The sequence below is a fragment of the Cryptomeria japonica genome, chromosome 2 (genome assembly GCF_030272615.1).
Source record: "Cryptomeria japonica chromosome 2, Sugi_1.0, whole genome shotgun sequence".
NCBI lineage: Eukaryota > Viridiplantae > Streptophyta > Pinopsida > Cupressales > Cupressaceae > Cryptomeria > Cryptomeria japonica.
This window is the reverse complement of record NC_081406.1, coordinates 208,830,918-208,903,006: the sequence shown is the minus strand read 5'-3', so window position 1 is coordinate 208,903,006 and position 72,089 is coordinate 208,830,918. Positions and strand designations below refer to the sequence as shown.

General features: G+C 36.8%; 1 protein-coding gene across 1 annotated transcript; it reads left to right on the top strand.

The window, feature by feature from the left end:
• The first annotated feature begins 26,858 nt into the window (after nt 1-26,858).
• On the top strand, nt 26,859-63,712 carry LOC131074964 (uncharacterized). The gene is made up of 2 exons (XM_058011717.2): nt 26,859-27,406; nt 63,460-63,712. The coding sequence occupies exons 1-2, from the start codon at nt 27,111-27,113 to the stop codon at nt 63,464-63,466; spliced, it is 303 nt and encodes a 100-aa protein (XP_057867700.2). The 5' UTR covers nt 26,859-27,110; the 3' UTR covers nt 63,467-63,712.
• The last annotated feature ends 8,377 nt before the right edge of the window (nt 63,713-72,089 follow it).

The following is a 72,089-nucleotide window of genomic DNA, read 5'->3' as shown; positions in this document are numbered from 1 at the left end:
CCAGTCACCAAGTCGCATGAGATAACCAGCGAGCATCTTCATCATGTGGTATAGCGATAGTCGTTGATCTGTCCTCAAACTACTTGATCTTTACCCTCTTAGCCACTCACCTTTTCCGCACGTGCTTTGTCGCCAAGTCACTATGATAACTGGTGTTCTTTCTATAGCGGTATAGAGATGGCCATTAGATCTTTCGGACTACCGTTGATATTTCCTGATATGCTCGATCTTTAGTCTCTCTAAGCATCCATGACACATGTCAATCTCCAGTTTGCCACCTAATCCACCTAAGCATGGCCTCATCCGCCACCTCAGCACCACCGGGCCCACCATTTTACTTTGGTTTGTTCGGCATCAGTCTTTCGGCCAAACTACCTCCCTCAGCGAACAATTTTTATGTCTCATCGAAATTGCAATTTCATTGATACCTATTATTTTGATGAAATCGATGCATTTGGTGAAACCATTTAGAGATCTATCGCAGCCAAGGTTTGTTCAAAATTCACCTTGATGGCATGCCACCTATTTCAAGGCGTGTAACCATGTGTCACCTTGTGATACGCTCAGAGTCCACCTCGGCACCACCTGACCTGCCACCTATCGCAAGGGTATTCATTCTAGGCACTTCACAACCGCAGTACATTGACAGTCATGGATAGCCCTGGAATGTCACTCCACCGTCCAATCTTCCTTGATCAGTCATTGATCTCAGCAATCTTCTCAAGCTTTAACTTTCCCTTTTCGACACGTGCTTTGTCGCCAAGTTGCGGGGAGTATTTGGTGATTATTTTCCCATCGTGACATAGTGACAACCGTTAGATCTTTCTTGATCACCATTGATCTTTCCTGATCTTCTCGGTCTTTAGTCTCTCTAAGAGGCTCTCTCTTATGCCACAGTGTCACCACATGGCACACCTCTATTTTGCTACATGATCCACCCAGGCGCCACTTCAACTTCCACCTGGACGCCACCTCACCAATCGCTAAGTCACGGTGATTAACAGTCGAGCACTTTCACATAGCATTATAGCGATGGCCGTCAAATCCTTTGCAACCTTCTCACCTGTTAGTTTTCCCTTTCACTACAAAATTTGGTTGCTTTGAGATGCGTGCGCACGCGGGAGGCCCACCAACACTGAACTGCTCCTTGTCAAAAGCCCGTAAGCTTTGACACTAAGGATATATGTGGCCTTGCATATAAATGCGATAATTTTCCTTCGTGTGACCAATGTGGGATAAATGGTCCTTCTTGGGCCTTTCCTCTGTCACGCAACCCCTGCAGTTTTCTTTTACCTGAAGGTTTTTGAGCCTCTCCAAATTCAAAAATGAATTTTGCAATGGATCATGAACATTTATGTGATATATCTATCTTTGTAACATTCATCTCCATCAACATGTTGGGCTCAACCCTCGTGGGAGCCACATTTTAACCCACATGCTATATTTTACCTATCTTGTATCTGCACATGAAGCAAACCAGTTAGACAAAAACATGTATTATTTTTATACTTGGCACTTGTTTCTCCTTCTGAGGCATATTGAGCTTGTAGCGAAAATAGGTAACAGTTAGCAAATTCCTTACACAACTTATCTTCACCTCCAAAAATAATGTCATCAGCAAATACTTCAATAATTAGTATATTATCATCAATGATATCATAATATAAATTACTGTCAGCATTACCCTTAGTAAAACCAAGCTTCAAAAGATATTTATCCAACCTTGCATACCAAGCTCTAGGTGCTTGTTTCAATCCATATAAAGCTTTCCTTAACTCGCAAACCACATTTGTATCATCTGATAGTGAAAAAGCATCAGGTTTCTCAATATAAACTTCCTCATCAAGATCTCCATTCAAAAATGCACACTTAACATCCATCTAATAAACCTTGTAGTTTTTATGGGCAGCATAGGCAAGAAATAATCTTATAGCTTCAATCCTAGCTACAGGTGCAAAAGTCTCTCCATAGTCAATTCCTCCCTTCTAAGAATATCCTTTATAAACCAATCCAGCCTTATTCCTTACAACTTGACCATCCTCATTCAATTTATTCCTAAAACCCCATTTAGTTCCAATAACATTCTTATTTTTAGGTCGGGGAACCAAAGTCCATGTGTTATTTTTCTCAATCTGATCTAATTCTTCTTCCATAGATTTCAACCAATATTCATCTTTACATGCCTCAATTACTGATACTGGTTCAACTTGTGAAATTAAACATACCTCATTAGTTGTCACTCTTCTTCTTGTCATTACTCCATTGTTCTTATCCCCAATGATCTAATCTTTTGAATGATTCCATCTCACATACCTAGGAGTCTTCTGACTCTTTGTTCCTCTTCTTGGCTCTTCAGTTATTGTAGAGTTTTATGATACTGTCAGAGTAACTGGTTCAACACTCTGTTCTACTAAAGGTGCTACTGGTTCATATATAATCATTTCCACCGCCGGTTCCTTCTCATAAACTCTAATTTGACCTCTATTCAGCTCATCCACCTTGACATTAGCACTCTCCATAATTCTCTGCAATCTCTTGTTATAACATCTATATGCCTTGCTTTCATTAGAATAACCAAGAAATATGCCTTCATCACATCAAGGATCAAATTTTCCACTGATATCATCTCTCGTGATATAACATTTACTACCAAATATTCTGAAATACTTAATTGTAGGTGTATTGCCAAACCATAATTCATAAGGTATCTTGTCGCTTTCTACTTTGATATGTATTTTGTTGAATGTATAAATCGTTGTGCTCACTGCTTCTCTCCAGTAGATATGAGGTAGACTAGCTTCCATCATCATTGTTCTAGTAGCATCCAAGATAGTTATGTTCTTCATTTCCACAACTCCATTCTGCTGAAGTGTCCAGGGAGCAGAAAATTGTCTTCTTATACCATGCTTCTCACAAAAGTTATTAAACTCACTATATGTGAATTCTCTACCATGATCCGACCTCAAACATTTAATCTTCAATCTTGTCTCAGTTTCCACTTTAGCCTTAAAGATTTTAAACTTTTCAAATGCTTCAGATTTTTCCTTTAGAAAAGTAACCCACATCATTCTAGAATAATCATCAATGATTGGCATGAAATATCTATCACCTTGAAAACTTTTAACTCTAGCAGAGCCACATAAATCAGTATGAATAAGATCAAGAACATCATTAGATTTATCTTGTATACTCCTAAAAGAGGTTCTGACCTATTTCCCCATTTGACATTCTTTACATACCGGATTATAGGGCTTCATAATCTTAGGTATATCTCTAATTGCCTTAGTTGAACTGATCTTTACAATTCAATCAAAATTCACATGACACAGCCTTTTATGCCATAGCCAACTCCCATCAATTTGTGTAATTAAACATGTCTTCTTACAGGAATTCAAATAAAATATATTACCTTTTGTCTGTGTACCTCTTGCAATCTCCAAACCAGATCTGTTAATGATTTTGCATTTTCCATCCTTGAAATGTAATTGAAATCTCTTATCCGCCAATCATCCTACACTAAAAAGATTATGCCTTAAACCTTCAACATAATAAACATTGTCAGTATTGTTCTTACCATCCAATGATATAGTTCCTTTTCCTTTGATCATACATGCTTTGTCATCTCCAAATCTAACTAGACCGCCATCAAATTCTTGCAAAGACAGAAACTTCCCTTTATCTCCAGTCATATGATGTGAACAACCACTGTCAATTACCCATTCATCCTTGTCTTCAATTTTAGCAGCAAGTGCCTTCTCTTTAGGTAAATTCTCTTCTAGAGCCGGAACATCTTCCTTAATAGCTAGGAACACCCATTCCTTCCCATTGTCGGAACCACTAACAGAGTCTTCTGTCGGTTCATCATTAGAATCAGTAATGCCTTCCTCATCCTCTATGTAGCATGATTTGTCTATGTTTTTACCGTACTTATACTTGTTCTGATATCCATGGTTAGGTTTAAATGATCTTCTAACTCTTTCTTCAAATCTTGAATTCCTTTCAGGACATCTAGATGCAAAATGACCAATCTTATTACATGAAAAACATTTAAAATGTGCTTTTCCTTAATACTTACTTCCTACCGGTCCTTTAGGTACTATTCTAGAAAATAGTGCTTCAAGTTGCTCAAACTCTTCATCTTCTCTCTTCATATCATCCAATGCTTTTGCATACAAATCTTTCCAATCTTGCTTATCGGTTGCAGATGTAGATGCATGAAAAGTAGGTTCAAACTTCACAGCTCCAGAAGGTCCAAATTCTTCAAGCTCAAAAGAAGATAATTTCCCAACCAAAGTATCTCTATTGACGGATGTATTAGCCATTGTTCTCAATTCATTAATAACAGTAGCCTTCATCTTGTAAACCGGTGGTAGGGATCTCAAAACTTTAGAAACAATTTCATCTTCACTTAGAGTTCCACCACAACATTGAATTCCCATAACAATCTCATTTACCCTTTCCATGAATGCAGTAATCCTTTCATCTTCTTCCATCTTTAGGTTTTCATATCTCACCCGGTAACCATCAAGTTTAGAAATCTTCATTATAGGGTCACCTTCATTAAGAGTCTCCAACTTATCCCATATAGCCTTTCCATATGATTTGTCAGTTAATCCCATTATTTGCTGATCAGAAAGTGCACACAAGAGGGCTTCTCTTTCTCTACAATCATTCTCAAGATCCTTATCCAATTTTATCGGAGGAGGATTGCCAAATGCCAGATTATGAGGTGTGACACCATTTCATGTGATCTTCCAAGTCTCCTTGCCAAGACATCTCAGATGAGTTTCCATCTGAATCTTCCATATTGTGTAATTTGTTCCATCAAGCCTAGCTAGGAATATCTCTCTGAAAGATAGCTCCAGATGAACTGGATGAACTTGAACGGTTAGTCACCATAGGATCTTCCTCAAGTGGTTAAGATTTTTGCAGAGAGGACCAAAGCTCTGATACCAATTGTTAGATAGTTCAAATAACCAGAAGACAACTGAGAGGGGGGGGGGGGTGAATCAGTTGTCACAGATTACCAGAACCCAAAACATTAATACTGGAATGCTTAAACCAAATATTAGAATAGCAGTTAAACCAATTAAGCATGAACAACAATCACAGAATAAACACCATCCACATGACACCAAGATTTATACGTGGAAAACTTGGTAAAGGGAAAACCCACGGTGGGAAGCCTACCTACAGTCAGATAATACTTCTGCAGTAAGTATGTGAATTACAATTGAGGGGCCTGCACTTGCAAGAAGGCCAACAACCTATAGCGCACTACTCATCACAAAAGGAGTCTCACTGACTACATAGAAATCTAGACTACAATCCAAAGAAGTGATTGAACTGCAAAGATAGAATCTTCTATGCCTGAGTATAGTTCTGGTTAAGCTCAATACCAGAGGACTAAATCCTCTTACATAAACCCAATTAGATCTCCAATGATCGATCAAATCCTCTACCTGAATGATATTACATTATTCACATATTACATATCCATATCCCATACCATGATGATCTACGATGAGATCTTACATCACATATATATACAAACCCTCGACCATAAACAATCAGGTCGACCACCAAACAATAAACCAATTAAATAATTTACAAAACATGTCAGTCTTAGACCAAACAAATAATATCCAACACATAAGACATCCCAGAAACGTATCGAGAAATCCAATCCACATGCTTCATTAAATCAGTCCATAACCTAGACCAACTGGGATCCAATATAGGTCCACGTGCTAAAGAAATGATCTCCATCTGCCAAGTCTCGAACATGATCATCAACAACATCTTGAAACTCCACCAGAAGCTGCACCAACACCACTTATGCATATCATCAAGGATCTTCATCAAAAGCTCTACCAGTGAAACCCTCGTCGGAACAAGAAGCCAAGCTTCCAAGCAAACAGGATAGCATCCAATCACCAGACTAAAACCAACTGACTGAATATGAACATGAGTATCATGAATAAGCCAATTCCATAACCAAATCATACCGGAGCCTGCCAGATCATGTCGAATCCAAACCAACCAGAAACTACTCAACCTACTGGGACTAGAAGGGTGTCAGTAAAGCATCTAAACAACTAGTGTTGACATCAATGCAACACATAATCAATTCCATGAAATGGCCAACAAGTTGTAATAGGGGCATAACATCATTTTCTTGAGGACTGGATAGTACATATTCAAGAAAAGAGAATAACTTCTGGTCATCCATTTCATGCCAATAATCTAAAGATGGCAGATTTCCATGGGGAGAGAAGGGGAGGGAGGGAGGGAGAGGAATAGATTGAGAGAGAGAGAGAGAGAGAGAGAGAGAGAGAGAGAGAGAGAGAGAGAGAGAGAGAGAGAGAGAGAGAGAGAGAGAGAGAGTTATAAATAGAGGGATAGAGACATATTGAGAGAGATAGAAAGATCTTGAAGAGATTTGAATATTGAGAAGGAAAGATAGATATATACAAGAAGGGAGATTTATAGAGAGATGAATATAGATTTATAAAGATAGCATAATAGAGAGATAAAGATGAGAAATATAAAGGGAAAGAGAGATAAAGAAAAGAGAGAATAACTTTTGATTAGTCATTTGGTGACAATGATCCAAAGTTGAGAGAGAGAAAGCATGAAAAGTAGATAGAGAGATATATGTATAGAGAGAAGGATATATGGGCGCAAAATATGCTTTTATAGATAGCTTATAATGGATATAAAATTGAGAGAACAAATGGGTAAAAAAATCTTAACCATTGAAAAGAATAAGTTAATTAACAACCAAATTTGTGTGAGCATGTGTTGATTCTAGATTTATGTTACAAAAAAATGTTAAGAGAAGAAGAGTCATGTGATGAGTCCAACATCTCCCCTTAGAATTTTTGATATGGCTTAATAGCCTTTATGAGATCCTTAATTGGGATGGTAGTGGTTCCTTGAACAAGTGCATATTTGGGGAAAAATAGCAAAGTTCTACTCCCTACAAATGGTATCAAAGTGGGGTTGTAGGTTCAAATACCCTTGGGTTAAGCTAAGGGGGAGATTATTGAAATGTTTCCAGTGTCTCCCCTCGGGATTTATGACATGGTTTAATAGCCTCCTACAATATCCTTAACTGGGAGGGTAGTGGTTTCTTTGATAAAAATGGCCAACTCAACTCCCTACAATATTGGTGAAAATTAGGCTATAAGCATACAGTTCAATGGTAAATTTATGAATTTCTATACATTTTGGATGTTAATCTTGTTAGAATTGATATTCCTTTAGGTGTGAAATTGAGATCAAAGCCTGGCATTTGATGAATAATTGGTTGAATTATTTTAGTTTAAAGACAAGTATAGGTGGAAGTAATATGACTGATGGAGCACAATTAAAAAGACATGGATTCTTTGTCTAGAGAGATCAAAAAATGATGGAAAAAGATGAAAAATGAATTAGGGAACGTCATCTTATGGTGAAGGAACTTTAAGGGGAAAACCAATTGTCAAAATCAATTCCTAAGTTAGTAAATAGAAATCATGTTTTCAATCATTAGCTACTACTAATTGCCCTTTGAGATTCAAACTCTCATCTATTTACTTCCCAACATCTCAACTATATAAATCATGATTTAAGTTCCATATAAGAAGGAATCCCATTCATAGTACTAGGATTATTTAATTTTGAGTGTAACTCATTAATATTTCCATGCCTTGTCAAAACCCTAATTTAGATGTTGTGAGAGTCTCATGAATTGAGAGAGGTAATAACAAAGTAGGCAATCTAGAAGTTTTCATATCTGAGTCAATAGAAGAAGATGCAACATTTAAAATTTATTGTACACCTCATGGATATATACAAATTTATCATCTAGATAGAATAATATACAATATTTAACATCTACTGGATCACCACCAAGGAAATTTATTTAAACAAACATAGTGAGAGGATTGACTTAAGTTGGTTGAAGAAGTTTTTGAAGACAACATTAGATCTTATTTAGTCCAAAGGAGATATAAATTAAGAGGCAATAATAGATAAGGTATATTAAATTTTCACGTCCAAATTAATAAAAGAAGATGCACCATTTAATATTTGTTGGGTGTCATGGATATACCTAGAGTTATCACATCAATAGAATAAGACATATAATATTTAAATTTTTATATGAAGCTAATAAGAAATTTGATTTTACCATATAGAATGCGAGGATTAATGTTATTTGGTTGAAGAAGATGCTGAAGACAATATTAGACCTGAGTTAGTCCAAAGGCCTTGTGAATAAGGATCGCTAGAGAAGGGAGAGAGAGAGAGAGAGAGAGAGAGAGAGAGAGAGAGAGAGAGAGAGAGAGAGAGAGAGAGAGAGAGAGAGAGAGAGAGAGAGAGAGAGAGAGAGAGAGAGAGAGAGAGAAATAGCTTAAAATGTCAAGGTAGATAATGATATAAAGAGGGTTAAAGAGACAAAAGTGCTCCCTCTCACCTCAAAAAATGGTTCATTTGAATCATGGATTCAAATAGGACCTAATTAAGTTCTCAGTTTAAGACGATTTTTTTTTTCAAATATGACAATCTATGATGACCATTGATGTGTTCTAATCAATGATGATCAATGGCTTGGATTTAAAGATCTAGAGAATGTAACTAGTTATGAACAAATAGTTTGCATGAATGAGATTAAATGGTGGTTTCCTTTGATATCTACTGATATTACATAGAATTTTGGCATAATTGCATCTAGTTGAGCTCTCTGAAGTTTTGAAAGGAGTTTATGTGTGAATAAGTTTCAAATTTCAAGTTGGGTGAGAACTCATAGAAGCAATTAGAGTTTCTAGAGGTGTCAACAAGTAAAAAAATCTTGGCTTTATATTGAATTTCCTTTCTGCAAAGGGCTTTTTTGGTCTTCCATGTTAGAAATGAAGGCAACCACTACAATATGGAAATATGACATGAATTGCAAATCTGGAATATTATCTTGTATAATTTAATGGAGAAATGATTAAAAATGCAAAGAAAACACACTATTCAAAATCCATACACATAACACACAAATTTACATGGAGAAAAACCTCTCAAGTAAAAAAATCCACCAAGAAACAAGGGAAAATCTAAATTATTCTTGGAAGAGATTAAAATACATATAAAATTCCTCAATCTCAAGCATCCAATCTATCAACATCTGTGTACCTATTAAACATCTCACGGATGTTGTCTCTAACTCAACCCCTCAATATATAGACTTGTGGGGGCTCAAAATATCACCATAAAATATTGCCATGGGTCAAAATAAGGTTCCAAAATACTATGATAAAAATCCATACAACCCCCTACATACCAAACATATTCTCTTGCATGACATTAATTATACCTTCTTATAGGTTGTCATTAGAATCTCCCGAAAATAGGAGATACCCTTACATATGTTATAGACTATCAACAACTTATGTAAGGATTTTTGCTACACGTCATAATAATTGATTCTCATGTACAAAATTATCCACCCTATTTTTAGACCTTATAGTCATCATAGAATCTATCATAACATCTTTTAAATAGGCTATCCATACTATACCATTTGATGGGTGTCTTTTAACAACTAATAACTTGTTTGTTATGATCGAGCACACATATTTAATAACATAAATATTAAATAACCATGGGAAAATATAAAATAATAATAAATAAATAACTCTACAATTGTTATGGTTAAGACACCTTGATTCTCAACATTCTAGTATGTAGTCATTGAGAGGAAAAATTGAAGGCCCCAATCTTGCACAATTTACTAGTTTATCAAAAAGGGAAAAGAAAGCCTAGGGTTTAAAATATTTTCTAATAGGCTAGTAGACAAAGTAGATGTTTGCAGAGATGCAATACTTCCAGTCAATGGGTGAAATGTTTTTAGGTATATATATAACAAGAGCATGACCTTAAACCTATAAATAATGCCTAGAGATTGGACTTAGGGAAATTAGTTCTCCCTAATGTCTTCATTAACATAGACTTAGAGTGATTGCTAACAAATACAATCCTAATAAAATAGCTATTTATAGTGAAAAGTGTACTCTTCTTGCCAAATTGGATAGAAGTTCTATATGCGAGGTCTTCATGTTGAAGACAAATGCTTATCTTACCACTAACTTTGGATCATTGTGAAGGGAATACATTAGGTATGAAGACAAACACAAAGTTAAATGGATTCTTAATCATATATGAAAGAAAAAAATGGAAAACAGTAAAATTTGAAAGGGATTAAATTGAGCCTTTCAACTATGATATTTTTAAAACTACTTCTTTAAGACCTACTTTGCTACATGTCAAGTCTTGAGAGTACATGTGAAGACTAAAATGCCTTTAAAATATTTGATGATATTTACTATAGATGTCCAACATGCATATGCAAGCACAAATTATAAAGTCATGTACTACTTTTATTTTAGATGGGCTTCATAAGGACCTTGTGGATATCAAACAAGATGGTAGAATTATGCACTTCAAATGACATTACTTTGTCACATCCTATTATATAGTGGGAGAAAGGTTTGGGTCCCACAGTTGGATTTGAGAATGCACAATGACAAAAATATTCAATTTCTACCCTAATAATGGATGTACCTTTGGGGTATGCATTGTGATAAGTCAAATCACATCATCGTTGAGGAATCCTTTGTAAACGTAAAGATAGAGAGTTTGGGACATCCAAACAAATGGAGGATGTTTGAAAAGGTAAGAATATTTTTGAAGCCTCAAGAACAACAAATTGAGCTTGGATTTAGGCATAATTGGGGTGATTGTTTCTTCTACTCAAATTATATTGTTATCATAGTTTATGATGCACCTGTTGCACCCCACATTTTGTCTAGGAATGTGCCAGACAAATTATGGAAACTTAATGAAACCAATAAAGCTCATTTACTAAATATTATAAAAGGCTCATTATTGCTAGAAAATCTTGTGGTATTTGATTTTGAGATCACTGCAAAGGAGGGATTGGAGTTAATTTACTCCAAGCTCTAGCCTTACAAAATGAATCTTGAGAAGTACATGAATTGTGACCCAAGGCACTTCATCCATCAAACCACAATTGAGGTTATATTGGGAGGATTTATGCATGAACATGATAAGATTGAGGAGCTTATTAGAAATTTCTCTTTTGAGGTACAGGTGTAGAGGAAAAAGGAGGCATGAGTTAGAATTTGCATTGTAGAGGAGAAGCAAAAGAGAGTTGATCCCTCTCATAAAGGAGACCATGATACGAAACTGAAAGACTTAACCCCCGAGATCAAAGTTATGATTGATAATGCAGATAATATAGTAGCTAATATGCCAATATTAGCAATGGATAGGCCTCAACCTAATGCCCGAGAAGCTCCAAGATAGTATCCACGAATGGCAGTCCCTTTACAACAATTCCCTCATCAACCTTTGGTTGAGTATCTTGATGATGATGTGCCTAGAATGGAAGAAATAAGGCAAGTTGTAAGATCCCATTCTAGAGTAATGGTTGAGGCTAGGCCTCAAGACACTAAGCACAAATTAGTAAGTGCACTATTAAGGAGAACTTGGAGAAGCTAGAGCAACTTAGTAAGTGTACCATCATTAATAATAGTGCTCTTGGAATCATTTTCCTTAATGAGACACTAAAAGAGAAACTTAACACTCTAGAAGGCTACAATATAGAGGACAGGTTATGGAGGTTGTTTTGAGTATGAGAATCAAAATCACATGGAGGGGAGAGAAGAAGAATATAAAGAGATCTATGATTTTCTGTCATCACAAAGGTTTTTTTTAATAGGTACTCTAAGCTACTAAAATTTTAAAAAAACTTTAGATCTTGGTAATATTTTGTTATTTTGTGGTACTTGTCATTCTACATCTATTTTGGTGTTTTTTAGTTTATGCTTTATTGGTACTCAAATGACCTTTAATATTATGTCAATGAGCATTTCACAAATACTTTCAAATATTATTACTAGTAATTAGTATACTAATTGCTTAAGAAAAGGGTCCTTAAATCTTTTAAAATTCATATCAAGAAATTTTGTGAAGTTTTATCTTGATTTATTTATATATTTTTAATTCAATATTAGTTGACTCATATTTGATAAGTAGTAGTTTACAAGAATTCATCTCTTATATAAATATGAACAATTCATCTATTAATTATTTAATTTAGGCGATGTTTGTAAGGGTGAACCATTATATATATTCAAAAGGTCATCCATCACAATAATGTTGTAATTCAAGTACATTAAATCATAATAATTATCTCACAATCAAACCCACTTAACTTGCTATTCTATTTGTATAAATTTCAATAAATGTTGAACCTATCTTCGTGACCATGAATGATTCATTTAACGCTCATACATTTGAGTAATAATCACAAGGGTAAAACACCAAAAAAAAATTATTTCTCTAATCTAACATCCTTAACCATATAATTTTCCTCATATTCAACTCACTCAATTTATTATCCCATTTACAAAATCTTCAAGCAAATACTATACTCTATGAAATATTCATTAGAATATTATATACTTACAAAATGAAATACAAAAACTTCATCAATAATTATTTGTCAAGTTTAAAGAACTGCAATTAAAACACCTTATCTTTGTCTATGATTTTTTTAAGAAACATCTTAAAGAAAGAAAAAATTGATTTTAATGCCCATGAGGCCAAAAATAGCCTATAGGACATATTGCCTCACAAACTGACTTCTACATTTTAGCCCTTCTTCTATGCAACATGATGATGAGCGCCCCCAACTACTCCACAATCCCCTCACTAAATAAATTATCCCAAGAGCTAGTTGTCAAAATATTTACATAATTGTTCCTATTGTCCTTAAAGGCATCACACTCTAAAGTGAAACACTTTTCTATTTCCACTTTTTCAGAAGTGCAAAAAGTACTCATTCTTTCTTCCCAAGCTTCTTTTGGTCTTTTTCAATGTTCTATTCCATAATGAAGTTGGTGAGAATTATTTCTTAACTAAGCAATAAGAACTTTGGCTCTCCATGAGATATTGGCCTCTATATACGCCTTTTGATGATGATGACAAGTGGAATTAAACTCTTCAATATAATACTTTTTCTTTCTCCCTAGCGCTTTATCCCAAGTGCATTTATGAAAATTATCCATAACAAAAGCCTTTATCTCTTTACTATTCATTATGCACACGTTCAAGTAAATATTCCATTTACTAAACCATAGTATTCTTTCTTTTGCACAATATGTCATTGAAGACAACTTTAGGCCATTTGCCCTCTTACATTTGCTCAATTCTTTTTAAAGATCTTATGAGGCTCACCATAGAAATTGCTTCAATAGGTGTAGCCCCCATTTCACTCAACATGATATCATAAGAGACTGGACTTTAATTTTAAACTTGTTTAAAATTAAGCACTTTTGAATTTTATCAATTTGCCTCCACTATAAACAATAGGTATTGTTATCCCATAATTCATAACCATAGAGTACAATCAAAATCACTAAAAGCCCAAAAAGAATTTGGGTGGGCTTCCAATCACATAGCTTTGCCTCTCTATGCCTATTTTAAAAAATATAAAATGCTTTCCAACCTCCCAAAGTTTTCTTCTTTCTACAACCTTCCCGACTTAGTTTTTTTGTTGAAGTCAATTCCAAGGTATTTGTAATCTACCTCTTCTTCAAGAGTATTTCCTTCAAAGTAGAACTTATGTTGGTTATAGTTTCTTTTGTTAGAGAAAACTGTCACTTTCATCTTACAAATATTGACTTCCATCCCCATTGTTCTACAAAAATGCTCAAGGGAAAGTAAGATCTCTTGCAAGACAATAGTAGATTTAGCAATCAAAATAAGGTCATCTATATACAAAAGAAGCCTTATATCAAATTCATCCAAATGGACCCTCGCCCCCTTACAAGTTTAACCATTCTTCAAGTTTGTCAATATATAAACCAAAAAGGGTAGGGGACAATGGGCATCCTTTCTTGACCTCAATATCACTCTTAATTTTTTTGGAGATGCTAGCTAAAGTTCTAATTTTGACTTTAACCTCCTCTTACAACCTATGAGTAACTGTTCTCAGATGCATAGGAACCCTAAGTTCTTTCATTATGTGTCAAATTTTATCCCTAGGGTTGTGTCAAAATATTTTTGGAAATTGACAAAGCAACAAAAGCCTTCCTCCTTTTTCTCCCAAACTTTTTCAATGGCGTGCCTTAAAGTTATATCATGGTCAATCGTGGAATGCTTAGGTCTAAAACTTGCTTTCCATTTAACACATTTATCTCTTCTTTTTGCCCACTTGTTGATTCTATTTTCTATCATACTCTCAAATAAATTTAAAAACAAAGGATTTATCATAATGGTCCTATAATTGGAGGTATTATTGATGTCAACACTCTTAAAAAGAGTTATTGTTAGGCTAGTTGTCAAATCTATAGGGCACCCTTATTGAATGACATTGAAAGTTTTTGTAATGTGAGGTACATGAATTTTCATACCCCACTTTATATACTTAGCTTTAATGCAACTAAGTCTTTTTTTTTCCAACACCCAACTTCTTAATACCCTTATCAATCTCTTGCATAGCGAAAATCTTAGTAGTAGTATTGAGCAAAGGGGAGGGTCAACCTTAGAATACTACTCATAAAGTTTCCTTGCATAATCAAACCATTGAGAAGTTGTAATATGATTTTCAGTTTGGCTCTTTCTTGGTTGAAGCTCCTTCCAAAATAACTTGAGGTTATTTTTCCCAAGGAAGATTAGCTCTTCCCTCCTTGTGACCATGAAATCAACTTTTTCTTTTCTTAAAATTTTCTTGTAAAATTTGAGGTTTTTTTTTTCTTGCTTGGCTCTTTCAAAGCTCTCCTTGCCTTTTTGTATTCCTCGTCAAACCAAGCATTAATCAGAAAACAATTTGTTTGAGATTTCCTATTTTTTACTCTTCTACACTCTGCAAGTACACTTTGAATTAAATTTGTAAGCGCATGACTATGGAGGCCATGAAACAAAATTTTCTCCTTTAAAAACTTCTCTAGTGCTATCTTGAAGGTATTGCATTTTTTTTGTCAAAATAATTCCGTCCTTTGAAGGAGATTGTTGAACTGAGTGTTTGTCATAGAATGTTCTTTTCAATCCAAGAGAAACTTAAATAAATTAATTTATGATCAAATTTTAAACCCTTGAGTTGTTTACCAATCAAAAATTTATCCATTTTCTCACAAAATCCATGCAAGAAAACTGCATAATCCACCACACTTGCACCATTGTAGGTAATACAAGTGAAATTACCAAACTTCACCCATCTAGCCAAGCCATTACAAATGACTAAATCAAATACCCCACATAAAGAAAGTAGTTGATCCCCAAAAAGATTGCAATATTTGTTGTCTTTTGAAACTCTTGCTCGTTGATAATTATTTTCTTCTATGAGCCAAATAGGATTACAGTCTTCCTTACAACAAAGAATACTAGCTTGTTCACTTGCAGTCCTAGCATTGAAATCACCCACTAGAAGGACTTCACCTAGTTGAGAATATGTTGAAATATCTCTTCTTAAGGATGAAAAAGGGTATTTGTGGTCAAGTCCCCTATTTTTATAAGTTTTTGAAACTTGTGGAGTAAAATAACATGTTGCAATTCTACTAAATTTCCATTGTCTGAGATTTTAAACCAATTGAATTGTTTACTTGGTTCTTCTCTTTCTAGCTAAATCAAACAACATTCTTTTTCCCTCACTAAGATCATGATATTCCCATGTCCTTTGTCATTCCTTGTTGCCTTGCTCTACACTGCTATCTTCAAATATCCTTCAAACAAAGGGTGTCTTACACCCTTTATGCTCGTGTGTTTCTATGAGACAAATTATGTCTCTATCTTTTGCAATAGTCCCTAACCCTAGTCAACGCCTCCAAGGGTAACCTTTACAATTACAACAAATTAAACTTAAGTAAACTTGGGTATGAATTGATTTCTATTTGTTGGTATTCAAGACTCAAAGTTGATTCTTCATCCCTATTTGCCCCCATTGACCTTACTGCATAGTTTCCTACTAACAAATTTTTTGCCACTTCTTTGCTACCAACTTTCTATTTTGTTTCAAAATGAGGTCCAAAAACGACAATAATAGCTTTGTCTTTGTAAAACCATGCTCGTTTTCCCTCATCCCTTGTTGCTCTAACTTTTGACATTTCCTTCCTTCTTTCCTCTTGTTGCCTAATAGTTAAATCTTCATCTAGAAAAAAGCGAGAGCCCCTCAAGAGTTGCTTCTTACTTAGGAGAACTTGTTTGTCATGTATGCTTGGCATGATGATTTTTTATGGGTCTGGCTCTTTTGTCACTAAGCTTATCCACCCTCCATGCTTGGCAGATTCATCCTTTCCAAAGCAACTTGTCTTTTCAAAAGTCACTTGCAAGATCGATAGTACATTCATTTTTTTCATAATCTTTCACACTTTTAATAATGTAGCATAGTAAATTATCATCGAGCCAATTTATACCTCATGTTTGTGCCCCTACTTTAGCATGTTTCTCCCTCATCTCCTATCCAGTTTTGTTCAATGCCTTAACTCTAGTTTTTATGCCATATGCACCTACCAAATGATTCTCTAGAGGGATGTCCTCCTCTTTGGGCCTTAATTTTGGTCCCTAATAAAGAATGACCAGGATGCTAGAGCCCTGACCCTCCTCAATGGGACCCAATTTTTAAGAGAGGGACGAGACATATCTCTATGGCGGGAAATGAAATTGGTGGCTCTATATGACTGTTGGAGATCAACTTAATCGATAAATTGACCTAGGATCTCATATATAAAGACATTTGATCAACCTAATTTCAAAGATTCATTCAAGTATTCAACCTAAAGCATTCAATCATTCAACCATTGAAGCATTCATCATCAAGCATTTTCAGAGATCTTGAAGGCTGCATTTCCTTCATTCAACCATTATGGAGAAAAAATACATCATTCATATGCAAGCATGTGTGTGAGAGTAGGGTTTTGTCATGTTCATGCCATTTCATACAACATATGTGATTACATTCAAGAAGAAAATAATCATTATCAGTCATTGCAGATCTAAGGTATATCTTTCCATTGTTCATTTCAATATTTACAATATTTCGTTCAGGGTTAATTCCTAAACCAGGGTTTGACTTAGGCAAACCCCTATTCACAACCTATTTCCCCTTCTTTCTGTGTCTAGGAAGCAGGTATGGAGTTGCGATCTTTAGGATAAGATTGATTTATAGAGACAAATAGGTTCCTCTTTGGACAAAGAAAAGTGTAGAGGATCGGTGCGACAGGCATACCGATCCCGACATTTCAGGAGCTCCTTTTGGGAACAGATCTAAATATACTTACATTTCTAAGATCCAAGCGTGTGCCTTGATCGAATGACTGTAGCTCACTGTTCATGCATAATTACTTCAATTCTAGCACATTTACCCTAATTTCAACATTTTCACAATTCAACTTAAAAGAGGGCAATCAATTCAAATCCAGTAAACCCAATAGAACTCTCAACCCTATCCTTGCTGATTTGTGGATATATCTATTAGGTTTATCCCTCTTTAATGTAATGGTCCCTAAGCCTAAAATATTAGTGGTTTTCATATATCTAATTGTGGAAATCCTAATATTTTTCACCATTACAAATAATTATGCTTGTTTCTATAACTTGCCTTTCTTCGATTCCTCTATCTTGCATATTGTTAACCCAAGTGTTTTCTTCTTATTCCCTATTAGTAGAATTGCTAATAGCTTTAGTCCAAGTTTTATAATTTTTCATAAAAAAACCTCCTTCCTATTCTTCTCTTTCTTTCACTCCATGATTGTTTGCTTGGCCAACCACTTTCCCTACATCTTGAGATGTTTTAGAATTCAACACATCTTTATTTTCCACTTCAAATTCTTTCATGATTTTTCTAGCAACCTTCATGTCTTGTTGTTCAATCTTCCCTACCAAAAGAGCTTCTTGCAACAATGCCACTTGCTCTTTTAAAACCTTATTACTTTATACGAAAGAGTGATTTACAACTATCAATAGATGGATTTTATAATCTCTTTCCCACTCTTTGATTTCCAAAACCTCCAACCTCCACTTGGAATTTAATAACTCTTGCACATTAAGGTCAGATGACCAAGTGAGAGGTGTGGAAGTGGGGCTTGTTATCCCCATTTTTTATTACGATACAAAAACTAGATAAACCCTATGAATTTTTGTTTGAATTCATATTTTAACTCTCTAAGTTTGTTTTTTGATGCAATTTTTCACTAAAATAAGCCTTACTAGGATTTTCATGGTTATTCCCTAATCCTGGTTAAAGTTGTTAATTCAAAAAAAAACTTAAAGTTATTGTTAGGGTTTCAAGCAAATCCGAAGCAAATATGAACTAACAATTATATGCAGATTTAAATACAAAAGATAAAGAAATAAAACAAGACACAGATAACACAGAGATTTAACATGGTTCACCCAGAATGGGTTACGTCCACCATACACAATCGTCCAATCTTTCTTATTATCCAACAAAAATAGTACATCAACCTTACAATGCCTTAAGCATCCCAGCCGCTTATAACATGCATTTTTAGGGCAAAAACAAAGTCGAGCTTTTTAGGGTTTTTTTACAATGTCGGTTTTCATCAAAAAAATACCCAAAAAAATACTAAGTGTACAGTACTTTACTGATCAGTCGCCACATTTCAACAGTTATCTTTCTAAAGTTTTTCCAAAGATGGTGCAATGTCAGAGTTAAACTTTGATCCTACACTAGCTTTGGTCTTTTAGGTGCAATTCAGACATACAAGTTCTAATTACACCTCTTTTTTCCTTTAGGTGCAAATCGGATTTATAAGTCCGAATTGCACTTGTGTATGGAAATGCACCCAAAATGTCTATTTCAGGGTTGTAAATCCGAAATACATATCTTGGTGTATTTTGGGTTTTCAACCTTGAAATAAGCTGTTTGATACGCATGATCGAGCAAATTTATTGGCTAAGTCCTTGAAACCGATTTGGTTTCAATCTTCTTTGTATTTATTTTTGGTCATTTTGTATTCCATATTTTCCCGTGTACCCAAGCTCTGATCGAGTTTAGAGATCTTGGAGCTAAAGTCGATTTGCAAGCTTTTCTTTTTGGGTATGTCATTCTTTTCTTTCATTCTTGTTTTTTTTTAGGGTTTTGTGTGCTTGTTCTTCCCCAAACCCGACTGTTGTTTGAGCTTTTCCTTTCCAAATAGCGTTTTTGTTTCGAATCATCACTTTTTTGGTGGATGTTGGGGTTACAATCTTGTCATACACCGAGTTCCTTTTTTTGTTGTGTATGGTGGGGCATAGCCTTGACATACATCGAAGAGCCAAATCCCATCATTTGGTGGATGTCGGTGGCATATCCTTGACACACACCAAATCTCATCATTTGGTATATTTTGGGGCTATGTCTCTGACATATGCTAAAGATCTAAGTCGCACTTGTTTTCGGTGTAAGGCGGGGTTACGACCGTGACTTACATGAAGTCCTTCCCTTTGGGTGTAAATTGGGGTTGTAACCCCACCTTACACCAACATCAACACTCAATAAAAATGATGCTATATTTGGTGTATATTGGGACCGTAACCCTGATCTACACCAAGTCTCTCATTCATGGTGCAAATCGAGGTCGTAACCCCAATCTACACCAAGTCTCTCCTTTGTGGTGTAAATCGGAGTTACGGTCCCGACATGCACCAAACTTGAATCATTTAACATTTTTTGTTTTCAATGAGGTGTGAATCGGGTTTGTAAGCCCAATCTACACCACATTTTTTGTATAAACCACCCAAGTGTAGATCGGGTTTACAAACTTGATTTTCACCATTGTGATTTGCCATCTTTCCCAAATGCAAATCAAACTTATAAGTCCTAAATGTACTTCATGAACCACACCTATGTTAGGTGTAAATCGGGTTTGTAAACTCGATTTGCACCAAGGACAAACACATATAAATCAAGGTTACAAACCCGATTTACACCCAACGACAATCATGTATTACTAATGAATTAGGGTTTTAAAACCCTAATGAAGTAAATCTGGCAAGCTGAACATGGTGATAATTTTATTTTCAAATGTTGCATTTACAGTCACAGTCAGATGACAGAGTTGTCTCTAAGTAAAAGATCCATGAAGTTTAAGAAGCATGATCCTTATCTGATCTTCTCACCTTCTTCCATGTCATCTAATATTGACAATATTAGAGACATAGAGATTGGTCATGTAGATCGTGAAGAGTTTCTTAAGAGAGTTAAAGAGCCATTTGAATATTACAATATGAAGGCAACTATTAATAATGGAATTCACTTAGTTGTAGCTTTTTCAATGTCAACACAGAACCCTAAATTTGTGTTAGCATTATCTAACAAGTTGGATCTAGTAAGCAGGTCCATCAAAGATGCATAAGGAAAGAAAACTCTCATTAAAATTGGATGAGGATTTCTTTGATACAATTTTCAAATGTTCAAACATTGATCAATATGCCAATTTTGACATACAGTCAGCTCAGACATTATGACAATAATTTAGACAAGTGTGGGAGGAACATCAATAATAATTGGCTAAAGTCTCCTAGGCCCACCATTGTGAGATGGCCCAAAACCATTCATCAAAGTGACTTCATTGAGGAGGTAAATGATTTGATTACCCTTCTTAGTAGGGTGAAATGGCTCCCTGTTTTAGATACATATCATGAATGGATGTATCAATACCTCCATATCATCCAACAAAATAAGAAACAGATTTATTGGGGTAAAAAAAAAAGTGATGCTTTGTGTGAGAAACTTACCAAGGTCCCAACTACTTTGAAGTTTTATATGACTTCAAATGTGTATGCAACAACCTCAATGAGACACTTTATAGGATTATCTCCAATAGGGGATAGAATCTAAATTCCAGTAAATCAATATTACTCTCAATTGACTCTAAAGAATAGTTTATATCATTTCAGGAGAGTAAATGATGCTTTCTTCTATCACTACATGTACATGTTTGATAAGGATATCCAAAAGAAGAGGGTGTTAGATGAAGCCTGAAATGTAGTGAATCAATATGGGTGTGTTAATCCTATGAGGATCTGGTTAATACTAAGAGGGGGGGGTGAATCAGTATTAAGACCAATTGAAACTTTAAACCAAAAACAAACTTATATAAGATCTGAAACCTTTTATCAAATGTCTCAACTTCTTTTATCAGATCTAACAACCTCTTTATCAGATTTGCTTAACACATTAATCAAATCATTCACCACACCTATCAATTCTTTCACCACTTAAGCAATCATATAGATTTGATCAATCAGATCAAACACTTTCTCTAACAACTTCTTATCAGTACTGGTAACCTTTGATAGACCTCTGATAAAACATCATAACCGGTGTACTCAGAAATAGTGCATAAAATATAACATAAACAAGAACATCATATGAAAAGCATTCCACACATGAACACCATGATTTTTTTGATGTGGAAACCCAAATAGGGAAAAACCATGGTGGGAGTTGACACCCACAAATATTTGACCTCTTTTGAAGTACGCCTTGTTAGGAGCTTACAATACGCCTTGTTAGAAGTAGACCCTGCTAGGAGTCACCCAGTTAAGGGATTTGCCTTGCAGCCTAGTTAGGAGCTTGATGATATGTTAGGATCAACCTTGTGAGAGGATTTAACACTCTTTTGAGAGCTTCCCTGTTAGGGGACTTAAATGTTTAAGGCTTGTTAGGACCTACTCGGTTAAGGGATTTAACTCGTTGCAACCGTTAGGGAGCAATGGTGAATAAGTGATCTGTTACTTGCACTTATCTGCTTGGTGAATCAGATCCAGTTATGCTCAACACTCTACAACTCTCAAGTAGATCTCACACTTCTCTTGGATGACTCGACACATTCACTTATTCTCTAACGGTGAATAAGTGATCACTTATTCACCGTTAGGGAGCAATGGTGAATAAGTGATCTGTTACTTGCACTTATCTGCTTGCTGAATCAGATCTAGTTATGCTCAACACTCTACAACTCTCAGGCAGATCTCACACTTCTCTTGGATGACTCAACACATTCTCTTAGACCACCGACATCATAAACATCAACTGTGCCATCCTAAATGGCCATCTCAACTAGGTCGACCACTAAACCCTAATTACATCAAGAATTTACAATATAAATCATAAGAGATCATCTTTGATCAATATACAAATCATTACAATAAATTACAATGTAATATCAACCGTTGGTTGATCGTAACCCATCACAAAAATCCGATCTGTACCAAAGTCAAAACCTCAAAACACTCCACTAAGCGTTTCGCTGATTCCCAAGAAATTCTTCCTTGAATCATGCCAAAACAGTAATTAAATCATTCACGCGGGTTGTGCTATGTTACCACCTTCATGTAGACTCATTGTCGATCACCGTCATAACAAAAATCATTACCGGTTTGATGATTTATTCACTGGTTTTAAACCCTACTAAAACCTTAGCAAAACTTCATCAAAAATTTGAAACACGCCTTCTAGTAATCATCACAAGTTCTAGTTCTGGTCAGATACCCCTTTCCATGATACAAGTTCCCCATCCAAACCACAAATCACCAATCATCCAATTCAACCAAAACATCTCTGCTTTACCGGTTAAAGTCCTATTTCATAGACTTCAGTTCTTTGTCGGTAAACCCTGTCTTTCGGTAAACCAAATCACTTAGATGACAAAACAAAACATCAAGAACATCAATAATCATCATTTGACATTAGTTGCCATCAATGACAACACAAATAACTGATCAAGTCATCTAATCATAAAATCTCAATCTCTTCATCACAAATAGACTTTTATCCTTTACCGGTGCAGTCATCCATCTTCAACTGCATCACCTCATTCTGCATCAGTTATTCCAAATTCCAATAGGGTGTATGTTCCTACAATTCAATTTTTCACCTACCTTAGAGTAGGATGCTATGATGATGAGCCTTTCATGCTACCTAGGTATCCATTAGATAAAATTATTCTCATGGAGTTGGCCTGTCAAATGGTAGCAATACATGAACGTCGGTCTAGTTCACACAAGCCTGGGTTCAAGTTTTCTCACACCATTGGGAGATATTCAATCAATTCCATTTACAAGGACAAGGATATGAACGAGGAAATGAGAAGGGTTACAATGAATCTCTTCAAGGCTAAGAAATATTTTGATTATAGGGACATGAAGAACAAGATAAAAAAAAGCTATACTAATGTTCACCATGTAGAAGATATCTAGATAGACTGCAGAATTAAAGAGGATATCAAAAATCTTGATTATTGTCGTCTCACTATTGAGCAAATTGAAAACATAAATCTTGTTGATACTCCTGAGGATCTTGAAGATGATGGAAACATTGTGGATCTAGTGTCTGAAAATAATAAGATTGCAGATTCACCACTTCCTCTCATCCAGTGGTCGCAGAAGGAATTGACTTTAATAAGGACTGGGTTCTAGAATATTCTTGCCAATACTAATGTCTAGTTAACACATAAATGAATTCAATTAAAGCCATTCCAGATATGATCAAACGATGACACTAAAAGACCAGTGGGAAAGACTTTTGAGCTGAGGACTAAAAATAGGCAAGATGTTATTGAAAGGGGAAAGATAGGAGTCAAGGGGATTTGCCAGTTCAAGATAATTAGAAAGAAGGAGCCGAGGAAGAATTGCTTGAAGAGGATCCATGACAAGAAGAAGAAGAAGAACACGAAGAGGAGTATGATGAGGAAGGATCACCTGAAATTCCTAGTACTTCCTAGCCCGAGAAGGCACACAAATTTGTTTCTCATACATCTCATGATGTTTCGGGTAGTTCTCCTCCTCAAGTTCCTACTTCTAATCCTATTCCTTTTGGTTCTACTATTTCCTATGCTTCTTATACTTCTGGTGTAGTAGTCCATATTATTCCTTCCACAACAACCAACGAGTCAGCCTTAGACACTCCACATGATAATATTTTATATGTGTTTCTTCCAAATTTGTTTGAAGTGTCTTCTTCCATGCTGGAATATTTTGATAAGTTCATGTCAGAGATCAAACTTACACCTAAAGTTTCAGTAATAGAAAACCCACCTGCAATTGTGACTTCTGCTCCTCCCATTATGATTACAAATGTACAGAGGCAAGAACTTTCATCTCAGGTATTGGTCACAAGAGTTAAAATGACACAACTTTACCACCCTGGTTAATCTCTAATACTCCCATGAGGAAGAAGCAAGCCATCTCTCTAGATGACTTTGACTTCAACCAATTGGTTCCCGTCAAGCCAAAGGTTACAAAGAAGGCTAAGACTCTGTCTAGGGTTAAAGTGGATAAATCAAAGAACAAGTATGTTGAACTTGTAGTGCCTCCTCCAAACATAGATATTGGCAAGATTCAACCTACAAATTATGTCATTAACAAAATTGAATTGGGCAAGAAAACTCATGAGGGAATTATGGAAGATGCCCAAACATATTTTGATAATCTTGTGGCAAGATATAATGAGGAGAAGGTCAAGAAGGATAAACTTAAGAAACAAGTAGAACAACCCACCACTGTGTTGATTAAGATAAGAGGTAATTGAGCCAGTTACTTCATCAATTGATGAGCCAGTCATCAAACAAGCTGAGCAGGTCACTTCACGAGGGAGATCGGTGGGTGAATGGATGGACAAAATGTTGAGTCAAGGAACACATCTTCTATGCTCTGTGGTAACATTGATTAATAATTTAGAGGGTGTTAAGTATGAGGTAGATAAAACATTGGATCTATTCTCACAAGAATTGGAGACACAAGAGAAAGACTTCACTTCATGGTTGAAGTTAGAGGATTTTGAATTGGATGTTTTGGTTGATTATGGAGTGCTCCCTTCAAGAGACATGTATATTGAACAAAGAGAAGCATTAGAACATCAGGTGAACACTTTATAAATGCTTATCAAGGATATGTGAAAGACACAAAAAGAATGTAATGACAAAGGAAAGAAAATTATTGAGAAGGTATCAGAACTTTCGTGCATATTCCTTGATGAGAATCAAAAGCCTCTTCATGAAGATGTCATCATCAAAGAATTTAGCTTGTTCATTGGAGAAGAGACTGATAAAGAGATTTTCTCAATATCTTTAATTGACAAATTGATAGATATTTAGGTTAATCTGGATAACTTGGCTTGTCTTCTAAAGAAGCACAAAAGATGTTATGTTGGCCTTGGAGATTCTATCACTTGGATCAAAGTTGTCACGAGTCATACTCAAGGACCTGATGAAGAACAAGAGTCATACTCAAGGACCTGATGGAGAACAAATGCAGATTGCCATGTAGAAGTTTGAGGAATTCATGAAACAAGATCATAATGGAGTGTTTGGTGACACGTAGTAGTTTTACATTTCTAAAGTTGTAGGTGAATTTTTTTAGTTAGTATTTGACACTTCAAGTGTTATTTTGTATTTATGTTTTTACATCTAGAATATGCATAAGTTCCAAGTCAAGTAGGACTCATTTTTGACTCGGTCATAGTTTGTTGTAGATTTCCCAGATTAGCTCTTTGCCCCTCTCCTATATATATGAGGGTGCTCATTGTAATTATCATCTTTAATTCTATGCAACAAAACTTTGCCAAAGTGAAGAGAAGAGTGAAACTTTGAGTTCATATTGTTGTTTTGCAAATTTGATAAAATAAGAGATCATCTTGACATTCAGACTTTGTGTTGGATTCATTGTGGTTTATAATGAGAGTGCTCTTACGTCATTCTTATTGAAAAATCTTATTTTGATTGAGTAAAAACATTGTGGAAAGAATTATTAAAGAGTAGAACAAATCTTGTTTTGTAAAATTTGTGTTACATTTCAACATTTGTAAAAGAATTAGTACAAAGATAAACATTTAAAGACTTTGAGCTTTACTTTGTAATCTTAAGTGAAAAATTATGAAGTTGTAAGTAGATATCAATTCAAGGACTTTGTGCTTTGGCTTGTCATCCTGAAAAGTTCATCTTGGGTACAAAAGTTATTGGTTAAAGGTTGATAGGGCTATAGTGTTTTGAAGATTTTGAGCTCAAGTGCTATCTTCTCATCCAGGGGAAGCAACATAAGACTTTGTGCTTTCATGGAAACTTTGCTTCTTGTTATTTGTATATTTCATTAGTGTACTTTGAGTTATTCCATAGTAACTTAAAATTAGTTTAATGCTTTTAATTATAACTTATTTTCTACAAAAAGACAAAAGAATAACATCTATTCTAAAATAGAGAATAAGATGATGTATCACCCACATTTAGATTAGAATTCATAGTTAGAGTTATGTTCTAAGTAGAGAAGAGATAATTTTGTGGACTTCCCTATTTTACAAAATTTTCAACCAACAAGACAGAACCACCAATGCCTTGGCTGCAACCAATAGAAAATCACTAATGCCTTGACTGCTTTTAGACCTATTGTTGCCATACCTTACCAAAAAAAAATACTTATTTGAATAGTGCTTATTGCGGAGGGCCAAAATATTTTCCCTTTGAAACTATTTTTTCCTTGTTTGCTCCTATTTTAAACGGACTATATTTTAAAATATCCCAAACTGCTTGACATTGAACCAAACCACTTTCCTGCTTTGATTGAAGAAACAATTTCGACTTGATCTAAATGGTTTGTTTTAATAGAGCTGGATAACTCTTCCACAAGGGAAAGAGATAAAAACAAAATAGAGCACCCTATTTGGAGGCAGCCAAAATAACAATACACTTACTTTGACAACTTACCTTAATAGGATTCTCGCGACAACACCCGAATTCATGCTATCCGTGTTAAAAGTTTCCGACAAAAAAGTGTGGCAACAAAGAAATTACTATAAATCTATTTAACCGGTGTATAATGTCTTAAACCCCCACATCCAATGTTTTGAATACAATACAGCGCTTCACACCTTATCGGCTTAGATCAACACTGTTTCAGAGTGGATTGAATTGAGGTTTTGGGTTTTACAATGTCGAGGGAACCGCCATCCTCGGCCGCTCCCCCTCTTGTTCCTCCCCGTCCCCCCCCCTCCTACTCCTCCTCCTGTACGTGAAGGGGTTAAAAAATCAAAGAGAGCAGACCCAGCAGAACTGATAGCCATGTACGAGGCAAAGGGGCTGAGCTCCACAGCAGCATCTCACCAGGCCATTCTCGACTTGCAGAAGGTTCTTTCTAAAGTGGTATCTCAAGTAAGGACTTCCCCAACGCGCAGGAACGAAGCTTTCAAGTCGGATATAAACACGCGCCTCGCCATACTAGAAATGAAAGTTGATTCAAAGCCAGGGATAGGCCAAATGTTGGGTCTTCAAGTCGCAGCAACCGCAATTGTACAGACCGCTCCTCATGTTTTCAGGGCCGTTGGGAATATGTGGAGCAGTGTGCGGAACTCTACCAAGTAATTTTCTCGCCCTGTTACATATTACCATTGTTTGGAGAATGTTTTCCAACTCAGTTTAGGGTTTATTTGTTCATAAATTAAAAATTTTGCTAAATGCTTCTGGCGAGGGTGCATTTCTCTCCTTGTTAAATGTTTCTATTTGTGACGGTGAATTTTTGTAAATAATTTTTGGGAGATTCTGGATTGTGTTTGAATCGTACAGGGTAAGCTTGGCCACATTCTTTTCTTTTGGTTAGTTTTCTAATTATTTGATGAGATTGCATTTCGCTCTTTGTTAAATATTTCTATTCGCAATGGTGAATTTGCTAAATAATTTTTGTGAGGTTATGAACTGTGTTTCTACAGTGTACGGTAAGCTTGGCCACATTCTTTCGGCATTCTCTTCTGCTTTTTTTCTTTTAAAACATGGGGAGCTTGTTTAGGAAAGAATATCAGTAGTTGAGTATATACCAAAAGTTGCAAGAGTATTTGTTATAGTTTGATCCATTAACTGAACTTATTCTCATTATTTAAATTAATATTCAATATCAATATTTCATTACTTGATAAATTTTAGTTGAGAATATGGGTTCGGATGCATTCAAGGCATTGCTGTATATATTTATGTATCCTTTATACTAACTTATGAGGTTTTACCTAGGTTACAGCCAATACGATGTAAAAGGAACTAGACTGGTAATAATGTAATATTATTAATTTAAGATTATAATTCAAAAAAGTAGAGATGAATGAATTCCATACACAAGTGCACAGATAAAATACGTAATGTAACACACTCTTTCTATACATATATCACAATTACAGTTTGAGTGTTCATACTCTTCTTTCTATTCGCAATCTCCTCTCTACACACTTCTCTATATTTTCTTACATTCTCTTGATAAAATACGTAATGTAACACACTCTTTCTATACATATATCACAATTACAGTTTGAGTGTTCATACTCTTCTTTCTATTCGCAATCTCCTCTCTACACACTTCTCTATATTTTCTTACATTCTCTTCATAAATACCAGCAAGATACAATATATTATTATAGAACTTGACTGTTAGTCATTTTTTTTCCAGTCCCGGTATTTTAGATCTTGTAGTTGACTTACAAGGTGTTGTTGTATCTCTGGTCCTTCATGGTATTGGATAAGCTCTGAATAATGAATACCTTTGATGAAGAACTGCCAATAGGCAACATGGGTTAAGTGTTCCAGTGAACCCCATATTCACTACATCACAACCCAGCCACACATCCACCGGGATTATGGCTCGCTGTATTGCAGGGAGGAAAATTCAGATTGGCTCATGCAAGTGTCTCCCATTACTATTCCACCATAACCAATTTGGGATAATTTTTTTTTTTTTTTTGCTCGGTAATAGTTGTTGATTTTATTGAGAAATCGGGTTTTGAACTGGCCCGAACCAGGTGGGGCTACAACTAGGGGTCCACCTCCCCATAATCATATACATAAATATAAAGATCAGCGTTTTCACTACTGACCAAGCTCTCCCTTTTCTTGATGGTTAAGGCTTAGGATAAAACTCTCTTCTTTAGATCTCTTCTCCTTCTTCCTTTTAACCTCTATCCAACCCTCCTCACTTGCCTTTTCCAATAACTTCAAATTCATAACACCCAAAACATCCTTACCCCCTACCTCTGTGCTTTGCACACCAAAGCAATTCACATTTATTGCCCCTGAGGCGCACCCTATCTCTGAATCTGAATTAGCCTTCAACTCTTGCCTTTTCTCTCTTCTTGCTTGCTCTGCAAAGGTGCCCTTATTAACATTATCTTTTGCTACAGCTTCTGTCCCTTTTGGCTTGCCCTGCTTTAGCTTCTCGCACTTTGAAGCACCAGAACAATCTGTCTTCTCTATCTCCATTCTTTTGACATCTATTTGCCCATCATTCAGAACCTGAGGAATCACCTTATCCACTGTATAGAGTTGAGGAGTCACCTCTTTCCACCAAGATGCAGATTTTTCTACTTTGAGTTTGTCACGAGCTGCAGCTATGTGCCCAGTTTTAAAGCACCTCCTGCATCTAAAAGGAACCCCTTCAAAGTCCACCTGTTGTACCCAACTACTCTTTGATGATTTAATAGAAATCTCTGATGGTAGATCTTTAGACACATCCATTTCTACCAAAATGTGGGCAAAGGTTATGTGTAGCAGATTTAAAGATCCTTCATCAGTCATCAAGAAATTTCCTAGAGAGTTACCTACAGCCTCAAAACAGGAGTCAAACCAAAATTGCATGGGAAGATTCGGCAGCCTAACCCACAGAGGAATTTGATCAAAAGATTCCGTCAGAGGGTTAAAGGACGGATGCCATGGTTTCAACTCAGCATCAATGGACGACTATCCTCCCAACACCAATGACTATCACAGAGAATCTTATTCCTATCAGTTTCATTTTCAAAAACAACAACGAAAAACCCTCGTGCATGTGGATAAATTTGCACACAACTAGTCACAATAGGTTTCCAATGTACAAAAATCCATTTATGGAGATCACCTAAAGATGGCCATACTCCTCTGAAGCACCCAATGAGCCCTAAACCTGAGAAAACCCTTACATTATGATCCATTTCTTTCTCCACCTCCTCTGTCAGAGTAACAGTAACAGGCTCCACCATCGAAGACACATTTAAAGCAGTGGGAACAACCGAAATACCTGTCTGCTGAGAATGCAAACCCTCATGTGGCTTAGACAACATCCTCGTTCAACCATGCTCAGCTTCATTCCAAACCCCCTTAAATTGTCCACTTCCATTCTTAGCTCCATGAGGTGGGCAAAACCCCTGCCCTTGTCCCATAGCGTAAAGACCCTTGTTCGCGCCGCTACTTGAACCCTTGAAACCGCAGCTAGGACTTGCCAGACCACCGCGTTTGGAAATAGATGCAAAAGCGGATGGAAAGCCTCCATGGCGAACCATGGTAGCCCAACTAGCATGCCCTCCGTGCTGGAAATGATCAGCAGATGGCCTCCAACCAGCCGAAACCCTAGCAGCAGCAGTAGCGCGCGGCATCGTTGGTCTCTAACCTATTTTGATGGAATAATTGAATATTATTTATATTTGGGTATTGTGTTCATTAAATTTTGGTTACACAAACTCTCATTTGATACATCAAAAGAGTAATATTGGGTGCATGGTTGATGATAAGCTTGATGTTGGGATCATTTGGTCAAGTCAAAGTGCTTACTCCTCGAGAGGGGCTGTAGTTTGCAAAAGGGATTAACTTTCACGCATGTGTCTTGACCATCAAGTTTTAGACAAGCTCACCATCAAAGATTCCTCATAATGCATGGAGCTATCTTCTTTATCAAGTCGGACCTACGTTCTAGTGATCATTGAATTTGAAGCAGGGTTAAATAAACACCTAAGATCACTTTTTGTACACATGAATTGTTAGTAACACCTTTTTGGTTTTTCTACTGCATCATCCACTTTTCAGAGTCTCATGAATATTGCATTGGAGCTTTTTTCTTTGGAAATTCGCACTCAACTTCTTTGATGACATTTTGGAATTTGGACAGTGATAAAACATGGGAAGATTATTCCTATGTGCAAAGCTGTCACTCCAATCCAAGAGTTTGAGGCAATTCATGATACTGCCAAGAACCAGGGGAATATCTCTCCTCTTTCTGCCCTTATTCCTGTATCCATTATATGCAGCTCCTTTCATACCTTTCATATGCAGCAATTTAAAGCAACACATGTTGCTGATCTTATATCTCATTCTGCTTGTAATCCACCCCGTATCTCACCTTCAAGAGCTGCATTCACTTTACTCAACTATCCTAGAATGGAGAATTCTTTCACCGCTTTTCATCCTCAGTCATTTAAACCTGCTGCACAACTCCTGATTGTGGCTCACACTTACAATAAAGAGCAAACAGCTAAACCTAATGACAACCCCAGGCCAAACATCAATCTGATTCGGAAACTACCATCCATTTGGCTTTGTCCAATAGCAATGGCACTCTGAGTGGCCTTATAAGGGCCACGGATTATCAAAACAAGCAACAATAGTCTGATCAAGAATACAGTCCCTTGCTAAAATAAAATCAATAAAGCATCAAAGAGAACCAAAGAGGAATAATGAACAGCATAAACAAGCTAGAATAGAGATTGACTATTCTCTGTCATTGCTATCAATAGGTCCATGGCATGACATAGGCAATTGAAATTATTCGTGAAGCATCAAGGGAAAAAATGTTTGATTATGAAAAGTGAATTGACGAAGTGCAGAAAATTAAGAAAGAAAAGAACAAAGTAAAAGACACAATAAACAGAACACTCAGATTTATAGTGGTTCGCCCAAATTGGCTACGTCCACTTTAAGTAGGGGAATTCTTTTAATATTCTCAGTTCAGATTACAAATAATACACAGCAGCAAATATATATATAACTCCAATACAACTCAGAAAGAAGCCGAACAGCCAAGAGAATTGGAGGGAAAAAAACTATTGGCTTTTCATCTTCAACAGTCTCCCACTTGAAACCTAATCGCTGCTGCAGAGATTCCCCTACTTGCCCTGCTATCAAAGTTTGACAAGGCCGAGAGAAGTCCTACAGAACTCAAACTTCTCCCTTGTCACAGACTTAGTAAAAGCATCAGCCGGATTCACCTTTGTATCAATCTTCGCAACCTGTAACTTGCCTTCTTCAACCATATGACGAATGAAATGATGTTGCAGATCAATGTGCTTAGAGCGACAATGAGATGAATGATTATTAGCCATAAAGATGGCACTGCAACTATCACAAAAAAGAACATAGTCATTCTGTTTACACCCAAGCTCACTCAATAACCGCTGCAACCAAATCATCTCTTTGGCCCCTTCAGATAGAGCCATATACTCAGCCTCCGCGGAAGATTGAGCAACTGATTGTTGCAATCTGGAAGCCCAACTGATCACTGCCCCAACAAATGTGAAGACATATGCTGATGTAGAGCGGTGTTTGTCCAAATCACCACCCAAATCGGAATCAGTATAACCTTGTAGCTGAAGCTTACCTCCACCAAAACATAAAGTATAATTGGAAGTACCTTTCAAGTACCTCAAAATCCACTTAACAACATCCCAATGAGCCTTGCTCGGATTGCTCATAAATCTGCTAACAACTCCCACTGCATGAGAGATATCAGGTCGAGTACAAATCATGGCGTACATAAGGCTGCCAACCGCTGATGAATATGGAATATATTTCATAAAGTCTTTGTCTTCTTGTGTGTCGGGACACATCTCGGAGGATAGATGAAAGTGATCAGGTAGAGGAGTCACAACAGGCTTAAGATCCTTCATACCAAATCTTTCTAAAACTTCAGTAATATACTTTTCTTGAGACAATCTATTTTCTTTGTTTTGCCTATCCCTTATTATACGCATTCCGAGTATTCGTTTTGCAGCCCCTAAATCTTTCATGGCAAAATTCTGACCTAAAAGTTGCTTCAAGTCACAAATTATTTTCATGCTAGAACCGGTAACTAGCATGTCATCAACATAAAGTAGTAGTAAAACAAACTCATTGGAATCAAGCTTCTTGTAGTAGACACATGGATCAGCCTCACAGCGGATGGAGTGATGCTCAATCATGAAACAATCAAACTTACGATACCACTGTCTTGGGGCTTGCTTAAGCCCATACAAACTTCGTTTCAGTCTATAATATAAGTGTTCCTGTCCTTTTTTGATGAAACCTTCAGGCTGATCCATATAGAGTTCTTCTTCAATATCTCCATGAAGAAAAGCGGTTTTAACATCAAGCTGTTCAAGTTCAAGATCTTTAGCGGCTACTAAACCCAATATGGCACGAATGGAAGTCATTCTCACAACCGGAGAGAAAATTTCATTGAAGTCTAACCCCTTTTTTTGATCATAACCTTTAACAACTAGTCTGGCCCTGTAGCGTTTCCTACCACCTTCTTCTTCTTTCAATCGATACACCCATCGGTTTTTCAAGGCTCATTTATTAGGTGGAAGTTTCACCAATTCCCAAGTGAGATTTGACTGCAAGGAATCCATTTCCTCTCCGATTGCCGCCATCCTTTTTTCGCTATGAGGATTATTACATGCTTGTTTGAAGGTAACAGGCTCTGTTTGATCAGTTAGTAATAATTCTGGATACTCAGCTAGTAACAATTCATAATCCTTAAATTTTTCCAGAAGTCTTTTCTGTCTAGTAGACCTCCTCAAACTTGTGACAGTGGTTTGTTTATCATTTAAATTTTGGGACAAATTTTGGTCCCTAGCTGAATTCCTCTGGGTATCAAATAAATTTACCTCCTGCATCGGTACTAAATCCTCTCGCCATGGTTTCAGGAAAAACAATACTCTGTGACCCTTGCAGGTAATTCTTTCCATGAGAAGATTTGACAGACTCTGTGTTGTGTGTTGCAAGCTGTGATGGCGGTTCCATATTATGCTGAGACTGATGCGAATTGTTAATTATAGTCTCAGTCGTAACACTCGGGAAAATAAATCTGTCTCCTTATTTTATCAACGCACAGAAACTAAGTCTGTTATTTGTGATTTAATTGTGATTAAATTTAGTTAGTATTAACTAACAAATTTACTATGCTATGTATCGTTGAGTTTATGTAAGGAAGTAATCGCCGGTGTAGAAGGATCGTGGCTCCACACAGGGGTCACGACCCTATGTGGAACCACGTTATGTAAGGAAGTAATCGCCGGTGTAGAAGGATCGTGGCTCCACACAGGGGTCACGACCCTATGTGGAACCACGTGGTTCCACATAGGATCGTGACCCCCTGTGGAGGCACGATCCAATGGAAACAAAAGATATATATACGCTACCCTCTCTGTTTATAAAACATTCGATAGAAGAAAACAATATAGTGATCGGTAGTAAATATAATCGTTTGTTTTTCATCTGCAGAGGCAAATCGATAAGACTAATAAAATTGGTTTTACATTCCTTATATCCAACGCTAAAACTTCTAAACTAGTTGTCTCAGAATTCTGATTGCTCAGAAAGTAATAACAGTCTATTTAAATTTACATGGTATCAGAGCCTAACTACTTAAAGATCCGAATAGACTGAAGGCGAAGTTTACAAAATTGAAGAGTTCTAAAATGGCGAACACAATCAGATTCGAGGACAGACTCGAAGGAGCAGCAAATTTTTTGGCTTGGAAAGTCAGAATTATGATAGTGTTAAAAGAGAACAAAGTAATCAAATTCATAAAAGAAGACAAGCCCGAACCTGTAGACGAACCTGAGAAAACTGTATGGAATGAAGGAAATGATAAAGCTGTAAAAATCGTGATAGATGAAGTAAGGGATCACATAATACCACTTATATTAAAATATGACAACGCATATGAAATGTTCAAAACCCTTGAAAGGACGTATGAAATAAACAATCCGAGCAAAACCCTAGCTCTAAAAAGACAGTTGAACCACATAAGTATAAATAAAGGTGAAACAATAAACTCATACTTCATGAGGATAGGTTCACTCAGAGATCAACTGCAAAAACTTGATTATCATGTCGAGAAGCAAGAACTATCAATGATTACCCTAGGGCCTAGACGGATCACCTAAATCCTGGGAATCATTCAAACAAGGCATAAATGCAAGGGATAAATTCACATAATTTGATCGACTAAGGGATGACTGTCTCCTTGAAGAATCAAGGCAAATGAAAAGGGGAAATCACAAAACTAAAGATGAAGACCTCCACATTTTGAATACCGACTCCCGTAAGAAAGGCAAGAAGAGAAAATCCCATCATGGGAAAAGCTTTCATAAGAAAGACATGTCAAAAATCCAATGTCATAGATGTGATTAGTACGGACATATGTCATTTAACTGTCCCGACAAAGTAAAACAGCAGGCATCATTCGCCAAAGTAGAGAGGAACACAGAACTTGAATCTGAGAAGTTTGTATTATATTCAGCACTATCAAGTCAAGCTTCAAACAAGTCTAACACTTGGGTGATAGACAGTGGATCGTCAAGACATGTCACCGGATTTAGAGAATTACTAGACTCAATGGAAAAGGGATCAAATGAAGAGGTAACAATAGGGGATGACTCTGCACATCCTGTAAAGGGTGTCGGGACATGTACAATCAGACTGAAGTCTGGAATCTCAATCCAACTCACCGGGGTACTATTTGTACCAGGCATCAAAAGGAACTTAGTCTCTATCTCTGCACTTGAGGACGACGAATATAGAGTCTCATTCATAGAAGGAAAGGTAATGGCATGGCCAAAAACAGCCACCTTCAAAAGAGCACAAGTGATTGGTTACAGACAAGGGCACCTATATGAATTGTGAAATGAGCCAAATCAAACCTTACTACATGAAGTCATAGATCAAGCAGAAATTTGGCATAGAAGACTAGGGCACTTACATTTTCGTGCTTTACCCTCTATGGAGAAATTAGTCACAGGACTACCTAAACTAAAGCCAATTCATTCAGATGTTTGTAAAGGATGTGCACTAGGGAAAAACACTAAAAGCTCTTTTCCTTGTAGTTCTAGAAAAACTAAAGGGGTACTAGAACTAGTTCACTTTGACATATGTGGGCCTATGTCTGAACCATCACTAGGAAACGCATTATGCTATGTAATCTTTGTAGACGATTTTTCTAGGAAAACTTGGATTTATTTCCTTAAAAGTAAAGAATCTGAAGATATTCTTAGGAAATTTAAAGAGTTCAAATCTATTACAGAAAATCACTCTGGTAGGAAAATCAAAACTCTTAGGACTGACAATGGTAGGGAATACACATCAGAAGTGTTTAAAGAGTTTTGTAAAGATGCTGGGATTAAGAGGGAGTTCACTGTACCTTACAATCCTCAACAAAACGGGGTTGCTGAAAGAAAAAATAGAACAATAGTAGAAGCGGCAAGAGCTATGTTGTTAGATCTAAACCTAGAAACTGCACTTTGGGGAGAAGCCACTAATACCACTGTATACATTCAAAACAGATGTCCTCACTCTCATATTGGTGACAAAACTTTTGAAGAAGTCTTTACTGGAATTAAACCTGATATTAGCCATCTCAAAATATTTGGATGTCCTGTTTATATTCATGTACCTAAGGAGAAAAGAACTAAATTAGAACCTACTGGACAGAAAGGGATTTTTGTAGGATATAGTGAAACATCTAAAGCCTACCGAATATTCATCCCTGGTCAAAGACAAATAGAATTAAGCAGAGATGTCATATTTGAGGAAGATATAGCTATTAACAAAACAAGGAGTTCCATCACACCTGAAATCCCAACTAATTCCATTAATTTGGAAGAAGATTCTCTTTTTGAAACTCAGAGGGAGCATCTTGAGGATAACACCTTGGAACTTGAGAACACTACAACAGAGAATCCCAGGAAGAGACCACTATGGGCCACTAAAACAGTACAGGAAGCAGAATCCTTTGCAGCACCTAGAGGAACAGTTAGAGAAAGCAAAAGACCTTCAAAGTTTTCTAGCTATGTTACTCTAATGACAGACCTCATAAATGCTGAACCTTCAAGTGTCGGAGAGGCTCTTAAACAACAAGTATGGAAGGATGCCATGATAGAGCAATATCAATCTATCTTAAAGAATGATGTGTGGAAAATTGTGCCTAGACCTAAAGGAAATCAGTTGTATCTTCTAAATGCCTCTTTAAAATTAAGCATGCTGCTGATGGCAGTATAGAAAAACATAAGGCAAGATTTGTTGCTCGAGGTTTCTCACAGAAGGAAGAAATTGACTATGAAGAAACATTTGCACCTGTTGCACGATACACTTCTGTCAGAACAATCCTGGCTATAGCAGCATCTAAAGGATGGAAAGTTCATCAAATGGATGTAAAAACTGCATTTTTGAATGGAACAATTGAAGAAGAAGTATACCTAGAGCAACCTGAGGGATTTGAGGTAAATAATGCTAAAACACATGTATGCAAGTTAGAGAAAGCACTGTATGGATTAAAACAAGCTCCCAGAGCATGGTACGAAAGAATTGACAGTTACTTATTAGAGACAGGTTTCTCTAAGAACATTGCTGATCCAAATCTGTATTTCAAAATAATCAAAGGTGAAATGTTGATACTCATATTATATGTAGATGACTTATTAATTACAGGCGAAGATCATCTCATTGCAAAATGCAAACAAGAACTAGCTTCAGAGTTTGAGATGAAGGATTTAGGTCTACTCCATTATTTCCTTGGATTAGAAGTATGGCAAAAACCAGATGGTATTTATCTAAATCAAGGTAAATACACCATTGACATTCTGAAGAGATTTGGAATGATGAATTGTAAGTCAATGTCATCTCCTATGGAAACAAACCTACATAAACTAAAAGAAGCTATAGCAGATTCCAAATTTGCAGATCCAACATTATACAGACAGATTATTGGATCATTAATGTACCTAGTCAATACCAGACCTGATATATTTTATGCAGTAAATGCACTCAGTCAACACATGGTTGAACCCAAAGAAATACATTTGGTTGCAGTAAAGCATATATTGAGATATCTACAAGGTAGCTTGGACTATGGACTGCATTATGAACACATTGCATTGAACCTACATGGATACTTTGATTCAGACTGGGCTGGAAGCGTGATAGACAGGTAGAGCACTTCAGGATGCTGTTTCAGCTTAGGATCAGCCATGGTATCTTGGATCTATAGAAAACAATCATCCGTAGCTCAGAGCTCCATAGAAGCTGAATATATAGCTGCATCCATGGCAGCTAAGGAAGCCGTATGGTTGAGGAAATTGATAGTAGGACTGTTTGGTGAAAGTCTGAAGCCTACTATCATTCATTGTGACAATCAGAGCTGCATTAAACTTTCAATGAATCCGTTTTTTCATGATAGATCCAAGCACATTGAGATCCCATATCACTATGTAAGAGACATGACAGAGAGAAAGGTAATAAGACTGGAATATGTCAATATAGGAGATCAAACAGCTGACATTCTCACCAAACCCCTAGCAAGAGTGAAAATAGATCACTTCAGGAGGTATCTTGGTATGGTTAAACTGTAATTGATGTCTAAAATTTATGTAAACTTCTTGGTCATATATTTGAGTATATGAAGTATGTAACCTTTCCCTGTGTTCATTCCTAAAGGATGATGATTCTTTAGTTAATGAACACTTGTATTTTAATATTTGTAAGGTGACGATCTTATAAATGTTTGGAAGATCATATAAACTGAAAATCAGACAATTTGAATATCAGTAATATGATAAGTTATAGTAGACATTATGTAAGCGGATTAATGTCAGTGCACATACTATAACAGGGATATCAAAGTGAGTATATCCTTAGTATCACAGGCTGATACTTAAAACTGGATATCAAAGTGAGTATATCCTGAGTATCACACGATGATACTTCACATCTAGGTGATGTAATTCCCATGAGATTAGTGGTGAGTTCAATTAAGTTTTAGGTCTATACTCCTAAGACTAAGAGGGAGTGTTAATTATAGTCTCAGTCGTAACACTCAGGAAAATAACTCTGTCTCCTTATTTTATTAACGCACAGAAACTAAGTCTGTTATTTGCGATTTAATTGTGATTAAATTTAGTTAGTATTAACTAACAAATTTACTATGCTATGTATTGTTGAGTTTATGTAAGGAAGTAATCGCCGGTGTAGAAGGGTCGTGGCTCCACACAGGGGTCACGACCCTATGTGGAACCACGTGGTTCCACATAGGATCGTGACCCCCTGTGGAGGAACGATCCAATGGAAACAAAAGATATATATATGCTACCCTCTCTGTTTATAAGACATTCGATAGAAGAAAACAATACAGTGATCGGTAGTAAATATAATCGTTTGTTTTTCATTTGTAGAGGCAAATCGATAAGACTAATAAAATCGATTTTACATTCCTTATATCCAATGCTAAAACTTCTAAACTAGTTGTCTCAGAATTCTGATTGCTCAGAACGTAATAACAGTCTATTTAAATTTACACGAATCCATATGAACAAGATCCCCCTGTCGTGGCTCTTCCATATGAAGGCATGAGGAATCGTTACCAGACATTTCCCCTGTCCCCACAGTCTGATCTTTAAACAAATTCAATTTGTTTGGACTAGGATCTGCAATGATAAAGGGGGAGACATCTGGAGATCTCCCACCTTGTGCAAAGACATAATCGCTGTGCGCAGTGTGGTGGAGATCATAAGCATTGTGAAACACGCTTTTATCCCCGTGAGAATGCTTTTGTGCAAAGATATAATCCCTGTGCGCAATGGTTTGTTTTACCTCTGTGCTGTCATGTAAGGGCCGTGAGGACACATTTCCAAAAACAGAAGCGTCTGTAGGCTGCGTAAACTTCTTTGGCTGCGAGATCAAGTTTCTTTGACCAGTTAACATGCGTAGTTGCTGTGAGGAGTCTTCGACAAGATGCTGATGCTTAGGAGAGTTAGGAGCAGAACAAGTATCACCGGTTGATGGTGATGATAAACTTTCCTGCAACAAGGATTCAAAATCCCCTTTCAAGGGGTGAATCATAGGTCGTGAAAATTGAAGCTGCTCATGTGAAGATTCATCAAACTGGTAGTTGTCAATCTCAAACGTATCATACTCACGCTTATGAGAAAGCTCTGCATCAAACTGACTGGAAACATTAGATGAAGAAATAGGGCCAGAACCCAAAACAGAGGTTGGGGAAGCAACAGATGTAGAAGGCAACCTCAAGGACCCCTGTGACACATTGTCTTCAAATGCAGATTAAGGCACATATTTTGTGTTAACAACCGGTTGTGTTTGTAGGGCTGGAAAACAGTGTTCATTGAACACCACATCTCGACTCCTAATTATTTTCCTTTCAAGCGGATCCCATAACTGGAAACCATATTGGTCCTCACCATAACCAATAAAAATGCAACGCCTTGATTTGGGATCAAGTTTAGAACGCTTCTCCTTTGGAATGAGAGCAAATGCTTTACAACCGAAAATTCGAAGATAATGGTAAGAGATTCGCTTACCCAACCAAGTCTCCTCCGGGTCAAAAATCAATTGATATGAGGGCACTCGATTAATCAAATATACCGCTGTATTGCAGGCTTTTGCCCAAAACTCCTTACCCAATCCAGCATTTGAGAGCATGCAATGAGCTTGCTCAAGAATTGTGCAATCGAGCCTTTCAGCTGAAACGTTCTCTTAAGGAGTAAAGGGAACAACCGTAATCTGACGAATACCATTGTCTGCACAAAAGTTATCGAATTCCGAGGAGCAAAACTCTCCTCCATTATTTGTTTGCAAGCACTTAATTTTGTGCCCACTTTGATTTTCAGCGAAAGCTTTAAATAACTTGAATTTAGCAAACACTTCTGATTTTCTTGACAACATATAAATCCAAACTTTCCTTGTACAGTCATCAAGGAAAGTGACAAAACAATTAGCTCCTTCAATGGAGGTTACCTCAGTGGGTCCGAAGACATCGGAATGAACCAGTTCCAAAGGCGTGCTCTTCTTTTCATGACCGGTCCTTAGGAAGCTGACCCGCTTCTTCTTGCCATAAAGGCAATGTTGGCAAAAAACCAACTCAACTGATTTCAGACCTGGTAGTTGCTCTCTCTCAAGCATAATGGTAAGTCGCTTTTTGCTCATGTGACTGAGTCTTTTGTGCCAAAGCTTGGTACTGCTGTCCTCAACCATCATTGCAGCTCCCACTTGATCATGATTGTTAAAAACATACAGGCTGCCAACTTTATTTCCCTTTGCCACCACCAAAGCCCCTTTGGTTACTTTCCAAGAATCAAAAGTAAAGAAAACATGGCAACCTTGATTGTAGAGCTGACTTACGGAAATTAAGTTCCTTGAGTTTAGGAACATGGCGAATATCTTTCAAAAGCCATTTGCTTCCATCTTCCAGCTGCAACAAAACATCACCTTTCCCAATAATTTCACATGCTTTATTGTCACCCAAATACACTCTTCCAAACTACCCTTCTTCATAGTTAGTGAAGGCTTCCGTACAAGAAGTGGCATGAAAAGAAGCTCCGGAATCAAGCACCCACGACTCTGAAGTGGTGTCGGTGGTGGAGAGAACTAAAACACCATCATCTTTGTCATAAATTGTATTAGCTTCGCTGTCCCACACTTTTTCTTGTGCTTTCTTGTAAGACCGACAATTCCTTTTTGTGTGGCCAGCCTTACCACAAAACCAACACTCACCATCGTGACCTCTAGATTTCGATCTCTTTGCAGATTTGGACCTCATTCTGTTATTATTTTTACCTCTTTCTTGAGGCCTTTTTGTACTTACTACCGTCAAAGCTTCAACGGATGAAGGCTCTTGATTCTTTCTTCTCATATCTTCACTGAGAAGAGTACTTGCAACATCATCAAACTTTAACTTGCTTTGGGCTGCCACTGAAGTGCTGACAGCCATTACAACGCCTTCCCAACTATTAGATAGTGAACATAATAACAAGATTGCCTTAATTTCATCATCTAAAGTGATGCCAACCGAAATCAATTGGTTTACTAAGGTGTTGAATTCATTCAAATGGTTCGACATAATTCCACCTTCATTTTCAGATTATAAAGCTTTTTCATAATGTATACCTTATTGGATGCGGAAGCCATCTCATACATGGAAGACAGTTTCTCCCACAATTCTTTCAAAGTCTTCTGCGATGAAACATTGAACAGGACATTGCTGGATAGTGAAAGGAAGATTGTCGCCCTTGCCTTCTTGTTCAGCTTTTCCGAATCTTCATCTGATAATTGTCCTTGCCCTTTTGCTTTCCCTTCCAACACCAATGCGAGATCCTGCTTAATCAGCAGTGACTCCATCTGCACCTTCCAAGGACCGAAATTCTGACCCGCAAATTTCTCAATTTTCCACTTATCCGCCTCTTCCATAATTCTGGAAATTTCACACCGAATTTCCAACCAGCTCTTCGCCACCAAGCTCTGATACCAATTGTTTGATTATGAAAAGCGAATTGACGAAGTGCAGAAAATTAAGAAAGAAAAGAACAAAGTAAAAGACACAATACACAGAACACTCAGATTTATAGTGGTTCACCCAAATTGGCTACGTCCACTTTAAGCAGGGGAATTCTCTTATTATTCTCAGTTCAGATTACAAATAATACACAGCAGCAAATATATATATATATATAACTCCAATACAACTCAGAAAGAAGCCGAACAGCCAAGAGAATTGGAGGGAAAAAAACTATTGGCGTTTCATCTTCAACAAAAAATGGACAACCTCTTAAACCAGCAATTCCAACCACTCAACAATGTTTAAAGAATGACAAATTGTGGGACCATCTCTTCCAATGAAATAGCTGCCTCTGCAGAACAATGGAACTTACACCAGCTAAGGAGTCATGGTTCCTTTTTGCTTGTTTTAAATTCTAACTTACCTTCCGGTTATGTCTTCACTCTGCTAGTTTTGAACTAATTGCTCAGTTACTGGTTCTTGCCAAAAATGGCCGGGTCCTGGTCCTGATTCATGCTCGGTCCTGGTCCGAGCTTGGTTTGACTTGGGTCCCACCCGCGTCCTGCCCAGGCGGTTGGGTTCCTTGTGGGTCTTGTGTGGCAGGACCCACAGGGAACCCAACCGTTTGGGGAGGACCCGGGTGGGACCCAGGTCGAAACAAGGAGGACCCGGGTGAACCCAAGCGCGTGGGTTCCCAAAAACGGGGCCCACGGGTTAGAAAACAAAGAAAAACAATTAAAAAACAAATTTTTTAATCTTATTTTAACATTTTGAAACTTGAATCAGTTGAAACTTGAAACTTGAATATTATCTTTTTTGCAAATTATGAATATGATATTACATTTATGATTTACGATATATCAATAACAGAATATTTATTGGCATTGGCAATTATGGATTTATGATTTATGATTTATCTGTTATCATTTATGTATCATTGTATGGGAAAGTTACATTGCATGTTTCATATTTGTATGTTTGAACTGTGAACATATATAATTTTGATGTTTGAAGTTTGAACATGTATCTATATATATATATATATGTATATATGTACAGACGAACCCGTACCCGTACCCAAAAAAATTATTTTTTTGCCGAATCCCCGAATCCGAACCCGAATCCGAACCTGAATCCGAACCAGAACCGGTAACTTAGACTAATTGCATCTCCTCTTTGTTTTCATGGATGTTTATTTTTAATTTCAATAGTTCTAAGCTTATACAACATCTATGGCAAGGTGGTTGTAATCGAGCTCTAAAAACATTTGCTTGAATGGCATTTTTTGTATATTAAATTTTTTTAATATATAAATAATAAATGTCTCCTTTATTAAAAAACATGGGAAGAAAAACTCCTCTAGGTTAACTTTTGCAATTAATGGAGAAACGTTGACCTCATACCAAGTGTAATGTCCCCTTTAGTAAACACCCTAACTTTTGCCCTAAAATCATAATTCTAAGCACGTTGAAAGCATAATCCATAAAATAGATCTTTCCTACTAGGGCTAGGAACATTATTTTTAGTCATATGATATATCTAATTCATTAATGGAATTCAATCGTAGGAGAGTTAGGATAAGGGGGCATTTTAGGCCCAAGAGCGGATATACCATCCCTCTTGGCCTCATGTGGCCCTTGCCATACATATGAGGGGGTGTACCTAGTGAGGAGTCCTAAAGCTGTTCCCCTTATCTCACTACCTTTATCCTTTTCCCTATGATTGGGATTCCTAAATCCAAGGGTCAGCCATGGTAGGGATTTGTGGAAATGTTGGGAAGAAAAACTCCTTTAGGTTAACTAAATAAATGTCTCCTTTATTAAAAAAACATGGGAATATAGACTCCTCTAGGTTAACTTTTGCAATTAAATGTCTCCTCTAGGGGAAGAAAAACTTCATTAATAAATGTCTCCTTTATTAAAAAACATGGGAAGAAAAACTCCTCTAGGTTAACTTTTGCAATTAATGGAGAAACATTGACCTCATACCAAGTGTAATGTCCCCTTTATTAAACACCCTAACTTTTGCCCTAAAATCAAAATTCCAAGCTTGTTGAAAGCATAATCCATAAAATAGATCTTTCCTACTAGGGTTGGGAACATTATTTTTAGTCATATGATATATCTAATTCATTAATGGAATTCAATCATAGGAGAGTTAGGATAAGGGGGCATTTCAGGGTGCTTGAATGATCCTCTACCTTAGGCCCAGGAGTAGATATACCATCCCTCTTGGCCTCATGTGGCCCTTGCCATCCATATGAGGGGGTGTACCTAGTGAGGAGTCCTAAAGCTGTTCCCCTTATCTCACTACCTTTATCCTTCTCCCTATGATTGGGATTCCTAAATCTAAGGGTCAGCCATGGTAGGGATTTGTGGAACTACAATAGGGTGTCCCAAAAGTCCTTCCTTCCTAAGCCCAAGGGCAACAACTACTTGTGCCCCCTTGGCCTCATGGGACTATCAGTTACCCCTATGATGTAGTGTACTTAGGAAAGGACCTCATAACTGTTTCCCCTCCTTGTATTCCCTTATTATCCTTCCCATGGGTGATTTCAGCACTTATATAAAGATTTATACATTATTCCCTATATATGTATACACACACACACACACACACACACACACACATATATATAACACACACATATATATATGTATGTATTATGTATGTATGTATACATATATGTATATATGTATGTATACGTATATATATGTGTGTGTGTGTGTGTGTGTGTGTGTGTGTGTTGTGTGTGTGTATACATATATATGTATACATACATATATATATATATATATAGACAGAGAGAGAGAGAGAGATCATATATATATATATAAAAGAGATCATATAGTAATTTCATATATATATATTGCATAAATATTGTTCATAAGAGAATAATTATAAATAAGATTCATTATGCTGCCTTAGTACTTCATACCGAATTACAGATATAATATTAGCTTCTGTACGCTTGAAATCTGGTGATCTGAATCTAATCTTCTCCTCTTCGGTGCCTCTCTTGAATGCTGGGTGTTGTCTTCTTATATTCCTCTATCGGGGGTGGAGGGTCATGACCTCCCTTTAAAGTTGTGACCTTTGAAGTGGGAAGTGTCCCTTCCTGCCAATCGCATGTCTCTTCATGCTTAACCCGCTCCTCTAATCCTTTATTGTTTATCCTAACTAATCCTCCATCCTGCCCTTGAGGAGATCGCTGTCGCTGAGTGGGGGAAGGTCGATGAAGTGCTGTTTATTACATAGTAAGTCTCATCATCTCCATCCTGCAATATCCCAACTGCTGAATACAAGCGGTTGTAGCATGTTCTACAATCAATGAAATTGTGAAGTCTAACTTGTGTAAGACAATTTCATATTACGTTTTGCTGTTCATTTGATATTAGATCAGGGCATGACGGTCCGCCCTTCCCGAAATTGTTTGTCCTCAAGCAATAGTTGAATGATCATGGGGTCTAACTTGCAATCTACCCTTTGCTGTGCTACTCAGATATTATCATAAGTTGTAGATTTGAATTCAGACCTATATGTTTCCTCCTTCAGTTTGAATGTGAGTCTTAACCAATAGTTGGAAACTGGCAAGATTTAATTTAAGACAAGTTTTCTCTCATCTTCCAGAGAAAAGGATCAAGGCCATCCAAGTGTTTTTGCAAAAAATGATTAGGTTGGCGATTTGTTTGCACATTGGATATCTTGGTGAGTCTTTCCATATTTTAAGATGATGATTAGAAACATGACACACAATTATGACCTTAAATGCAATGTTTTAAACAAGTTCATATCCCTTTGGTTTGCTCTTGCTATTGTCATACCCTAGACTAACCAAAATTAGAAATCTCACGATGATAGGAATATTTATACAGTAATCATAGATACTTATTGAGTAGACACACTGAAAACTCATTAGGTACAAATCAAACAAGAAGCATACACATGATTATATACAAACACGAAGCATACACGCAAATACATGTATGTTCAACAATCTCTCATATTGTCTTGCCATTGTCCTTTAGTCGTTGCCATATTTTTGGACTGAGTTAATATATCCCTTCTCATTGATTAGAATGCATAATCGATTAATCTTCACCTTGTAGGCTAGCAAGATCATGTTCTGATACCATTTGTAATGTTCCCTTTAGTAAATACCCTAGCTTTTGCCCTCAAATTACAATTCCAAGCTTGGTGTAAGCATAATCCACAAAATAGATCTTTCCTACTAGGGTTAGGAACATTATTCTAGCCATATGATATATCTAGTTCATTAATGGAATTCAATCATAGCAGAGTTAGGATAAGGGGGCATATTAGGGTGCCCGAATGATCCTCTACCCTAGGCCCAAGAGCGGATATACCTTCCCTCTTGGCCTCATGTGGTCCTTGCCATCCATATGAGGTGTATCTAGAGAGGAGTCCTATAGCCGTTCCCCTTATCTCACCACCTTTATCCTTCTCCCTATATCGGGATCCCTAAATCCAAGGGTCAGCCATGGTAGAGGTTTGGGGAACTACAATAGGGTGTCTCGAAAGTCCTTCCTTCCTAAGCCCAAGGGCAACAACTCCTTGTGCCCCCTTGGCCTCATGGGACTATCAGTCACCACCACTAGGTGGCGTACTTAGGAGAGGACCTCATAATTGTTTCCCCTCCTTGTCCCTTATTATCCTTCTCTTGGGTTTTTTCAGCACTTCAACAAACGTATAAAGATTTATGCATTATTCCCCATATATATATATATATATATATATGAGATCATATAGTAATTTCATCTTCCTATATTGAATACATATCGTTCATAAGAGAATAATTATAAATAAGATTCATTGTGCTGCCTTAGTACTTCATACTGAATTACAGATATAATATTAGCTTCTGTATGCCTGAAATCTGGTGATCTGTAGGTAATCTGCTCCTCTTTGGTGCCTCTCTTGAATGCTGGGTGTTGTCTTATATTCATCTACTGGGGATGGAGGGTTATGACCTTCCTTTAAAGTTGTGACCATTGAAGTGGGAAGTGTCCCTTCCTGCCAACCGCATGTCTCTTCATGCTTAACCCGCTCCTCTAACTCTTTATTGTTTATCTTAACTAATCCTCCATCCCGTCCTAGAGGAGATCGCTGTCGCTAAGTGGGAGAAGGTCGATCAAGTGCTGTTTATTACATAGCAAGTCCCATCATCTCCATCCTGCAATACTACGACTGCTGAATACAAGCGGTTGTAGCATGTTCCACGATCAAGGACAAAACCCCTCAAAGACCAGAGATTGATGAACAAAAACCCTTGATTTTTCTTTCTAAGTTAGTGGATGAAAACTCCTAGCTTTAGACAGAAACTTAGAAAACATTTTCTACAAGTAAGGAAACTGCAGATTGGAAGAAAGATTACAGCAGAATATAAGTTTAATATTTTCAAATTTATTAAGCTTCAAATTCAAAGTTAATAATTGTCAAAATTATAAGTTTGGAGTTAAACTATTATTTACAATCAATTATGCAAGTATCATTGCGTGGAATATTTATTTAAGGCTAAAAAAAGGAATGTTTAGAATCGGACAATAGTAAATACATTGACCCATGATACCATCATTCATGTGCTATACCCTCAAGATGGAGAATGTCAAATTTGATGGCCTCATCTTCAAACATAGACCTGAGTGACAGGTACTTGTCTAACTTTTTGTATCCATGCTCTAGCTGAATATTTGCTTGATCCATCAAAGGTAGGAAATGATAACTTCCCCAAGGTATGTTGTTAATAATGTTGGATGGTTTGTTGTCTAGGCTCAGGTCTAGAACCATTTTGAAACTTCTTCATATTCATATAATTGATAAGTGATATATCACCTCAGATCGCCTTTGGAATTGTTCTATACTCAGCATAACAAGCAATGATATCATCAACCAAAGTATTCTGAGCTTCAACTTCTGGAATCTCTTCCTCCTAACAAAGAAAAGTAGGTTGGAAAAGTCTAGCCACTGAACCAATAACAGTTCTCTGGGTGTTGGTTTGAGTGATTTTAGGAACATTAGCCCCTGACATTGATGTCTAGGTGTATTCATATTATTGTCCATTTTTGAAGTATTTGTGTCAGCAGATCCAGCATTAAAACAAACTTTCTTTCTTCTTGAAGCAACATGCAATTAATTTTTTTAACTTTTACAAAGAGTTCTGAGAACATATTTCCTGTCAGGGGATTCAAGTCCCCTGATATTCCAACTGATACAGTTTAGATTCATTTATGATGGAGGTTTAGCTGACTTTTCATTCTTGTATAGCCTGTCAGAGCATTTTTGGGATTTTTCTCCTTCGCGTTTTTTCCCAGGCTTTTGTGAACTATAACCCAAGCTTATTTGTTTTTCTTTTTGAATCTTCTCTCATACTGGTGTCCATATCAACTTCTCTTTCCAACACTATCTCTTAAAATAGAGATTCACACACTCCATAATTTTGTTGTTATACTAAACAGTCTCCTCTTTAGAGGTCAATGCATCTAAGCCATCACAATTGGCTGAGTTAACACTACTAGGAGGGTCCTAAGGTTGGGAAACTTGGGCAATTTTTTTTGCCCTTATTTTGCTCTTTGAGCTTGCTTAATACAATTTCTTGGGCATTTTCTTGTGATTACTTTTCAAATTTTCAGAGGCAATCTCCACATGATTATTATCCCCTTCATTGAAAATATTTACGTCTTGGAGACCTTCATTAGTGTTTTGCTCTTGTTTTTCAGTAGTCTCCTCTGTTAACATTTCCATGTCCTCATTATCACTTTTGGGTTCAAAGAGTACTTCTATAGGATTTTCCTTGGGGGACAACTTATTCTCTTTTTTCTTTCTTCTCTTCAGGGAAATTCTTAATTCTATTTTTCTTAATTTTGGCAATGATGGTGCAATCTGTTTTTTAAATACCCATCTCTTTTACATAAGAAACGGGCATTTAGCCCTCTAGTCCTTCATTCTCACATTTGTATAGTTTCCTGTCGAGTTTAATTTCAATTGCTTCTGGGATTTGAATCCTTGTTTTAAGAGAAAGCAACTCTTTAGCATTCATGTGGGGCAGTGTGGTTCTAGCGTCTTCAACTTAAAGCACTTTACCAGAAGGTTTCAGAAGCTGGAGCAAAAAGGTCCACAATTGAGCTGGCACATTTTTGATGTTCATCCATCTAGGAATGCAGGGCAGTGTGGTTCTAGTGTCTTCAACTTGAAGCACTTTACCAAAAGGTTTCAGAAGCTGGAGCAAAAAGGCCCAAAATGAGTTGGCACATTTTTGATGTTCATCCATCTAGGAATGCAGCGGAACACAATTTCCCCATGGGTTGTTCAGGTACCCAAGGATCTAATTCAAACACAGTTTTACCTATGTTCCATAACTTTTTAATATTTTATCAAGAACTCTTTTTCGCATATTGTGGTTCTTCAGAAAAGTGACAAACAGACTCTTTTCTGTCATATGACAAAAATAAATTTTAATCCCCAATTTCTTTCCCCACACATTTAATAACCAGTTATCAAAAAACTTCCTCGAAGGAATATTCTCAGTATACATACAGACAAGAAAAACAGCAGTATTTTTAAGTCTAGCTTCTTCATTCTTAACAGCTCTAATCATTTCTTCATTAGGATTAACTTGGAGTATCGCTAGCAAGAGAAGGTCCTTACATTTTTTATGGCTTTGTGCACTCTCCTCTGCTCCTCGCTCTGCAGTTTCTCCACTGTCAAATCAGATTTTGACTTCAAATTAAGGATCTTCTGGTGGTGCTTCTGCATCTTGTGTGTCCAAAATATCCTTGTAGGATCATTTTTCTGATTTTTCCTTATCAAATCTGTTCTCGACATTTTGCACTTCAGTCTCAAATTCTCAATAAATCCCCCCTTGCAAGCATTAACTACATCTGCTTGGGGCTGTGACTGACTCTCAAGCTGTGTACAACCTACCTAACTGTTGTGACCATTTCACACATCGCCCCATTAAGTGGGGACCCCCTTTTTTTTGCTTTTGTTTTGCCTGTTCTTCTCTCTGCTTAAGGGTTTTGGATTAAATGAGTGAGTCGTCTGTATTAGGGTTAAGCCTTAGGGCTTCCTTTGATATTTTCAAGCCAAAGTCCAGTCCAATTTTGAGAGATTATTATACATCCTCGCATTGATTGCAATTTTGAAATAGGATGAGCCTGTCAGGAAGTCAAGTTTGTCTCAGGGTGGGTCCAGTTAAGATTTTGAAGGCAAATTCAAGTTAGGTCTAAAGTGTTAGCATTTCAATGATGGAATTGTGCAATTTTGTTCGGGTGAATTTTGACCAAATTTTTGAAGGTTTACTAACTGGCCCCTGGCCTTGGAAATGACTTAATTATGCCTTGTCAAGTGATTTGAAGACCCAATTTTTGATATTTTGGCCTGCAGAGGTGAAATCGCCCCTGTCCCTCACCCAGGGACCAGGGCGAAAATGATATTTTGGTGCATGTTGGTTATTGACTTGTTTAAATTGTTTTGTGCAGGATCGCCAGGGGATATGATCGAGCATGAATTGAAGATTTTGAAGACTCATAATGACAAGTTTTTTAAAGTTCAAGACCAAATCGCTCCTGTCCCTCACTGAAGGACCGGAGCTTGTTTTTCAAAGTTACACTGTCCTTGCAGGACCAAGACAATTTTTTGATTGGAAGAGGTCAAGGAGGGCACGTTTTGTCCATTGAATATAATTTGAGTAATTGGCAAGCAAGGAAATATGCTAAAATGACAAAATCGCTCCTGTCCCTCACTGAAGGACCGGAGCTTGAATTCCAAGTTTGCCCAATCCTTGCAAAATTTAAATAATTTCGTGATTTGAGAAGGACAAGGAAAGTACGTTTTGCTCATTGAATATAACTGGAGCCGTCTATGAAGTTGAAAATCAACCCAAGTTGCAATAGGCGCTCCTGTCCTTGACCCAGGGACCAGAGCGATTTTTAAAGGAAGCTCCTGTCCCTCTCCAAGGGACCAGAGCGATTTTCTCAAAAGACAAGTTTTTGGCCAAGGTAAAGCGAATTTCAAGCTTGATATGAAGGAAAGAGGGCATAGTCACTCCATTGAAGATAATTTTGAAGGTTGCAAAATGCAAAGTGAGCCCATAATGGCCAAGGCGCTCCTGTCCCTCTCCAAGGGACCAGAGCGATTTCCTCATAAGGCAAATTTCCCGCAAAGTTAAAACGAATTTCATGTTGGAGATGAGTGAAGGAAAGCATAATGAATCCATTGAAGATAGCTTTGAAAGTTAGCAAAAAATGATTGAGCTTATAATTGAAAAAACGCTCCTGTCCTTCACCAAGGGACCAGGGCGAAAATCTCTAGAATATCAAGTTTGCCTTACAAAGGACAAGTTAAGCATGTATGGAATGGCTGGAGGAAGATCATCGATTGCCTTGCAACATGAATTGGCAGTTGGAAAAGACAAGAACCAAGGCTAAGTGTGGGATCGCTCCTGTCCCTCTCCAAGGGACCAGGGCGAAAGTACTTTAAGGCACACTCCTTCCACAAATGGAATGAATTAAACTCAAGTTTCCAAGCGAAAATGCTATTTCAAACGTCTAGGATAAGACTTCGAACGTGAAAAGTGAAGAACGCAAGGCTAAAATGCATGAGGCGCTCCTGTCCCTCACCCAGGGACCAGAGCGATATTTTTGATGTCCCAAATATCTCCCATACTAGGCGCCAACACTTTTTGAATTGCATTAAATGCCAAATTCGATAAAACTTTGAAATATTTTTTTAAAATTGGCATTTAATGAGTTCGCATAAGGCATTTAATAATTGAATTTAGCCTTTTAAAAAATCGAAATTTAATTGCAAAGGCATTTAATTAATTAATTAAATTATTAAATGAAAGGAGTGCGCTTGGGGTTTTATTTTAAATATTTTATAAAGGTTGGCCTCCTTTTTATTTAATTTTGTTTATTATTTGCTTCATTTCCACCAAGTCGGCCTATGGGAGAGTATAATGGTGAGCGCCTATATAAGAAAGGTATTGTGAAACATTTTGATCCATCATTCAATCATTGTTTATGTGCGATTTGGAGAAGCAATAGAAGGAGTGAAATTTCATCCAAGGAGAAGTGCGAATTTCAATCCAAGAAGGAGTGCGAACTTCGTTGGAGGTGGAGCGAATTGTTCCTCAAGGCGTTGAAGACCCACAAGGTGGTGAAGTTGATGAAGGAGGCGCCTTTGCTAGAAGACTTCGATCTTCATTTTGCCTAGCAAATTTCTTATTTTTTGCATCTTTTTTTAGAGATAGTTCTCAAAGAAAGGTATGGTGAAGATCTCCCTTGTTTAAATTTTGAAATTTTGAATTTCCAATTGCATCGTCATATTTAGGAAATGATAATTCAAGGATTTATCATGAAGTTTCCTAAATTTAAAACTTAATCTATATTTCTACGTTCCAAGGTATATTGCTCATTATGAAATGTTGTGTAGGTGTCAAGATGGCGACCCCAAAGCCAGGAGCATCCACCAGTCGTCCAACCCTCATGAAGGAAGATCAAAGGAATGAAGAAATGGAGACCAAGATCGTGTCAAAATGGAGCAACATCGGAGATACCAACTTGGGAAACTTCAGTGTGAAGAAGTTTCGAGAGGTCCCTTACATTGGAAAGCCATCACCTGTCGCAAGGAGAATAATTGAGAGTGGGGCATTATCAAGGCGGCCGGCTTCCCTCCAGCAGTCCAGTGCCATGAGCTGATGATCGAGTGTGCTCGCCATTATGACCCACAGTCAAGATCAATCGTGTCCAAGGAAGGAAACACTTTGGCTTATCTTTCAGATGAGGCTATCAGTGAAGCTCTCCATCTGCCAGAACATAAAGACATGATTTACAAAAGCTTGGAAGGAGCTAGATCCATGTACGAAGATGATCCAGATACTTGCTTGAGCATCATCAACAAGAATTGGCTACTCAAAAGTCGTCCTCGCCTGAGCAAGATTCCCAACACACCACATAGGATCGACTTCCAGGAGGAGTACAGAGATTTGATAACCTTACTCAATCGAGTTACAGGGGCTCCTCAAGCCTTCTATTTTGAGAAGTGGATGTTCTTCTTCATCCAAGTGATAGTTCAAGGAAAAGGAACAATTCATTGGGCTAGAATCATTAGCCATTGCTTGGACGTACAGTTGAGAAGACTGAAGGCTACTAAATCCTTCCACATGAGCTCATACATCATATATGCCTTGATCAGGAGTTTTGAATATGCAGGACTACCTCACAGAGGAGCGATTGGAAGAGGACCTGGAGAAGTCAGAGTTTGTGACTCTTATGTTCATTTGCATCATCCACCTGGGAGTAATTACAAGTTAGTCAATGATACTTTCACAATGAACATCACCAGGACACTACAAGGCGGGATTCATAATCGGCTATCTCAAGAGGCACAAGAACTCGTAAAGAGGTATGGTGCTTGGTTTATCCAATTCCAGAAGTTTACATATATTAGAGTTCATGGGTGTCCTTCACCTCCATATATGTTGCCAAGATATCCAACAGACAGAATAGTACTACTTGAGGTGACTAGGCAGTTGGCAGCTTATGCGAAGGCATTCAGACACAAGCATGGAAATGAGATTCCTGTACCTATCATACTAGGGAATTCAGTTGAGGTATGTCCTAATGCTCCAGCTTTAGATGATGCAGAAAGGGAGTTGGCCTTATATTCATTTTCATTCTTTTCATTGAGGGAGAATTTTGATCCTTATGGGCATATAGAAGAGACAGTTGGTAGAAAATACAAGCATGAATGTCAGGTAGAGGACTTTTGGATGAATCTCTTAGATGATTTGGAAGTGAAAAGAAAGATGCATTCCAGATTGCCTTTGGATTTCATCAGGAAATGCAAAGTTTACAGAGTGGCCGATCAAGCTCAGGACAGTGGCAGGCACCTCCAATCCTCTTATGATAGAGAGGGCAAGGCAGTAAAGATAGATTGGAATGAACTTGAGGTTGTGGACTTGAAAACTTTGATGGCTCCAGTTTTGTCCTGTACTCGCAGATGGGTTGATGTGCAACATCAAAAGTTGAGAGAGCAAAATATATCAATGACTTTTACTTTGGAGGAAAGGTCGGCAGAAGGAGCAAGCGTAAGTGAGGGCCATCCTCATCCTAGAAGCACAAGCGAAGGCAATCCTCACCCCAGAAGCGTAAGTGAAGGCAATCCCCATCATAGAGGTGCGAAGAGGAAGGAAAGACCTGAGAAAAGAGAATCTTCCAAGAAGAAGCAAGAGGCCAATCGAGATCGCTCATCCGGCACATCTTCTCGACAAGAGAAGAGGACACTTGAAGTTGAGGAATCTATGGAGTCAATGGTTCAGAATGATAAACATGAAGAAGGACAGGCATCTCAACGTTCATCAAGTCAATCTCCCCAGGTCAATGAACTACATGAAGACAAGGATGATGATGAAGCAACATCTCCTCTCCGGAAAGAAGAGCCACTACCTAAAGAAATACAAGTTAGAGAGACAAGGTCCGCCATTCCAGCTTGGTTGAAGGAGAGGCTAACAAGGGTGATTGTGATCGAAGACGAAGATAATGTGATTGATTTAGATAGCCTTGTTGGAGATTCTCAGGGAGTAACAGAAAAGAAGAAGGCCACCAAAATGTCCAAGATGATCAGAGATGAAACAGAGTCCAGGAAGTTGCAGATAGCTACACCGGCAGTGGACAAGTACGAAGGTGAGATCCTTGCAGAAGAGTATGATGTAGAAACCGTTGAGCTTGGTCCACTCACCACCGAGCAGGCATTGGATGAGGCAACTGATTCATTTGAGGCGCTTAAAGATAAACTTAAGGAAGAAATGGAAAAGAATAGAAAACTTGAGAGAGAGGTCGATGCTTGGAGAGGCTACTTTAGTCACCTCAGTCAGCCTTTGGGACGTCAGGATCCAGCAGTATCTCCCGTGCAAGCATTTCCCCTTGAATTAGTTGGTGAAGCAGAGAAAGTTAAGAGCTTGGTCCTGCTTATGAGCTCTTGGATTAACAAATCCCATACAGTTGCCATTGAGTTTGCAACAAGAATGATGCAGACCATTCATCGGGCTATCCAGGTCCTTGAGATCATCCACAACCTAATGATAACAGTAGCCGCCTTTGCTCATACTAAAGATGTTATCATTCCTGTTCTTCAAGTAATCAGGCAAACACCAAGAAAGATCTTAGCACAAGAAAAGATAATGGATGGAGCAGCTCATAATTTACTCCGGTGGTCTACTTTACTCCAGATGAAGGAAGTTCTCTTCGAGGACACCAGCACCAAATGCAATCAAGTGGAGGAGGTCATCCATCCAATCCAGGACAAGGTGTTTGGGGTTTTATGTACTATTCTTGGCAGAAGGATCGAAGTTGAGACAGATGTGGATCTTCAAGAATTGGAAGAAAGGGTCAAGGTCATCTTTTGCAAAGATGAGAATGTGATTACAGATGAGCAAAGAGATCAAATGTTTGCTAGTATGCTCCTGATTGAGAAAATCAAGGAACTCGAGCCTGAATGGGACGCAGCTCTTTTCAAGGCCTTTGATCAGATTATTCACTTGGAGGAACGAATGAGGAATCTTCCTGAGATTCCTATTGCTAAGATTGAGGGAATCGTGTCCAGATTCATTGCATATGCTAAAAAGGAGCATTGGAAAGGGAATAAGGTTCTAGAAGAGAGGTTGTTATAGATGACATGGCACCTTAATTGTCATTGGTCTATGTTTCCTAGATTTTTGTGCCAAATTAAATATTTGGCTATGCATTTAATGTTGTGCAATAAAAAGGGAACTTTTGTAATAAAACCCTAATTAGGGTTTAGGTGTCAGAATCTCAGCCGTTGATCTTCTTTTGATTTGGGCCGTTCATTGTAATTGAGGATGCTATATATACCCTCACTCATTGAAATTAGAAAATTTAGAAGATTAGAAAATAAGAAATAGTTAGAAGTTTAGAGCTTTTGGAGAGAAGAAAGTTATTTTGTAGAAAGATTGAGCATTGAAGAAGGAATTTCAAGCAATTGTTGCCTATTTTGGCTTTGAGATCAATAAAATATTGAAGTTATGGTGTTTTATTGCAATTTTTGTGGCTATCTTCATGGTTGTTTACTTTCTTGAATCATTCTCAGTCGAAGTAGTATTTAAGTTTGAAAGGACTAAGTGTTGGGCTTGATTTTGGTGAGATTCACGTTCCAAACCACTAACTTCTTACTGATTGTGGGAACGCCTTGTGTGGTCAACTGGAGAGACTTGAATTACTTAAACCTCCAATCGTCATTGAGCTTTGGATATGTGCCTTTGTGGTAGTGTCCATGATCCTTGATGAATTGAAAAATCATTTGTTACCTTAGAAGATCGCATCAATTTCAGTTGGGTTGTTATCTCATGTCAATATTGAAATTGGTAGAATCTTGCCAAATCTAAGCCTACATTAGGCCATTCATAGGATTAGATCAGAATTTATCCCTTGCAAACTCTACCTTTTGATCTTTTTGAAGAACTTATTAGTTTTAGGAAATCTTGTTCCTGCAAATCGGAGGATGTAAGGCCCCTTGATGAAACAGCATTCACAACGACCACTGGTGCTTATCCACACGTAGAGACCCTACATAAAAGAACATTGGAGTCACCCTGATTGATCCTTTTTTGCGACATCTTCAGCAATCAGAGGCTTTATTCAAGAGAGGATAAGGTACCCTTGGGTATTTTATTCTGTGTATGATTGTGTACAAAATACACGTCAACACTAACCTGACTCATCCACCAGACCACTAATTAAAAAAGGTGGAAGAAACAATTATTCAAATTCAAATTTGATCATAAGGCATAAACAAACAATTCACTAAATCAGAAAGCAAAGTACTCCCGAAAAAACCACAAATAATCATGATTAGGAGAATTTGGACAAAATATAATCAATAATTATGAAAAGTACTAATCAGAAACAATTCTGGCATGGAAGAAGCTCGCACCAGGTCGACAATGGAGGATGACTATTTGTCTACCTCAATCAACCTTATAGCTCCTTCCTTCACCTCTTGGGATTTTAGTTTCCTATATTTTAAAAATTTCCCTATTTTTTAATAGCCATCCCCAAAAAATGGTCTCTGGAAATGTGTCTCCCTATCTCTAAAACTTGGTGTAACATATTCTATATGTGATGACTAACGGTCAGGCTTAGCTTTCTCTACGTTACAGATCAATCTCATGGTGCTTGCCAGCATATGTGAAATCACTGTAGCTCACAAAAAATCAATAATAGCATATGGGAAAGGGGGTACATAGACCCAAACTGAAGGGTGGTTTGACAAAGCTTCTTCATGAGGATGCAAAAATAACAGGAGAATATTGACACCTTTAACACTTATATTGTTTGCATGGGCACAATTAATGAGTAGCATGAGCAAAAACTGGAACTGATTGGTAGTCTTGTCCTTTTAGGAAATACAAAGAGGTTTGTATAGATGCTACAAGAGCAGGAAGAACTAGCTTTCTAGCTAAAAAGGTTGGTCACTAGTACTGAAATTTCCAACTTAGAGAGGCTCAACGGTGGCATATTTCGCTCACCTCAAACAACCCACACCAATCTAGCTAAGACCAGACCAATAATAAAGAAAGTAATTCTGCCCCTCATGCTCATGATGTGCCACATACTATTAGTATTGTCTATAGTGGCATTCCATCTACATGGTATTGACACAGCATGGAAAAAGTGTCAGTAGAATTTAATTACTCGAGTTTTAAATGGGAACGACTAGGCAAAAACTCAGCTAACTAAAAGGAATAGTATATTTTTAGTTATAGAGAAATTTCTGATTTTGTTATTTCATGTCAAATAGAGTACCAAAGATTATAAATAAACATAATACCTTAGAAAAAAAAAAGTCATGAATTCAAAAACAATTACTTATTTTGACTTGAGAGAGTTTATGTAAAATATACATGATTGATTATAAAATACTAGGCAAATGGTATCATCATCAACCATAGCCTATCATTTTAGTGATGACCTGTTGTGATGTTTTCACACATCGCCCCATTGCAAATGGGGACCCCTGCTTTTTTTCTGCTTTCTAGGGTTTGTTTTCTAGGTCTTTTAGGGTTTTGTCTGTTGGCCTTTGCATTTTGAGTGTTGTTGGGGAGATCAATAGGATAGCAGGTCCTGCTGGAGTAAAGTCCTGATCCTGAAATTTGGCTAAGTCTGAAAGTCCTGATCCTGAAATTTGGCTAAGTCTGAAAGTCCTGATCCTGAAATTTGACTAAGTCTGGAAACTAAAAAACCTCAAAAAACTAGATTTTGCAATATAACTCCTGGAGGTCTAAAACCACTCTTAAACATCCTGAAAGTATATATGGAATATAACTTAAAGTATAGGCTTATACTTAAATGTTATATTCCATAAAAATTATCCTGTCCGAGAGTTCAAAAAGTCAAATTTCGCTCCTGTCCTTCACTGAGGATCCAGAGCGCATAGCGCTCCTGTCCCTCTCAGGAGGACCAAGGCAAAAGCGCTCCTGTCCCTCTCCAAGGGACCAGGGCGAAAAGACTTATTTGAGCCATTCCTGGCCTTGTTTGGTCAAATTGAAACATCAAAGGCATAGTGAAGGACGAAATGAACATGATAAAGCATCCAGACTTGATCAAAAACGATGAAATGATGAAGTTTTTACCTAGAAGGTCAAAAGTGCTCCTGTCCCTCACTAAAGGACTAGAGCGCTTTTCTTTATATGCACAATTTTAGACCTCTTTTGGACATTAACTTTTATTCATAGCGTGAAGTAAGATGAAATCTTCCCTAGCAAAGGAATTTCGAGGTGAAAAGTGAGACATTTTGGCTTAGAAGGCAAAAAGTGCTCCCGTCCCTCACTGAAGGACCATGCCACTTTTCAAGTTTCTCTTCTTTGTTTGATATTTTATGGCAAAACTTGACTTAGATGGGAAGGACGAATGATGTTTTATGCCTTGGACGCAATTGAGAGGTTTAAAGAACAAAAAAGTATGCCAAGATGTAAAAAGTGCTCCCGTCCCTCTCCAAGGGACCAGAGCGATTTTCCAAAAAGTGCTCCTGTCCCTCTCCAAGGGACCAGAGCAATTTTCCAAAAAGTGCTCCCGTCCCTCTCCAAGGGACCAGAGCGATTTTCCAAAAAAGTGTAAATTTCCTGCAAAGACAAGGCAAGTTTGTGATTGAAATGAATGGAAGAGGACATGATTAGCCCATTGAAGATAATTTGGGAAGCTAGCAAAGGATGGATAAGCTTGAAGTTGAAAAAGTGCTCCTGTCCCTCACTGAAGGACCAGAGCGCTTAACATGTTATCTAGCCTTTCTCACCAATTTTGGACAAATTGAAGCCAAGGTGCGAGTTTGAAAAAGTGTTTAAAATGCCTTGAATTGGAATTAAGATGCAAGAGTTGCAAATTTTGACGACAATCGGCAAAAGTGCTCCTGTCCCTCACCAAGGGACCAGGGCGCAATTTCCAAATATGACCATTTACCTTGCATTTTGAAATGATATTTTTATTACCAAGGCTCAAGATGGAGTGAAATGTGATATTCTATGCCTGGAGGATAATTTGAAGTTGATATGATCAAGAATTCATGCAATGGACTCAAAAGTGCTCTTGTCCCTCACTGAAGGACCAGGGCGCTTTTTATGAAACAACAAATTCCCTCCGAGATTATGCTAAGGCAAAGTTGTGTGAGATGGGAAAGATCTTCTAAAGCATGGTGAACAAAGGTTTGACTTCAAAAAATTGAGAATCCTAGCCTAAAAATGAAAAAGTGCTCCTATCCCTCTCCAAGGGACCAGAGCGAAGTTAATGGCATTCATTATTTTTTACCATATTTGGGCGTTAATATCCTCCAAATCGCATTAGATGCCAAATTGCTAACTTTGGAATATTTGAAAAAATTAATTAAATTGGCATTTAATAAATTAATTTTGGGCCTCAAAAAATCGAATTTCTATTATAAAGGCATTTAAAATTAATTTTTTGTGAAATTAAAATTAAAAGTTGAGCGCACAAGGCATTATTTTGCCTTTATTTGACAAGTCGGCCTACTCCTTTTGAGGTTTTATTTATTATTTCACCTTTTATTTGCAAGGTCGGCCTCATGGGTAAGTGGAAGGTGAGCGCTCTATATATTGGAGGTGTTGTTTCACAATTCAAATCATTCAATCATCCTTCAAGTGCGAAATTGGAGAGCAATTTGAGGAGCGAAATCCAGAGGAGTGGAGCGAATTTCTACTAAGTGTGGAGAAGCTAGTGGAGGGCGAAATTCATCTTGAAAGCTATTGGAGAGGAGAATTTCTTGCTAGATTGGAGGATAAATTCCAGATTTTTTGAAGACATTTGAAGGCGAATTTCCAGATCTTGAGGAGGCTAGTGGAAGGTGGAGTTCTTTTCCAAAGCTAAAGGAGGTGCATTTTATCCAAGGGAGAGCTTTGATTTACACTTTGCCTAGCGAATTCTCCTATTTTTTGCATCATTTCTTAGAGTTAATTCTCAAGAGGAGGTATGGCAAAATCATCTTGACACCCTTATTCAAGGTTTGATTTTTTAGACATTTTTTGGAAAAATCTAAGTATTACATGGTTAATTAGGAAATGATAACTCAAGATTTATCATGAAGTTTCCTAATTAAAATCTTAAATCTTCCTTTTGAATCCTAATTTCTACATTTCAAGATATATTACTAATTTTGAAATGTTGTGTAGGTATCAAGATGGCGACTCCCAAGCTCGAAGGATCTACAAGTCGGAAGGTTCTCCTTAAGGAAAATCAAGCCAGATCAAGGACGGTCTCCTCCAAGAAGATCAAGCAAGGACAAGGGCGACCTCCTCCAGTCTAGCATTCGAAGGCGAGGTACATCAATCATCCTGCACATCAAGGACACAAGAAGTCAGAGCAAGGGTTCGTTGAAGAAGCAGATAGTTCCAAATGAGTTAATTAAAGCTAGCTTCTCAACAACATCAAATTGAATATCTACCAAGCTACAAGTGTCAGACGAGGTGGCATCCTAGTCATCACTTCTCCAGTTGGATTGGTCCACCTCAACAATGTCCAGATTCAATGTACCTAACTCATAGAAGGTAGCACAAACTTCAATGTACCTACCCCAGCTATCCATTGGTCGAATTTTCCAGAGAGGACATGTGTCCAAGCAATACAATTATTTCATTGGTCAAGCATTAAATGTTATGTAATGGTTGTAACAAACCCTAATTAGGGTTTTCATTATTGAATCTTGGCCATTGATCTCAAATTGATCTTAGCCATTGAATTGTATTGTGGGCACCATATAAGCCCCGGCTCTTCATTTTGTAAAGGGAATAGTTGGAAGCAGTCAGAAGACAGATAGAGAGTAGTTAGAAGGTGATTAGAATAGCAATTAGAGTAGAGTAGAGAGAGAAGGCAAAGATTGTTGCCAAGATGTTGTTGTAAAAGACTTGTAACTTCATTGAAGAAATGGTGAAATTTATGGGTCGATTCGACAATTTGCATGGTCTCTATACTTCTCATATTTGATTTCATGTTATTAGATGAGTGGAAGAAATGTGCTTGATTGATGGTGGAATTCGTATATCCATACTACTAGCAGTTTGTTGATTGTAGACTTGCCTTGTGTAGTCAACTGGAATCATTCAGCTTAAGCTTAACTTCAATTGTCGCTTCTTCATTGATATGCATCAACCTGATGGTGTCTATGCCTGCAGTGATGATTTGAACATCATAAAGCTTTCATTCGAAGATCGCACTAACCTTGTGGAGATGGTCCTGGGATGTCAAAACAAGACTTAGTTAGAATTTCATCAAAGATCATTCATTGCTCTTACATTCTTAGTGTTAGGATTAGATCCTTTCCTCGCCCTCATCTTTTTTCCTTTTTTCAAATCAAAGTTGGTCCCCTTGTGATTCCAGCAAATCAGAAGTTCAGTCATCAAGTGTAAGTCCCCTTGTGATTCCAGCAAATCACATCATACCACAGAGAGCTTATCCACACGTAGAGATCCTACAGCAAAGAACCTTGAAGTCACCCTGATTGATCCTTTTCGCGATATCTTCAGCATTCAGAGGCTTTACTCAAGAGAGGATAAGGTACCCTTGGGTATTTTATTCTGTGTTTGATAGTGTACAAAATACACGTCAACATGACCCAATGTGTTATTTTGGAATCCTCATTAGGATATAATTAAAAGAAATCTTCATTAGTTTAAAAAGTTTTAACTCATTGTATTTCAAAGTTAAACTTGAAAACATAGAATGCCCTAACCTTAACCCTAATCTAAAAACTGCAATATTCCCGTGTTTTTTTCTTTGTTGAAGTATAAAAATGAGGTGAAAAAAGTAAATTTATATATAGAAAAAAGGAAGAACTAAGGAAAACATTGGTAATTGACATGACAAATGAGGTGGGTGGGTGGTGATTACTTGGTGTTAAATTGCAAGATTTTGTAGTGTAATGCTACTACGCTATAGCCTAATGTTATTTGGAATTTCCTTAAGTTATTTTGTCTTGTCTCTGGTTATACTTTAAATAGCATATGAATTGTAAGACAAGGCGATGAAAACTGTGAACGTGTGTTTTGATGTAAATAGTAATGATGAAAAGACACAATTTTCTATTGCTGCTCTTAGGCTGTATGGTACATCTAGCATTACGGAAACTGACACTAGTGATAGCAAAGTATATTAATATTACCAATAGGCTCAGAGGAAAGTACCACAAAGTTGTAAGTTAAGTTCCCCGATTTTCGTCCTTTCTGGCTTTTGAATGTTGTAAACCTCTCCTTTCATATTAATATATTAGTTTACTCTTGCTTAAAAAGGAAAGTTGTGTTCCCGCCACTCTGGAAGTGGAAGTATATCTTTGCTTTTATGAACTGTTGGTAAACTAAACATTTGAATTTCAATTATTTTCTATTACTAACAATAAATAAATTTAAGGTTTCTGGGAAATAAGAGACATTTGTGTTTACTAGTTAACTGTTATCTATAGATATTGGGAAGAATTTCCAGTTGTCTTTTCCTTTTGGTCATGCAGCATGGATTAACCATCGATGTCGTGGTCTTTTTCTTTTTGTGGCAGGCCCTAACTTTGGAAGCAGAAGTACAGCTGATTGAGGGGTTCTAGCCAATACTTACAACTACACTACAAAACTATCAGTTGATTGTGGAAGAGTATATTCTGTTGAAAGGTTTTTGAATTGGCTACACGATAGGGTGTTGGTGGATGTGAATTGTTTTTAAAATTTTAAACAAATAGACATGTTTGATTGTTCTTGGCGTTTAATTGTACACTGTTCAACTTCCATATTTATAGAATCTTAGCATTGCCTTCACAGTTTGTTGTGCATTTGGCTTATTATGAGTAAGAATTAGCAAAGGACGCTCCTTACAATTATTTACATTGCAAGTAAAGGGCTGTTCTTAAACATCATACAGTTCAATGGTCAAATTAAATATTGACCAATAAAAATAGGACATATCTATTTATCACTTTTTAGTAGGGATAAGGTATAAAATTGCTTTCGACTCCTTGACTGTTTGATCATTGAAGCATGTGCTGTTTATGTAGTGTGCCTCAAATGATAAATAAATGAAGTGAGAAAATTAAATTTTCAATCATGTCTAAATTATCTTGTGTTACAAAATTTGAACTTCTCAAATCTAGTTCGATTTGAAGCAATTCTTGTAAGATGTCTAATGAGTAACTTAATGTACATGTTTTAGGCATGTTGGATGGTGAAAACTTTAGCAAGGAGGCTGTTAGAGTATGTTGAATGCAACTATAAGTATTAGTTCACAATCCTCCTTATATTTGTTTGAGGGAATTGCTTAGACAAATCTGTAGAAGATTCATGGTGAGAAAGCAAACATAGAGCCCTGTAGTGTTGGAGATTTGGACAAAGATTATGGGCTTGAACCGGTGACATCTAAATGGAGGTGATCCCCATTTTGGTTCAGCCATAACTCGTGGATGATGCATCATATCTTGCAATGACACGATACTTAGGTTCTTTGTTGTAGCACAAGTTTGAGCTAATTTTCAAAACTGAGGAATTGTAGCATTTTTTTTTATATATTGGAAATAATATACAAATATAACTCGCATGAGTAGTTGACTACAAAGATATACAAAGACTGATCAACAGCTGTAACAAAAATTCAAACAACACTGTTACTGATTGTATCCAACCAAACCAACTCACCATTAACCTAGCTGCCACTTTATTTAGACCACTATACAACTCCGTCAAAGAGAAAAGGGATTTGTCGGAGGTAATATTCATATAAATATATCACTACAGCAACAGCAAATGCCAAATAGAAGCACTGTTAAGAACCATTCACACCACTTTTTTGGATAAGGGAAGGTTCAATACCTTTTTCTAAAGACATGACTCGAGAATCAACACTTTTGAAGCAAAGACTTCTGGTACATTTTAATAGAGAAACACCAGGCAGAATGAAAACATCCATATCAGAACCACTATCAGGAGGAGGGCCAAGAGAATTGAGCATGTCCAACTGCCGAACAACATTTGAACTAATATGCTTTCTTTTATCTCAAATAACAAAAGCATTTGGAGCAAGAGGCTTGGTAGAAGAATTATCTCCACTAGGATTAACACCACTTACAAGAATATACACCAACACTAGCATCAACAATTGGATAGCTTGAACTACCTTTAGAAACACGAACAAAAGAAGCCACATGAAGATCACAATGTCTGAAAGATTTCTGTGAAGCGACACCAACCACTACAATGATATTTTGCATCACAATAATGGACCAAACCATGAAGCACCCTACCCCATTGGGTAGGATGAGAATAAAAAATTGTTTATGCTCAACAGTAAATTGTTCAATATTATCACCCTTTTTGTGCATTTGAGTGGCACATTTTTTTTTTATAAGCAACAAAGGTGGGTTTTTGAGAGGACCCAAGTCTTATAATAGGAATAAAACAAAAGCCCTTGAAGATAGGGGAGATGACTGAGTAGTTGAACGCGTTCCAATCGCTGTGATAGTAGTTGTTGATATAATACTTATATTTGTTGATTTAATGTCCAATTTTTTTGACAACATTGCACCAATAGTTGTGACTTTAAAGTTGTTATCGCTATGATGACTACCCATAATTGAATGAAATGTATCATTAGTTGTAAAAAACAACCAATCATGTGATACAAAACTAGAATCAAAATACGAGTATAGAGGTCTCTTTTGCATGACTGTTGGTCTCACTTTTTTTTGGCTGTTTTGGACACCTTGGCAAAAAGCATGTTGATGTGGCATCATATTTGATGATGTGTCCCTGAAACCTTAGTTATAAGCAGGGAACTTGCCAAGTAAATTGCTGTAAAAAATTGGGACTGATGTGAAATTTCCACGTAGGATTTTGAGAAGCGCAAAGTTAGGGGGCACAACTACTGGGTCCTCTCCCCTAGACGTTTATGAAGGAGAACTCTATAAAAAATAGGACAATGAAGTACAACCAAATAATAAGGATCAAGCAGCCCAAAAATCACCATACAACATCATACAAGCAACACCAAATGTATGGAACTAAGCCCATCAAATTTGGGCAAACAATCCAAAGGTAGAAGGGATTGGCTTTATTCAAGCGGTTTGAAGCCAAAACGTTACGAGGAGCATTGAACACCACCTTTTGTTGGATTTTTAGAGCATAACACCCAACCTCCAAAACAAATAAAAAAAAAAACAAAAAAAAAAAACGAGCCTTTGACATCTCTCTTGTGGGGAACTTGTAGACCTCATTACAACTTGTCAAACAGAGGCTACCCATCTTAGCGTGAAAGGGTTCAACATGATTTTTTTCTTTTAGATTGTTTCAATGATTCTTTTTTTCGAGCAACCTATCATTTTGTGATTGACTTTGTGGGAATTGTGACAACCACTTGGGACTCTTCAAGGCAATTTCCTACTCCCATACACCTAGTTTAGATGATAAGGCAACCTTAGAAGGGATCATAGAAGTTGTCTTTCTAAGAAAAGTCAATAGGCATGCATTTACATCCCTAAGATACATCTTCCTTTCTAGTAGTTTAAACTAAGATACATCTTCATTTCTAGCAGTTCAAATATACTGAAGAGTTTAAGTAGACACGACAAGACACTCTTCTAGAAACCAGCTTTACACGTTTGTAAGTAAATAAAAATTAGTGTAAAACTAACTTTGAAAATTTACAATAAAAAAACAAATGCATAGTAGATTTAACACTACATACCAGCTTTACACATTTGCAAGTAAATAAAAATTAGTGTTAAACTAACTTTGAAAATTTACAATAAAAAAACAAATGCATAGTAGAATTAACACCACTACATATTAGATAAGACTTGGACCTAGGACCTAACATGAACATTTTTTAGGTTAAATATAATTAGACCAAATTTGTGACATCCCATTTAATTAGCCTAGTTTAATCATTGAATTATTGTATTAATCTTTTGATAACAAGTAATTGGGAAAGAGAACTTGATTATGTTCGAGTATTGTTAGAGTATCATCGAGGAAAAGGTTCTAGCTGGTAGAGTTAACATGTCATGATAGAGCAACAAACACTCACCTAGATTTATGTAGTTGGGTTGCATGCATTTGAATACGATTAAGAATATTAGGTTCCAAAATTTGAATAATTACATTATTTAAGAATGATGCCTAAATATATTTGTATGAGTACCTAGAGAGCTTGGGTCAATAGCAAGTCACAAGCCAACTTAATGCAAAAGTGTGCTACTTGATTGTCATAAGAAGTAAATTTTGGTATTTCATAAGAAATAGATTCAAACTAAATAAAAAATTGCCATGAGAATGCAAAATAATATATAATTTTTTTACTTATTATTATAAGAAAAAAAAAAAAAAGTTTAAAAATGATTATATTTTAATATTAATACTATTGTAATAAAGAAATTAAATATGCTATCATTAAAAATTAGCAGTTTACTTTAAAAGGAGGAAGATTGAATTTATTTTAGAAGGGATAAAATAAAAAATAAAAGAAAAGATATAAATTCAAGCTTTTCCCCACGTGCCTTAGAAAATGCTTCCAACTTGTCCGAAAGCCTAAATGTGGAGGATGACAAAGGTTGTGTGATTTGGCCTTACGCTTGCCAGTTGGATGAGTTTTAAAAATAGTTAATAAGATGAGAGAGGAGGAGGGGGGGGCGGGGGGGTTAATCATACAAACTTAATCTCCAATATATTCAACAGATTCAACCTCGGTAGCTTATACTTCAAAATATATAGCAAAAACTGTAAAACATTCAAACTCATGAACAGATAACATCACAACACATATAACACCAGATTTAACGTGGAAACCCAAATAGGGAAAAACCACTGTGGGATTTCGGACCCACTAAGAAATATACCCTTCTAGAGTATGCTCGGTTAAAAGGAAATCCTATTAAAGATTACAAACACATTGCTAGATGTGACCCGGTTAAGGGATTTCCCTCAGATCTGTTAGAATCTTGCACTTTGTTAGAAGTGACCTTGTCAAAGGATTTCAAACACTCAACTAGAATGTTACCTTGCTAGAGGATTTACAAATAAGACTGTTAGGTCCACTCGGTTAAGAGATTTCCTATCACTTACAAAATAAATAACAGTAATAAAATATATCTGCAACTTCACATCTGAAATGCTAAAGCAGATTCTGTTTGCTCAAAACAATCTTGTCATAAGACTTATCTTGTCCCTTGTTGGGCTCGCTGGGCTTCTCAATCTGTTCTTCAATCAGATCTTCAAGCTTCTGTGCTTGGTAAACATTATTGTAGCATCATTGTGCATACATTTTCCGCATGCATTGTTCATCAAAAATTCCTTATTTATAAACAACTTCTATCCGCTTAATCTCCTTGATCACATTTCCCATGATCAATCTTAGCCATCAGATCATCAAACTTGACTAGGTTCAATGTATTCTTCGATCTGAAAAACATTTTACCTCGCCTTGGAACTTGCATTCCTTCCTTGGAACTTGTGCTAGGTTATTGCAGTTCAATCTGTGTTGTAGATCTTCCTCTTGATTTTCCATTGTCGTAGATCCTTAACAAACTTCTTGCGTGACATACCAATCATTTATTCATCTCCAACTCATCAACATCCTTCATTAAATAATGCTTTTATTCATCCAATGCGATCTATTATAACTCGGTTGTTACTTGGTTAATACTGAAATTCACTCAGTAGACATTCTGCCTTCTTTAACCGATATCGATAACCTTAGGGTTTACCGGCTAGGTACCTTAGGGTTTACCGACTAGGTTCTTTACTCGGTGACATAGTACAATATTAAACTTATAATCAACAACATATGTAGGATATCAAAACACTCAAAACAACATGATCTCATCATTGTCTAACTCGGTAATAGTTGCTCATTGAATAAATTTTTTCTCCCCTTCATTATCACATTCTTTCTCTGTCACTTACCGACCTCTTAATACTCATCAAAACATACTTCTGAAGATATGGCAACATCATACTAAATCAGAAAATCAATTTCTTGACATCAATGACAAAATAATATTATTAAGACAATAATCATCCTTCTTCAGTTATATCAATAACCTCCAACAACCTTCTCAATATCCTTATTGAAATGCCAACAATCTCCTTTCTATTGAAATGCCGACAATCTCCCCCTTTGGCATTGATGGCAATACCAACTTTAAATGGCAATACAAACTTGATTTATTCCAACTGATTCGGATTCAGATTGCTGTTTAGACTTCTCCTGTTATCCTTGAACTGTTTAAACCTTCTCCTAAAGTCTTCTCCCCCTGTCATTTGTCTTCTATTATCTTCTCCATTTAGTCTTCTCTCCCTTTGACAACAATGCCAAAAAGAAAAAGAACTAATTCATGGTTTCTTCCCCTGTGAAGTGATTGCCTTGTTGTGTTACACATGTATAATCTCAGTCTCGGTTAGAGCAACTTGTCTCTATTCACTATTTCCTGCACACCTTTAGAAAACCTCCTAAAGTGAGTAAGTCAACATCAATCCACAAATAATATTCTATATAGTCATCGAATTGATCCTTTCACCGAACTCTGTCAGTGAGTAGAAGATAGGGGTAGGACCCCTAACTTGCTTCTGAGATACTCAAAAGTGTCCCTTGGCAATGGCTTTGTGAAAATGTCTGCTATTTGCTCCTTTGAGCTGATATATTCCAGCACAACTTTCTTCTCTTGAACTTCTTCTCTGAGATAATGATACTTTATAGAGATATGCTTTGTCTTAGAGTGCATTACCGGATTCTTTGAAATGTTAATGGCACTTGTATTATCACATAATATAGTTACTAGCTCGGTAACATTTTCATTTATACCTTCCAACAGTTGCTTGATCCATGCTATATTGGTACAATTCAATGCTGCAGCGACATATTCAGCTTCAGCTGTTGATTGTGAAATGCATCCTTATTTCTTGCTAAGCCAACTTACTAGTCTTTCTCCCAAGAAGAAAGCTCCACCACTTGTGCTTTTCCTGTCATCAATGTTTCCTGCCCAATCAACATCAGTATAAACTTTTAAATCAAAATCATTCCTCTTTTCATATACTAAGCCATAATCTTCAGTGCCTCTCAGGTATCTGAAAATTCTCTTGATTGCTGTCAAATGAGTTTCGTTGGGATCTGCAGAAAATCTTGCAACTATTCCTACTGCATGTACTATATCCGGCTTGCTGTGAACAAGATATTGCAACTTTCCAATCATGGATCGGTAAAGTGTCGCATCAACAGATGGAGATTCATCATTCTTTGATAGTTTACAGTTAGTAGTCATAGGAGTACTTACAGGTTTAGAATCTTCCATTCCAAATTTCTTCAAGATTTCCTTTATATACTTGGATTGAGTAATGAAAATCTCATCTTTCATTTGCAATATTTGTAAACCTATAAAATACTTTATCTCACCGATTAATGACATCTCAAATTCTTTGCACATTTCATTTCCAAAGTTCTTGCATAGAGAATCATTTCCACAAAAAATAATATCATCAACAAATATGGCTGAGATCAGTATTCCATTGTCCTCATCATTCTTCATGTATATATTGTTGTTTTCACTTGTTCTTATAAAACCAATCTTGATTAAGTAAGAGTGCAGTCTCTCATACCATGCTCCAGGTGCTTGTTTCAGATCATATAAAGCTTTGTTCAATTTACATACCTGATCTTTATTCTTGTCTTCAACAAATCCTTCAGGTTGTTCAATATAAACTTCTTCTTCTAGTATACCATTAAAAAATGCAGATTTAGCATCCATTTGATATACTTTGAAATTTTTGAACGCAACATATGCCAACAATGTTCTTACTCCCTCAAGTCTAGCCACATGTGCAAAAGTCTCACCATAATCTATTCCTTCTTCTTGAGCATAACCTTTGCAAACTAGTCTTGCTTTGTTCCGAATGACCTCACCTTTTTCATTTAGCTTGTTTCTGAAAATCCACTTTGTACCGATTACATTTTTGTCCTTCGGTCTTGGGACCAATGTCCATGTTTCATTCTTCTTGATTTGATCAATCTCTTCTGTCATAGCATTTACCCAATCTTCATTGTTAAATGTCTCTTTTACTATTCTCGGTTCAAAATCAAATATCAGACATGTGTTCTGTCTCAGTTTGTTCCTTGTCATCATTGGATCATCCTTATCTCCTATAATCTGACTTGATGCATGATTTCTTCTGACATATTTGGCTAAGATGGGCTCGGTATGCTCTGTTTGATCTTCTTCATCACTCGGTAACTGAGTATTTTCTTCATTTTCTTCATCAATTTTTTCGATAGGATTTCTCAGTTGAACATAAACATATTCTTCATAATTTTCTGGTTCTTTGAAATTTCTTTCATCATTTCTTTTTGAAAATTCATCAATTTTCACATTTGCACTTTCCACTATTTTGTTAGATGATTTGATTAGACATTTAAATGCTTTACTTCTAGAAGAATAACCAAGAAATGTTCCTTCCTCGCTTTTCTGATCAAACTTTCCATTTCTGTCATCTTTGTGAACATAGCATCTACTTCCAAAGATTTTAAAATAACTTACATTAGGTTTCTTGTCATACCATATTTCATATGGTGTCTTCATAGTTCCTTTCTTCAGTTGTACTTGGTTCAGGGTGTAAACTGCACTACTGATTGCTTCTCTCCAAAATGTTTGAGGTACCCTCTTTTCAATCATCAGGGTTATGGCAAAATCTACAACAGATCTATTTCTTCTTTCAGCTATCCCATTTTGTTGTGGAGTTCTCGGTGCAGATACTTGCCTTTTTATACCATGATCATTGCAGAATAAGTTAAATTCATCAGAAGTGAACTCTCCTCCTCTCTCAGATCTAATACATTTCAACTGTCTTCCTGTTTCATTTTCAACTCTTGCCTTGTACCATTTAAACATTTGAAAATCTTCTGATTTTTCTTTTAAAAAAACATAACTGACATCATCCTTGAGTAATCATCCACAAATAATATGAAATATTTATCACCATAATAACTTTGAACTTTCATGGGACCACAAAGATCAGTGTGTACAAGATCTAAAATTCCTTTATAAGTGTAGGACTTACATGTAAAGCTTGATCTTGTCATCTTACCCATCTGGCATCCTCAGCACATAGAATTCTCAGGTTTTTCCAAGCTCGGTAGACCTCTTACTCGGTGCTTCTTACT

What these genes read in the sequence shown, in the direction of transcription:
- LOC131074964 (XM_058011717.2), top strand. Translation starts at nt 27,111, where the DNA reads ATGTACGAGGCAAAGGGGCTGAGCTCCACAGCAGCATCTCACCAGGCC.